Below are 72,089 nucleotides of genomic sequence, written 5' to 3'. Positions count from 1 at the left end.
TAATATAACATATATATTAGAGATGCACGTTCACATTATTGTGAAGGTGGGGCTTGCTTTTCAAATTTTGGTAATTATTAGAGGTGTATTTTAAAACTTGTACTGATGTCAGGTACAACAACCATAAAAAATGCCTAACAACATTTTAAGAATTTTGTGTAGATAACCAAATACGATAAATACAAAATGAAAACAATTCTGTAATATTCTGCACATTTAAAATAACATTTAGAGCTTTTTATTTCTTTCTGTTGTTATAAGGCTGATGCCTTTGGTTTTTCTCCGAATTTTCAGAGCCTCATTCCCAAGGGAGGCATTTGCTGATTTAAAGCGCTTCTAATTAGACATTTTATTTTTCATTTAGATTTTTGCACAGCACAATTTGTCAGCTGTAACAAATCCCTGTCCATCATTACAATTTTAAAACATATATTGTCTGCGGAGGTGCGGACTAAAATAAAATAATAGAAGATGAAGAAGATGTGGAAGTGTCAGCAGAAGTGGAAGTGGCTGCCAAAGAAAGTAGGAAAACATTTAGGGAGAGTGAAAGAGATAGTGAGCAAGAGAGTGTGAGAGAGTGAGAGTGTGAGAGAGTTAATGTGGGCACCAGGCAACTAATTTAATTCTCAAATTAAAAACGCCCCCTAAATTTTGTCTGGACCGAATGGGTAGGGAATGAAACTGATGGCCCTGAAACGAATGGGCCAAAAATGAACTGAAAAGTTTGTCTACTTACTATATTGGATCCCGGGAACTCGGGTGAGTCGCCCTCAGAGACCTCTCAAACACTGAAACTATAGGCATTTAGAAAAAGGCTTCAGACTGACCTGTCTTGTTGAGTGATCTCAGAGTCTCTATCCCTTTAGGTTTTCCATTCTTGAGGTATTGGGATCCTGGACAAGGCCCCAAATGTTGAAGCTTAAAGAATTCAAGTTATGATGTTTAATGATATAATAGGCAAGTTTATTACAAGTGCACCAGGAGAAATTAAACATGCATCTCTAGGGGCAGTTCCACCTCATACATTTAGTAATGTTCATATGATTAACACTATTTGACTTAACAGTTTCAGTTGAGAGCCAATCATCCATAAATAATTGCTGGCAGTATAGTGAGACAAAACTAGCACCCCAGGCTATGCCCTCCCTCTTGCAAACTTGAGAGTAAAGTGTCCATAAATGCTACGGTCAAGGTAGACTCATGACCACTGCATCAGGGGTGGCTACTCAAAACCTCTCAAACTGCAAATGAGACCAGGCATCCGCCACCCAGAACGTGCCTGACCTTACCCCAAATGTTATATTCTAAACTGCTAATAATAACTGACCCAACAGCAGTTGAACCTGAGTATCAAACCAAAGTATCAAACTTAGCCTGAAGAAAACAGAAAACCATTGTCACTTATGAATGGGCTGACAGCCCATCAAGTACAGCTCTTCATACTTACAGCACACCACTACCCTCGCTCCCAACCATGCTACCTTGTGTACCAAGCCCCTATCCCCCACCTCGAGGACTGCTGAAGAATAGTATTCCATCCAAAGAGGTCTTCAAGGTGAATGGTGCTCAGGTGAAGAGGTTTGTGATGATTCTTCTCTTCTGGCTACTCCATCCCTGGACCACTGCTGTGTGCCTGAATTCCTAGCCATCCACCTCCTCGGGTGCCTGCTGCTACATGGTGTCATTGTCTGTGTTGGCTTCGTGCTCCGTCACCAATGAAGGGAGGGGCTCCTTTAGTGTATGACCCCTTTCCGAGGCACATGAACATGGCAGCCTACCTCTCTTGTCACACGTGAGCTGCTCCATGAGAACAGAGGTAGCTCACATGACAATTCTCCAGTTGTGGAGTGCTGTTCTTCTGCAAGAGCCCTGTCGCTCTTGGACTAAGCCTAGCAGGAGGCCACAAGCTCTCCGTTCCCAGTGAGTCTTCTACACACCCGAAATCTTGCATGCAACTCTGGGCCTTTTTCAGTCTCGTATGGTTGCACTCCCATTCTGAGCCACCAGCTCCTCTTCCACGCCAGCCATCTTTTTCCTCTTCCTCCACTAGGCCCACGAACAGAGCAGGAATCGGGACAACAGCATGAAGGGGCTGCAACAAAATAGCTCTTGGTCAAAGAACTCTGACTATCCTGCTAGTCCGGTGTCCATAAAGGTGAAAAGGTAGGAGACTTCTATCTCCTAATGCTGCAACAGTGTTGCAGGGGCCCACCAATGAAAAGACCATGCATAGGTCAGCATACACATGTCTTTACTGTGAAATGTTTAATCCCCTGGCCAAATTTAACAGCTAAATAATGATTATTTTTTTTTACATTTGGATAACATTTATTATACAGTAAAAAATAGATATGTTACATACATTACAGTATTAAATAGTTAGGATTAAGTATTATGTAATAAATGTGTTATCTAATACATAGTATTTTGATATTCCAACACAAACATCAGTGAAATATGAGAATCCTGCTTTTCAACAAAGAGAAAATGTCCACAGAGCTAAATTGTGGTCTCCTGAATGTGGGTTGCATTCTGGATAGTTTTTTCTATGTAATATAATCAGTGTAACACATTGGTCCCATCCATTTCAGAAACAATTTTTTTTGCTTTGTGCTGTAAAATCCGAGACCAGTATCTGAAATCAAACAGACATGGTTTATTGCAAATTATATGTAATTACCACATGCCTTAATATTTTTAACACTCCGGCTATAGTTTAGGTTCTACAGTTGTCTATAGCAACAGCTGATGTCGCCATTAGCACTTTCCCTGACCTCTTAAAAACACCGCGTCTAACACCACTTGTCATTTATACAAACACCTGAAGCGGTTTCCCAGACGCTCTGCCTCCCAGAGAACAACATAACGGATTCGGGTCCTGCTCCGCTAAATGCAGTTTTCCATAACAAATATCCAAACTATCTAAAATATCGGTCTATACATTCTACAACTAATTAGTCTTTTTTTTCACGTTTCCACTATTTTGATATACCCACTCGCTGAATATATTTATCTTTATCCTTTTTTGTCTTTATCCTATTACTAGTACCCATCCAAAACATCTGAGTATCATGATGGGGTAACCTGCTGTGTACCTACTAAGGTTTCTACAATGACTGTAACAATTGCACATTGTTAACTATTATACCGTCTAATCTTGCTATACTCATCAAATCATGTATGCCCATTAACCCAGTATGTACTTTTCAGTAAAAGAATCTGTAATTCAGCTAATATCAACGTAGTATGTATATTTTGAACAATCTTTAAATCTTTAAATTCATTATTAACTCTCCTGTTAAGAATCTGTAAAGAATTATATAATGGTCTATCCAAATCACAAATACTATACGGTTGGATTATTACATAAATTACACTAAACTCTATAATCCAGTATTAGGACTGCTTCCTATTTTCCTTCCGCTTACGCTTATCTTTATTTCTATGGTGGATAGCTGTTACAACACCTCTGAAAAAGTGTTGGCAAAACGCATCAGGGTCTCCACAACACCACTTCTTGGTGTCAGTCTATAACACCAGACATAAGCAATATGTCATATGTTTAAAAAAAAAACATTGTACAACTTCCAATTTTTTAGGTTTTTTAAAAAAAAATTTATATTTCAAATTGATTGCATTTATTATTCTTATATTTCAACTCTCCGGCAGTCAAATAAGCACTCACACCAGCACACCTACTAAAGTTAGATTCCTTGGCAAAACTTTAGTTAATAGAAACTATAGTTTTTATTTTCATTGAAATTACCTTTTTGTTTTCATAGTGGCAACCAATAAGAGGACACATATCAAAACCAGTATTATAGCACCCCCTCCAATGCAAAAGAATAGCACGTTGGTATAGTCTGAAGATGGCTCTACAAAATAAAAACAGGCAAGTATAATGTATTTACAAACATGTATAAAAAAGCATGTAGACATCATAAATATTTATTTTTTTTCCTAATATTTAAAGGAATTTTTTTTTATCTGTTCAAGAGTCAAATTTTAAGTCCAGAGTGTTGACTTCAATATACAAGGTCAATACAATATACAAAATACCGTATTTACTCGATTATAAGACAAGGTTTTTTTTCAGAGCAAATGCTCTGAAAAATACCCCTCGTCTTATAATCGGGGTCGTTTTATAATCAGACCTCAAATAGGTCTGACTATGAGACGACTAAGATCCAGATCCCCCGCAGCTGCAGGGGACCTGGATCCTCCTGTCTACCCCGCCCCACTTACCGGTGCTTCTGAGTCCCCGGTGTGAAGCCGGGGCAGTGTGTAGATGTCTACACGATTCGCGTAGACAACTTACACTGCAGCCGGGAGGAGGTGCGGCTAGCAGCGGGGGTTGTCTGCGTCCATCGCGCGGAGCTTCCCCGGCTGTCAGAGATCAGAGTTCCGGTGCCGCACCGGTGCAGGGAATTCTCTCTGACAGTCGGGGAAGGTCTGCGCGATGGACATCCAGAAATGCCTTTTTAACGCTCTATACACCACTCTGCCTCCTGAAATGCCTTAAACCTCCCTATTTGCCACTCTGCCCCATAATATGCCTTTTAACCCCCTTAATGCCAGAGTGGCATATAGGGGTATAAGGCATTTCTGGAGGCAGAGTGGCACATAGGGGGTTAAAAGGCATATCATGGGGCACAGTGGCATATAGTGGGGTATAAGGCATTTCTGGGGCAGATGTGCATAACTGGGGGGCAGGTTGGAAAATAGAAGGAAATAAAACCAAAATATTTTTCTCAATCATAGCTTTTATTAAAAAAAAATAGTTTACATGAATTATCATTTACTGGTAAAACTTTTTTCCTATAGGGTCGTCTTATATTAAGGCTTTTTTTCCTAAATTAATATTCAGATTTGGGGGGTCGTCTTATAACCAGGGTCGTCTTATAATCGAGCAAATACGGTATATGAGGGTCCAACCCCAGCCAGCATCTCCTGCAGGAAAAGCTTGGTTGGCATTATGTAATGGATTTATCGAGAATATATTTACAAGTGTGTATTGTCCTTGACATTTATATGACATTGACAAATATGACAAACGAAAACAGCAGGAAAAACATATATTTATTTGTGGCATGGTTTATTTTCACGAGAACAGGAAGTGTTTTTCATCACACAAAAGACCGATGATTCAATGTGAGTCTAAAAGAATTTTCACAAACCTACGCCTAGCTATTAAAGTGCGCATGAGCTCATTCATTTACTTAAGACATGAGGTCAGATTGACACTGAGAAATTCTGACTTAGGTCCACTTAGCAGAAGGTTTGGACATGCTCCATTACCACATACACTCCCCAACAACAATTATATTATCCAATGGACCATGCAGGAATGCTTTGTGTCCCTCTCATTCATTGGTAATGTTTACAACTTTGTATCAAGCAGGTATATTAACAGAGGTGACACTTTTTTATTTCCTTTTCAACCAGGGAGAAGATCCGAAACTTTCCCACCCTCCCGCCCGGAATGGATTGCTAAGAAGACTAATATTGGTATTGGGAGAGACCAAGCCAGTGTGGGCTGATGGGAAATACTGGTTTGAAGCTCTTGGGTATATCTGCCTGACGTGCTAACTTGGTCGTCAGCTGGCAGTAGTTTATTCCTCAATTTTTCTGGTGATTAACGTGGATTAATATTCTGTTTAGTCATAGCTGCGGTTTGTGGTCACCCTGCCAGCACCTAAGAGGACAGCCAAGCCAGTGTGGACTGATGAGCAATACTGGTTTGAAGCTATTGGTGTATTCGTTGGGTGTAACTGCCAATCAGCCATCAGCTGACAGGTGGTTAATGTCCTCAAGTTGGCCTGGCGGTGAATATGTATTCAATATAGCTGTAGCCCTTGCCCACATATTTGTGTCTGGTGTCTTACTGGGGAAGAGTAAAGTTATTCTATTCATATCTGTATGGATGCTATAGGCCTAAGCAGTCAAGTACTTTGAAAGTACTTTAGTATGCAGTCGTTATCTGAAAGGGAAAATGGCTTTTTTTCTGCAGCTCCGGAGCATTGCGGCCTCTGTTGTCTTATTTTCACACCAGTTGTGACTCCTTGAAGCAGCCAATATCTGGCAGAAAAGCAAACACATTGTAATAAATGGAAGCACTTTCTACGCATGTACATGGAACTCTGAGCTCTGGAGCTCCTTGGTGGGGATTATAGCATACATTGCAACGCGGATGGGTAAGCATCGGAATATAGAAACATAAAATGTGTTGACAGGTAGGAACCATACGACCCATCTAGTCTGCACAATGTACTTGAGGACCAATGCTGAGAAGGTGTGATAGGACATTATGTGCCTACGAGATTAAGGTCTTGCAATTAACTTCATTGATCTTGTAATAGCAGAACGTGTTGCCTCTTAGTTTCACAGTAAATTTCAGACTTCGGCCAAGTTAAAATGAGCTGTTCTGTATTTCCACGGAACTAAAGTTGCAGACACTTTTGTACAAATGTTGCAACAGAAATGTCATGTTTGTGCAAACGTGTCAATTAAAGTAGTAATTTAAGATTGTTTATGGCAAAAGATTTCACAAGAATATCAAATGTAAGCCATGTAATAAGCAAGGTTTTCAAGACTGCTTAAAAATCTTGTCTGTTAATACAGTTCAATGAATATAAACAACAAAAAAAGGAATTGGAAATGCCCGTAAAAAAATTATAATTCTTACTTGTATTCTTTTGTGAAAATCTATAACATCCTTTGCTATCAATAAAAATCATTAATGCATGGATTACACTTTGCACCGGGTGTGCCATTTTCATTGGTATATGTAGTTATTCAATACCTATACACTGCCTAAAATAAGCATATTTCCACTGGCTAATTCCTCTGGTCCCTGTAATAATAGGGCAACCACTCACTGCATCCATCTAGGCCTGGACTGGCCATCTGGCAAATGCCCATTGGACTGGTGCTGACAGCTCTAATTAGTTATCCTACCGCTCCAGCAGTAGATCATGCCCTATAGTATGTGGCCGTCAGCATAGTATATGGTTGTACTCCAGCTGTTTTATCCGAGGTCACGAGGAACGCTCATTTCATAGAGAATATAACTAGTCTATATTCAGTATTTCAGTTTTCATCTGGACACATTTGTTCAATTGCTTTAATCTCAAACGGCTGCCAGAGGTTTACTTTGACCTATGAATTCTATTTGTATGATGACAGGTACTTCACTTTTAATAAATATCAGAGAGCATAATTATATTATTATATTATCCTCAGCCTTTTCTACATTACATTAGAAAAGAACAAGACATTCTATTTTCTGTACTCGGTGTACCTTTCCAACATGTAGCAGGACTCCAGTCACTCCAAAAACCATCATTTGCACAAAACATGTTAACCTTCCCTCTGATCCGTGCACACAATATGCGACTAGAGTTTGATTTCTTAATAAAAACAGTGGTTTCTCTTTCATCTGTAGTAGTCTACAAAAAAACACATATATATATATATATATATAAATATATATTTAGTACATAACATAATATCTTGATATGAATTTAGATCTAACCTCCCAAACATCTTCTTGATCTTTAGTTTGAATCTCATATATCAAGCACTGTTCCGGGACTTTTCCTTCAGGGACTTTCCATTCCAGTATCAGGTCATTTTCTCCGGTAAAAGTCATAATTGGTCCCTCTGGGGCCGCAGGCTTAACTGTTAGGGAAGTACTATAGTGAGATTTGTGCAGTGATTATGTTTACGCAATATTTTCAACACTGATTCTTATATGGTATATGGTATATGGAATTATGTGGCTACTCTAAAAAAGAAACACCGAAGTTTAATGTGAATACACCTCTTTATAGCTTACACTGCTGTGACAACAATGGATACAGTGTCCTGAAGAGGACAGTGTCCTAATAAATACATTATAATATTATAGAAGGAATGTATACATTAGACTTTCGCATGTGACTACGGAAGAATCAGTTGTCCAACAATTATTATTTTCTTCTAGATAAACAATGGGACATAGCATAAGTCTTTGAAAACAAATTAGAAGAGATGTAAGCAAGAATAAGCATGTGTCTGTAGGATAACATAAGCAAGCAGTGCCTTGACCAGATCCACTGCTTACCTGAATTGTATTAATTAAACCTTGAAGGTGTTATGTCTTCGGGGTTTTTGCAGCACTCATCTACCGTACTGAGCAGTGATTTAAATGTGTGAGAAAACATTACATAGATGCCATGTAGACATACTAAGTGTGGAGAATAGCCAATGGTAAACCACAGGTGTCTTTAAGGAAAACTGCTTACTAATATCATTCCATAAAGTCATAAAATAAAAAAATGTTCTTATACCATCAGAGCTGTTTCTGTGGATTACCTAAATCCTGTAGTTTGAATATAAAGTATGATGACCTAATTGGGTTTAGATTTGATGTTCCTGTAACACATACAAACAGTTCTGTGTGGTGTTCCAGCTCATTTTCTCGGAATACGCATCCAATATTAGTTCCATTTGACTCAATGTAGGAATCACATGCCTTTTTCTGTGCCAGCCCTTCATACCTAAGGAAGAGAAAGAAAAGCTCAAGCCATGTCTATGAGAAGTATTATAACGCCATGTATTGTCACCATTTGCTCTCTTAAAGGCACAAGAATGGATGAAAATCATTGCAATATAGCCATCGTGTTGAAGGATGATAAGAAGTATATTGGTAATGTTTTATACCATATACACTTAGATTTCTGAGATATAACTGCGGTGCTGCCCACTTATTAAAAAAAATTATGGAACAGATTTTTGGGCAAAAAACAACACAACTGCCTTAATACATTATGATTCTCGTGGTAGTGCTAAGGAGTTGCACCCCTCCAACTGAGGTCTAATGAGTTGAAAAATCGTTAAAGCAAAATATTATATAATTAATTAATTAATAATGACATTACTTACCAATACTGAAACTCATAACTGCTGCTGGAATCATGTTCCTTCCCTGGGTTCCAAATGCATTCTAGAATTTCCAAACTATAAAAGGTACATTGGAAATTTTGAATTTGAGATTCCGGGTTCCCTACAAATAATGGATATTTGTATTCTTGATAAGTTAAAAAATATAAACTTTGTACAGTGATTCCCTAGCTGCAACATCTAGAGCTTGTTTCTTTTTGTGTCTCTCTTTGATGTTCAAATGCTTCTGCTCCTTCTTTGACCCTGGATACTCCACGCAGAATTATAGATGTTTATGTCAACTTTTAGTGGGCCAATGCAATTATAGAGTAAAATCATCAAACATCAGCGATCTTTTTTTTTAGATATCTTTACGCCTTGCTTTTGTCATCAGAAAATCACTATGGAAAATCTCTGCTTAGACTTTAACATCTTGTAAGTGCTTCTAAAGATTCTTGAAGTAGATTAAAATTCAAATATATTCAGGAATGTTATATCGTTTATAAAAAAACATCCTCTGATTTAATGTTTTATTAATGAGTGTAACTTGCTAAAGGATAGTTCCTGTAGTATAACTTTTCCTAACAGTGAAGAATATACACACTAATTTATACACTTTTCAGAGTATTAAAATGAATGTGTTTCAAATTAGAAAATGTATTCAATTTATGGAGTAAAACCTTAAATGACCCTACCTTGAAAAGGAACGGAGTAATTTGCTTCAATCCATTTACTCGACGTTTGTGAAAATTTTAAGCATGATCCTTTCAAATAAGTCCTCAGTTTTACAACAATCTCTCCATTGAGGTTGAACGCAGCTGTGTGTTTAAGCTGTCGCGTTCGTATGCCCTGAAAAATAACCGAAAAATGTTTAACGTGGGTGAAATATTTTCCTATACTAGTTTTGTTACTTTTCTTTGAATTCATCCCTTCATTTATTATGGACTTAAAATCAAGTATCAGTATTTACTATGTTTTATTTTATGTTTTCATAATGATGACATGGCTTCAAAATACTGGAAACCCCTGATTGCTGTTAAACCATGATTCCCATCATCCTAAAGACTCAAAACATAAATTAAGAAATGTAATTCAAGAATATCTGGAGACTGTCCAACCATCACTGCTAATGCTAACACATCATGATTATTGATATTTATTGAGCAAGAGAGTGCTATCATATTTATTGAGTAATGTTTCTCTAATACTTAGACATGCTTACTCATTTTCTGGCACCTTTTGTGGAAGGTTATATGCATTCCTGGGAACTTCTCGGCTCCGGCTACCCGGAGCCTTCACTTGCAGGACGCAGCCAGGACTGCACACTGACGTCAGCAGGTGGTTCCGCTGACGATGGCGGTGTACCAACTGACGTCGGTGGCGTACCTGCAGACGGCAGCGGGAAACACCCCCATTTAAAGGAAAAAAATGGGCGGGAGTGGGGCGTGTCAAGACCCCGCTCCCGTGACCCAGAGGATTGACCCGGAGGAGCAGCGCTCACCCGGCAATCTCCGGTATGGTTATATGTATTCATGTACGGTTTTTTTCTCTGATCCATGATTAAGAATTCCATGTTTAAGGTTCAATAAGGCTGGTGTACCCTCAAGCCTGCTTTAAATAATTTAAGGGTGGGTTTCAAATAAGACCTTCTGAAGGCCTGCATCTGTAGAGTCTTGGATGAACCTTGATATGACTCCGGTTGTTCATCTTACCCTCCATAAATTGTCAGCGGTGCTCTGGAATTGTAATTCATAGAGAACCAAACAATCTCTGTAGGCACTGATTGTAGCTGGAGGCTCCCAGAGTATATCCAACATTCCTAAATGTCCAGGATCAACAATGTGAAGATTGGAAGGTGGATCAACTAAAAAAAGAATAGTAGAATTATTTATAATGAGACAAGCAGCTCTGTTTGGGGCTTTGTGTCAATTTATTTTAATATAAGTATCTAGTGAACCAAGTTAGTCTTTGTAAATATTAAGGTTGGATCAAACTTGTGTACAATTCATCTTATTTTCAGTAAATCCCCCCCCAAAAAAACCATTTTTCGCACAGGCAAAGCAGTTATTATTATGTGCACAAGCTCTTGCTTTTCTCCAATATTTAAAATCAATCAGACACATGTTACCAACCAGGCCCGGACTGGGACAAAAAATAGGCCCGGGCATTTAAGCCCGAGCAGCCCATTTTTATTTATTTATTGTTAAAACCCACCCTTCATGTACCATCTTTGCATTTACTCATTCACACAAATCATTAACACATTCATTAATGCAGTCTCACAAATCATTCAAGCAATTCATCCACACATGAATTCATTAATTGTCATACGCATTCACACAATTCATCCACACATTTATTCATTCATTCTCATTCGCATTCACACTACCCCCTCTCCCCATCTTATCTGCCCCTTCTCACTATGTACCCCCTCTCACTATCTATCCCCTCTCCCCATTTCTCACTATCTAACCCCCCTCTGCCCCTTCTCACTGCACCCCCCTCCCTCACCCTACTTACCTTGTTGCCGGAGCAAGCAGCAACTGCGGCCGAGCCCGCGGCAGGACCGGACTGACTGGGCCTATGCGGCCTCTACGGCCGCATTAACGCAGGGCATAAGGGGCACCTGCCCCTTAAGCCCGCCGCAACTGCGACCGGGTCCGCCACTCTAAGGGGCCGGGAAGCCCCTCTTAGGGGTCTGCGGCCGCACAGGGCTTACATTAAAACATCGGTGGGTTTTTTTTAACTTTATTTAACATCCTCCATGTTAAATAAAGTTAACAAAAACTTTATTTAACATGGAGGATGTTAAATAAAGTAAAAAAAAAAAAACAAAAAAAACCCCCTGATGTTTTAATTTAAACCCTGTGCGGCCGCACACCCGTAAGGCCGGCCCTGGTGGGGGCTTCCCGGTCCCTTAGAGTGGCGGACCCGGTCGCAGTTGCGGCGGGCTTAAGGGGCAGGTGCCCCTTATGCCCTGCGTTAATGCGGCTGTAGAGGCCGCATAGCCCCAGTCAGTTCGGTCCTGACTGGGCCTATTTTAAGGTAGGGGCCTGGAGCTGCAGCTCCATCAGCCCCTAAGTCAATCCGGCCCTGCCCGATGGCCAGTCCGGGCCTGTTACCAACTAAAAAACAACATGTATATTCCCACCATCCAAACGATAAAAACACAATATTTACCTGTAATCTGTTCTGCAGTCATATATTTAACACACGTTGTTGCATAAATTATTAAGATAAATATCCAGTGAAATCCAGTGTTTCTTAGAGTGCATCCCACGGGGGTATATCCAGAAGTCCAGGGCAAGTTTAGCATTTTCTTTCAACGGGATCTCATCATTAAATAAAAAATATATGTAAGATTATCAATGATATCGCTAATATATTAAAGAAGAAGGCTTCTGAAATTAAACGTACAGAGTTAGTACAGAAATGTAAAACATAGCTCTTGCTTTATTTAAAGGGACAGTTTAATGCCTATTATACCCCCGTTAAAGAATAATGTACAGTGAGTACTTTAATATGCATTCTTCAAAATAAAGAAAAAAATAAAGCAGAAAGCACTTTCTTGACCTAGAAGTTGCAGTCCGATTGCTGCAGCTGCCTCTCTCCTTCGCTTTAACAGCCAATCAGTGGCAGAAATGTCCTACCATTAAAATCAGCGGGAGTGCTTTCTACACATGCTCACAGGGGGCAGAACAGACCCCCTCCAGCAGTGTTCGCCAAGCTAGCTCTGGAGCCGACTAGTATTACTTGTATCAAGATTGTAAGCTTGCAAACAGGGTTCTCTCTACTTAATATATCGGTTTGTCTCAGTCTGTCAATTCTCGTCTTGTCAGACCCCTTGAATATATGTATTGTAAATTGTTGGCACAACAAATTAAAGATCAATTGTTTTATTTAATTGGTCGTTGAAGAACTCGGCTGGCCTCCACAGAGCCAACACTTTAACCTCCATTGACCACTTTTGGGCTGAACTGGAACGCCAATTGCAATCCAATTCTTCTCCATCATCAGTGCCTGACCAGCCTGGAATCAGAAGCTTAAAGACTGGATTCTTCATTGAGAGGGATAAATTGCATAATATGTAAAGATTGGCGGGACCCCAAATGGATAACTTTCCTAGGGCCCCATGAAGCTGTATTCAGGTTCTCAGACAGGAAGAGAGAGGGGTGGGTATAGAGAGAATGAGGAAGAGGGAAAAGGAAAAAGGCACAGAAGGACAGCTGAGAGAAACACAGATAGACACACTTTCAAAGTGACTTGTCACTGACCGCCATAGTATGAGTTTCAGTTTAATTGTATATGACACAGTAACATAGTTGGCAAACAAAATTTATCATTATGACCTCTGGTAAGTGCTTGAGCAGTTATAAAAATATTTATGAAAGCATTGCGAAACTGGTGCATTTCCACATTTCTGAATATTCCCACCGAATCCCACATTTCACCATCCATAGTTTCAAAATCAGCGCTTCCTCATTTGCTTTAGTTACAGTTGGATGGTAGTGCCTGAAGCCTATAACCACACATGGAAACTCTCCAGATTTTACCCAGAAACACCAGGTTTCCCCACTCCCTGCCCACCACGACCAGTATGCCCCACACACAACATCAGCGGGACCACCCACCGACGTCAGTGAGACCACCTACCCACACCACGAAAATGGAGGGCTCTGAGTACCTGGAGCCTAGATGTTCCCAGATATGCCCATAATTACGTAAAATTACAATAAGACAGATGTTGCCTTATTAATGTGAAGAAAGAAAAAGTCTTTAGAATTTTTTGATACCTCATTTGGCCAACATATTCGTCATTTTAATTATGCTTTGGCCAATTCATATAACCAAAACCTCTCATTTATATTATGTTTATATATTTGTTGCCAACTTTATTAGGGTGAGAAGCGCAGACAGTTTTTGTTTATTGTATACACTGTTAAGCCAACACACTGTATTTGCAGCATGCTCACACTGTTTGGTAGGCCTTGTATTATACATTTGTATTATTTGAGCCTGAGACTAGCTTAGCGCACCAACATTTCTTTTCCCTGTTTGCAACATATTCTTAAAACAATAAGGAGAGTCGCAAAACGTTTCAACTCTTGTTCACATGTGAGATCTGAGGGCTTCTAAAGAAGATATCCCCTATCATTGCAATAAAGCAGATAAGACCTATAGAAACTCACTATATATATATATATATATATATATATATTGAGTATTATGTCTCCATAGGCAGGATACCTCCAAGCAGCTTAGCACAGGACCTATGTACAGTATATACCGTATTTGCTCGATTATAAGACGACCCCCCAAAATCTGAATATTAACTTAGGAAAAAAAGAAAAAGCCTGAATATAAGACGACCCTAAAGGAAAAAAGTTTTACCAGTAAATGTTAATTCATGTAAACTATTTTTTTAAATAAAAGCTATGATTGAGAAAAATATTTTTTTGTTTTTATTTCCTTGTATTTACCAACCTGTCCCCCAGTTACGCACATCTGCCCCCAGGCTTGCCACACCAATATGGCACTGTGGCCCATGATATGCCTTTTAACCCTCTATATGCCACTGTGCCCCATGGTATGCCTTTTGACCCCCTATGTGCCACTCTGCCTCCAGAAATGCCTTATACCCCTATATCCCATTCTGGCATTTAGGGGGTTAAAATGCATATTATGGGGCAGAGTGGCATATAGGGAGGTATAAGGCATTCCAGGAGGCAGTGGCATTAAGGGAGTTAAAAGGCATTGTATAGAGCACTCTATAAGGCATTTCAGGAGGCAGAGTGCTCTATTAAATGCCCCCTTAACGCCACTCTGCTTCCTGAAATGCCTTATAACTCCCTATATGCCACTCTGCCCCATAATATGCCTTTTAACCCCCTAAGTGCCAGAGTGGCATATAGGGGTATAAGGCATTCCAGAAATGCCCTATGTCCCCCATTTAACACACACACGCACACACACTTACCGGTGCTTCCAAATTCCTGCTGTATTGCCGGGGCAGCGGGTTGACGTCTCCTTCCGCTGCAGCCGGAAGGAGGTGGAGTTGGCAGCGGGGGGTTGTCTGCGTCCGTCGCGGATACCTTTCCCGGCTGTCAGAGATCAGAGTTCCGGCACCTGTGCGGGGAACTCTGATTTCTGACAGTCGGGGAAGGTATCCGCGACGGACGCAGACAACCCCCGCTGCTAGCCACACCTCCTTCCGGCTGCAGCGGACGTTGTCTACGCGGATCGCGTAGACGTCAACCCGCTGCCCCGGCAATACAGCAGGAAGCACCGGTAAGTAAGTGTGGGGGGGGGAGACAGGAGGATCCAGGTCCCCTGCAGCGGTGCGGGGGATCTGGATCTTAGTCTCATAATCAGACCTCTATTTGAGGTCTGATTAGAAGACGACCCCGATTAGAAGACGAGGGGTATTTTTCAGAGCATTTGCTCTGAAAAAAACCTCGTCTTATAATCGAGCAAATACGGTATATAATATATAATATTGTGTTATTGTATGTGTTTATAAATTACTCTAATGAATGTAACAGCGCTGAGGAATCGGTCGGCGCTTTATAAATACATGTAATATATATATATATATATATATAAAAATGTGCGTGTGTGTGTGTTGGCTAAGAAGGTTGGGTGGAATTGCTTAGAATTGTTTAGAAAATAGGAAGTGGAGATAAGGTTTCTGTTAGAGAAAGCTATTTATTCCAAAGTATTAGGCAAATATGCAATAGTCTGAAGTTTTATCCAAGAGTTCATTGAGGGATAAAAAAATATGGAAATGGCATGACAGAAGTTGATTGTGGTTCTGTAATGGAAAGCTTTGCGTTTCTCAATCAAGCGTTATAACATAGATTTGCATCATAATTAAATGAGACAGGAAAGCAGAAGTTTTTAGCTGTTAAAAAAAAGGCAGTTGTATATTTCTGTCATTAAAAAGGCTAAAACCTTCATTGCCTGTTTTTAAAGGAATATATTAGACAGGAGAAAAGTTGAAGGTGTTGGTCAGGGTTAGGTGAAATATGGAAGACAGGAAAGAAAATGTCTGGAAGCTGGATCAGAATGACAGATGGTAGCATGCGAGGAAAACAAAAGGACATAAATCACCCACTTTTTTAGAGGAAGCATACATTTATAGAAATTAAGGTAAGGTGATACGGCTGTACTGGGGAGATAAGGCTGGGACTTCATCTTGGTTTTGTCCTTGAGTGACAGCAGCCTAACTAGACATGAAGCATGGCTACTAAGCTGATCAGCTGGTGGTCTAGTGGGCAGAAAAGACATGAGCACCTCTAATAGCACACAAATGTCCTGACGCTGTGCCCTTTCCCTTCATGTAGTGTTGAAAAGTAGTCGGGGTTGGACCAAAAGCTTAGGAAGGGAGCATGAGCTTCAGTTGATAGCTAAGAACTGGGAGATGTGATGAAACCAAGTACAAGTGCTTTCCCTGAGTAGCTAGTGAAAATGTAAAGTCAATGTGCTTGGATAAGGCATTGAGTGGATGTGGCTAATGGCTACCAGTGCCGCCTAGAGGGCTTCAGACTATCACAAAAAGCCATCAGAATGTTGTATTAACATTTTAAAATTCATCTACAAGAATTCAACAGCAAATGAGCGTCACACAAACCTAGAGAACCAATTCTACATAGAGCTACAATTACACATGGAATACATATTCCCTCAAAATCAATATTTTGTAAAGTAAAGAGAGAGAGACATTTTCCAAGGAAAAAAAATTAAATCAAACTAATATATATATATATATTAACAGTAAAAACATAAATATTTCAAAACATTTAAAAATAAAAAACATTTGAAAATGAACTTTACATCATACTTAATCAATTTCAAAGTCAGTTTTATAGCAGCACTTTGTTTTCCAAAACCCCATATTCCCATAATGGCAACCTTCTCAGTATATCTGTTTTCAAAATAAAGAATGCATTTTACACAAAGTTCTAAAAAAAAGCTCAATTACATTTCCAAGATAATATGAAGCAAATGCTGTTCTTATTATTTGCATAATAAATGAGTTCAATAGCGTTGCATTGCTAAACACACTAGATAAATGAATAGGAGGAAACTCACTTAATGCTGTGGATGAATCCTCTTGTCAGTGCAGTGTGTTGAAAGTGTAGCTTTATATATGAACTGAAGGGGGAGTGTGGCTCTGATGTCATATTGTCCAAAAAAACATCATTCTCTATGTAATTAGTAATTTTACAGAGCTCCTTATATACAGGTGTTACAATAATGGTAGAACAAAAAATTCCAAGCATGTAATCATTATTAAAGCAGACTTTAAATGAACAATATGTAGAAAAAAACCCACTTTTCCTTAATGCACCTTTTTATTATTGCACATCACATTGCATTTAATTTCCATATTAAACTAATTCATTTTTCCCCCTTGCCTGCTTAAGGGACACCATGTTTCAGATATATTTGGAAAAAGCAAAAAGTATAACACCCCCATACAATACCCCCAAACACATTAACCCATAACTATTAAAATTACTACCGTATAGGGTACTATGTAAGGGAAGAATGTGGCCCTTTGGTTATAGTGTAGAAGAAGAAAATTGCAAATTGTATTTATTTTTTTAGGTTTTTTATAGGTTATTATTATTTTCTGTTTCTATGGTTTCAAATGAAAGCCCTATTTGTTCTGAAAAAGAAGAATGTGTAATTTGTGTGAATACGTTAAACATGGAAAAGGGGTATCTTAATTAAGCCCACACATGATAAAAATGGCAAAATACCTCTGGGACTTGAAGTACCAAAAACCCTGGGACTGAAGGGGTTAAATATGGTTACTGGAGATGCTACTTTCTGAAATGTTGCTATGCCAGGCTGAATTGAGCAATACATGTCTATGTTAGCCTACTATCTGAAGGCCCAAAGTATGTTAATGTGTTCGAAAAATGTACAGACTTTTTATGGGTCTTTCTATTCACGCTATTTTGGGAAAGTACTTGGTGCCGTTTATATTACTGGCAGTGAGACAATGGGTCTTTTTCTAGGTGTGTATGATGACAAAATGAAAAATTATCATTATGAAAATAAATTAAAAAAAAAGAATTATTATTATTATTATTAGCCTTTGTCATCAGATGCTATCTGGACATTGTTAATATTACACACAAAGACGAAAAAGCATTGTGTTCGTCTTTGTAAATATCTCCTAACTAATCTCCCTGCCCCCCCCATACAAGACACTGCCTCTATCCTACCTTAAGTCTTCATAGCATGCGCTTCATTGGTTGATGCCAGAGGAGGCCCCTGTCGGCGACTAATAGAGTGGCTCTTACGGACCTTAAAAATCCTGGCACAAAAGCTGCTGCTTACTGTTACTGGGATAACCCTGTATAGACCAGGAGACAGAGCAGAGTGACCCAGGGATCCAGGAAAGTGGCACTTCAGCCTGAGGCTCCAGGTGAAACAGAGTTCCTGAATATTCACAGAAGGGACAGGGACTGGGTATACCTGTCCCATTTCATTGCTTTCTCACCACGGTTTTCACTGCTTTTCATTTATACTGAAATATGTTTCGAATTAGAAATAATTAATTTAAAAAAACAAAAAAACAAATCTCATTTGGAATTTACACAATGATTATTCTTCATACAATTCTGCTTTGTTTTGGAATCCTCCTTGGAGATGGGCAGATACTTGTAAACCGTGCACATAAAAACAAACATTAAAAGTATTGTGTCCTACAACAACCCATAATTAAGCCTGGGGGGTATCTCTTTTCAAGAAGTTGATTGACTCCATATTCCAAAAACAGGACAGCTATTCCCTAGTTAGACAGCGTGGCCAAGTCCTTACAAGTCATAATGTAATATCTCATGCATATGATAGTTGGGTGTCTTATTTTACTTTTTGCAAATCCGCAGAGTGATTCTGAACAGTTTTGGCTCTTTGGTTGAATACATCTCCTGTAGCCTGAGCCTAAGTGTTGTACTCACCTCCAGCCAGCTCCAGTATTTCATAGCCAGGGGGTTCTTGGGGGGATCTAATGAACCTACTGATTTCAGTAAGAATGCTTTCCTGCCACTCATTGTAAACTTAAAACAGGTGGCGTTGAGCCTTCAGCTCTGGAGCTGCAGCTTCTCTTAAAGATACATTGTTATTATTACTTTTAATTTAACAGGCTGAAGAATTGATATTAAAGTACTTTCAAGGGAAATTGAAGTGTTTCTCATGAGCTGCACTATTTCTCCAGCATGTTTCAGCCTAAGCCACAGATGTATTAGCCAAGCAGAGTCTAACCAGAAGAATAACCTGGTTACAGAAAGTACTAATCTAACAACCTCATATTAACACACCATTTCCCTTAGATAGAAATCATTTTCACAGAGCCTTCGATGCACTGAAGAGAACCTGCCTTTATCTTATTTTGTCATTTTTCCAATTAACTAGTTTTCCCTATAGACTTTCATGAGTCAAAGTGTTTAATCCGGATGATTAAAACTGAGCCAGTCTATTGTTTATAAATCAGGAGCATGTGTCAGTGTAGCAGACTAGTAGACTGGGCTGAAAACAGCATTTAAATTGTTTTCATGGATAAGTAAAACCTGGTTTTACTAGTCAAAATGAATCCATGACTCAGAGAAGTGTCACAGCAGCCAAAGTTTGGCCAAAATATAAATTGTACGATGACAGAAATTAAGTCTAACGTAAAAATTTTGAGATTAAAAAATACTTAGCTTCACAGTACCTGGCCTCCTTTTTAAGTGAGTGTATGTTTATTATCACAACTACGAATCATTTTATGTAACAAAAAACATCTGTTTCTTGTCTTATTTTTAATCAGGAAAGCAACCCAGATCCTGCACAGCACAAGCAGTGAGGCAGCATGTCAGGGTCAGGAAGAACACACGGTCAAGCTTGGAAGCAAAGGGACGAGTTTGGGGTATACTCACTAGAGGGAGCAGGCAGGTACATTTTATTCTGATCAGTGGCGTCGCTACAGGGGGGCAAGGGGGGGCAATTGCCCCCCCTAGGTTATTCCTTGCCCCCCCTGCCCCCCCCCCCGCCGAATTTGTAACCACCCAGGACAGTCCTTGACTGCTAACGACGGCATGGTGCCGTCGCTAGCAGTCCCAGTCAGGTGCTAACGACGGCACCATGCCGTCACTAGCACTATCTTACCTTGATGGAGGTCTGTGGACCTCCATCACCACCTACCCCGGCGATCTGCCCCTCACACTGAAGGGCATCACCAGGGCCACCCGATCCGCAATGACGCGATGACGTCACCGCGCAACTTTATTAACAATTGACAATTGTCAGTTAAAGAGGTATGGGGGCATGCTGCTTAGATGCCTGTATCTCAGGCATCTAAGCAGCTACATACCCCCAACATATACAGTTGGAAAGGTAATCGCCTCACCTTTCCAACGGTATATAGATTGTAAAAAAAGAATAAAAAATATTAAGTTAAAAAAAATAAAAATGTAAAAAAAATTTGGGGGTCTCTTAAGGCAGATAAAAAAAGATCAAAATTGCCTAGAGACCCCCAAATTAAATTATTTAAACATAAAGTAGTTTAACTTTAAAAAAAAAAAAGTTTAAGTATTCTAGCTAAATGATCACTGTGGTAGCCAATGTTACCACAGCGATCATATAGCTATAAAAAGTCACATTCCCTTTTTAAAAATGGCCAATACTAATTTTTAATCCTATGATCCCTTTGATCATGGGGTTAAATTTAGCCAACGGTAGAGGGAGGCAATTTTTGAAATCCTGATGAACTGCAAATATTATTAAAATCAGCCATTTAGCCTGTGCGGTACGTGAGTAACCATCTCATCCCTGGAGCGCCTTGCATTTTTACGGCAAAACTTATTTTTGCTGTAAAAGTGATTTTTTTTCTCCCTTTACCATCATTTCTTTGGGATTGTAAGGGGAAAGAATGGTGTGTGCTACTGTGAGTAAATGTATGGAAAGAATGGCGTGTGCTTCTGTGAGTGAATGGAGATATGAAAGGCATGTGAATGATCAGTAATTAGGGTTGAAGCCTTGACGTCGCATTTCTGCTCACGTAGGAAGTTAAATTATGGCACAAAAAGTACACATTTGCAAAAACGACATCCCTTGGCGCATCAAATGAGGGGCTGCATGTGTTTCTAGTACAAACCTGGAGTGCGCAAGACACAAATGAACATGTCGTTATGGTTAGAAAAAACGTATTTTCAAGCCAAAGCGACATATTCCATCATTATTTGTGCACTCAACTTTTGTCCTAGAAATACATGTAGCCCCTCATTTGAAGCTCCAAGGGGTGTAGTTTCTTAAAATGGATGAATTGTCTGAATGAGGGAGAGCATGAGTTAATATGTGGATGAATTGTCTGAATGAGGGAGAGCATGAGTTAATATGTGGATGAATTGTCTGAAGGAGGGCGAGCATGAGTTAATGTGATGGCACCAGCAGGATGTTTGAGCCTTGGGGACCAAGATGGCACAGGCAGGGTGTATATGGGACAAAGATGGCAAATCTTATGTGTGTTATCTGGGTGTGCAACCTGTGATCTATCCCTGTAATTTAGGGGGTTTTAAATATACCTTTAATGCCGAGTTTTTATGTGAATTCCAATTGATCTTTACCTGCAAAGCTGGGTTTTTGTGTTATTCTGTAGATCCATATCTGCTATGCTATGTTTCCATATATTATTTATGTATACCTGCAAATACAGGGTTTGTATGTCTGATTCTGTTTATTTGATATATACATTCAGTGCTGAGATCACAAGTGAATTTCAATTGATCTATACATGCAAAGCTGGGTTTGTGTGTTAATGTGTTGATCTATACCTGCTATCGGCAGCAGGGTCTAATATTTATATATATATTTATATATATATCGGCAGCAGGGACTAATATTAGGCCTTGAAATCATTTAGTGGAAAAGTTAAGGTATTGTGTTGTTTAAAGGATTTCAAGGATTAGTCGTACTAAATTGTAGCTTCAGGCTTCCCATGTTGAATGATCAAGTATTGTATTGTCCAATAACAAAAGTATCATTCCATAGCACATTACTTTTGGCAATATATATATGTTTTTTCAGTGGTATGATTTAATGGTGGAAATTATTAATGCCCCCCCAGTTTGACTGTGGTATCTTGTGTGCCTCCCCTATATATTGTTTCTAGAGTCGCCACTGATTCTGATTGTGCTGATTGAAGCGTTATCCTGCCCACCCAGCCAGACAATTTTGGTAGGTGAGGTCTTTTGGCACAAAGGTTCGTTACTTAGTAACATAGGAACATTTTGGTGGCAGATAAGAACTATTTGCCCCATATTTTGTACTTGGACCTTAATCAAGCCTTGCCTTTGTTTTAGATTCAGGGTAGCTGTATGTCTATCCCATACATGATTACATCCATTCACTGTATCAATCTCTACCACATCTGATTGAAAGATGTTTCATTTATTTACCACCTTCTCGGTAAAGTCCTTGGGAATCTGGAGTTTCTATGGATGGATGGCTAGTGGAAGAGTGTGTGTTAGTGTGTGGGGTTAGTCTGCTTGTACTTGAGTGTATGGTGTTAGTGTATGGAGTGGAGGCGTGTTAGCACTTGGTGTTATGTGTATTTGTGTGTCAGTTTATGGTGTTGGGGTGTTAAGGGTGAGCTAAGGGTTGGTGGTACATGGGAGGAGAAGCAGAGGTGCAGGAGAAAGAATGTTTATGTAAGTGTGTATATAAGTGTATGTTGGCGGAGTGAGTAGGTGTTAAAGTGAGTTTGCATGTCAGTATGTACACGTTAGTTAATAGGGAGACTTTAAAGGAATACTACATACAGATGCCACTGACCCTAGGCTTGCCCCGTTCTCATAAGGTATGCTTATGGGAGTATCTTAAGGAGGAGTGATGGGTGGAGCACTCACTCCACCCCTAACTCCTTTACCCTCTCATACTCTTACTCCCTCCCTCACTCATTCTTGAAGCCTTCTTCTTAACTGCTTGCACACACTTCTCTGTACTATATATAAATTAACCATTCCAATGAAAAAAAACCTCTGGGATTTCCCATTAAAGGATATGTCCATCTGCTATAAAGCCTGGTATGCGAAATATCAGATTGCAAAATTCAGGCAAGAGGTAGGCTGTTCTCATTTTAGACGTGCCTCTCAGCACAGAGCCTTAATGATTAAAACTTTGTAATCGCATGCTAATTACAAAACAAACCACATTTATAGCTCGTATTAATGTTTTTATATTTCAAGAGCAAACGTCAGTAATGTTTGGATCTTTAGAGTCTTTATTGGAATGTGAAAGTTTCCGTATTGTGAATTGTGGGCCTGAGGCTAAGCAAACTATGAAATAACTTGATTTTATTATATATTCCAGTAACAGATAAAATTCTAAGTGAAATGAACTGTGGTTTCATGCAGCAAACCATGACATCTTCCTGGCATAGAAGCCTAATTGGTGCTTGTTGCTTTATACGCGGGCATTTTTTTTTTCACACGATGATTAAATCATCCCACCGAAAATGAGCTGCTGGGTTTAATGGGCTTTGACATTTTTTAATATACATTATGGGCAGGCATTTGTAAGGATAGAGTGTGTGTGTTCTAACAATCCATTATTGCTACTGATTTGGCCCTAAATGAATAAAGAGGGCACCTGACATAAACTGAAAGGAGACCTGAGGCTGTGAGAAGAGACCACTGCAGGTGCAATCTAGGTCCTGGGTAAATCCTGTGAATGCAAGCTTGGTAAATTTTGTGTGTAGTCTGGTTGCTGGGGCAAGTCCTGGGGGTGCAATTTGGATGCCTTACCCCTGTGGCCTTCCTGCTCTTTGTAGGTCCCATTATGCTCCTCTAATGTGTCATTCCCAGTCCCACTCCTGAACCGCTTCCATACCATCACCAAGACCCCTCTGCTCCCATTCTGTCTCCTCCTCTCACACCGACGGCCCTCAGCCCCTGTCTTACGAAAGGTCCAAACACAGACAATGTGTAATGGTTATACATATGCTTACATTTTCTAGGTTTTTAGAGATACATTTTATAACTGGATGCAATGCACATTACATAGGTTTATTTACTACATAGAACTATAATGGTAAAGATTTGTGACTGCACATGTATTACTCAATATAGAATCAGTTTTATTTGTCTTCTTTGAGGTCTGAATTAGACGGCAATGTTTCATTTTGTTTATATATTATATATATATATAATTTTTTGGCCGTACTTGAATATCACAATTCGACCTTTACTTTGAAACCCAAAAGTAAATGATACAAATAAAAGTAAAATTATGTAGAACTGAGGCTGGTATATCATTATTCTCCTAACAATTTTCCACTGTGTGGATTCAATTAACTTATTCTTAAAGAATGGAAACAGCCAAACCAAGATATAGCAGAACAAATAATATTTTATTTCAGATTAGTAGGTGAAGGGGATTGAATAAAATAAGTTCCATATGCATTGGAACTCATTCCTCACTAATTACACGCTGCACTGGCTTTACACTTATATTCAACACACGTAAAACAAATTGGCACATATAACTGTGCATGTACCACATGTTGAAGATCAGATTATTTGTGACATTATGACATTTTGCTACATGCTACAAGGTAAAGTGTTTTCCAAAAGACAAGTACTGCCTTATAGTATTGAAGCCCATTTGTGTTGCTTCGCAAGTGGAGATGCTGGCACATTGCCATCTGGAAGGGAATAAAGGACTTTTATTTATAGCCCCCCTCGCCACCAGACAATATTTAGGGGAAACTCCAGTGTCCCAGGGAACAATGAACGCATATGAAAGTACTCTGTAACATAACATAAATACCTAAGGGAGAAGCTGCAGCAAACAGTGCCTGGAAATTTGTTCGACAAAAAATCCTCTTAAACAGCAAATAACTTGGGATGTTAATGGGGCAAATGCATAAGGAGGACACCACATAAAGTTAAAGGGACCTCTTAGCGGTCATATGCTTTAAAGTGCATTATTGAAGGCTGGAGTGTCCCTTTAAGAGCCAAGCTACATCATATCCCAGTGCTGCACTACTAGAGGGAGCAATTCCCAAGGATCTGTGGCAATGCAATACGGATCTCTCCCCACCCCGTACAGCCATCAAATTAATACGCAGTGGCTGGGAGGTCAGTTTGTTTCAGGAGTTGGGGGGTGCTGCTAGTGGTCAGGCTAAGGGTAGCTCCTCAGTGCAATAAATAACAGGATTTATGGAGCCCACCTCTAACACAACTATGAATTTAATTATACTCAAAGTAAGAAATTTAACACAACTTCAATTGTTTGGATTGCCAAAAAACTCCTTAATAAGAGTCCATTTGTTACATCCTATGGTGTTTTGAGTTGCTGGGAGGTATGTGTAAAAACTGATTCTGGTGCAAAGTTAGGTGGGGGTTTGCCGTAGTAGCCCATGAAGGGGTCCCGATGATGGGACTATTCGGTTGGCTGCTATGTTAATAAGAACATTTGTCATACATAGCGCTTCATCCGGGAGTAGTAGATTTTCTTGTAGTAGATAGAAATATGTCAATGAATGCAGTAGTACATTTTGGTCAGGAGTTGCCCTAAACCTTACCCAAGGCAAGACTTCAGCTACCCCAGGACTTAGTCATCATGCTTTCTGCCGAGCATTGGAATATGACATCATATGCGGGAGCTCAGCCTCTAAAGAGTGCATGACATGGAAGTCTCTCATCTCCCCAGCTGACCTATTGAGTAAGAGGTGTAGAGAGGTATTTTCCATTTGACGTATCTACTGAGATAAAATTGCGATTATGAAGAATCGATACAAAAACTAGATCTATAAAAAAATATGCCTGTCTCGGACAGATATATTGATGTATAAACAGTAATATCCCATGTTTGAAGATGACACGGCTATTACTTGCCCTCCCTGATTAATAAAGGTGTTTGATCACCTTCTGTAATGACCTGTAGATAAATTATATCTCCCTTTTTGTGAAATAAATTAAAATTGTACATGATGGCACATATTAGCTGTTTAGGGGCACTGACAAGCTGGAGGCAAAGATGGCACAAACAGGCTGTTTGGGGTTAGGATATCACTGATGAGCTGCTTGGCCCAAAAGGCACTCACAGCTGGACCTTGGTCTAAACGGGAAGGTACTTTCTTCTGGTGTCTTATGCCTAAAGCCATGTTGTTTTTTCAACATTGCCAGTCAGTTTAGTTTTACTTTCAGGAAATATGAATGGTTTGTTTTTGTTCCAAGGAAAAATTATAATTCCCTTGAAAGGAAATTTCTTTTGACTCAGCAAAGGGTGCAAAGTCCCCTAATGTGATACTTTGATATCCATATCAAATATACTGAAAGATTGAGTCTACCTCCTGTAGAAAACAAGAGTTCACAAAATTTAAAAGATCCGCAACATGGCCAAAACAAGTTTTTTGACTCTGCAATTTAATGCATGAATACAAAAACATAGTAGGTTGTAGCAGCAACATAAAAAGGGAACGTCTCTAACCCTGGCTTAATCCATTATGATACATATAGCTTGTGCTTTATCTGTCAATCCGTAAAATTTGTATACAAAAAACGTGACATTGAAGACTGTAAGATGTTGGATTTGGGGGAAAATGACAAGTTTTCTATATGCTTCCAAAAGTTGGACATTTAAAACAATGAGTCATTTTCTATAGAAAAGGAACATAGAACTGAGTGGCAAAATGATGTATCAATCTGATAAAGTATCATAAGCCAACAAAAACAAGTGTCTGGTAGAACTGAATACCCAAATGAAGTTACTTAATAAAAATGGGACTTTTAGATACATCTAGGTCGTACAGCATAACTAAAATAGATGAATGCTTAGATTTGACAGCTGCGGAGTCCGCTTTGGGAGTGGTTTCTGCGCACACTGCACGTTTATTTGTAATACATTCTGATTTCCTTATTTCTAACAACCTCTGTGAAATATGCAACATTGACACTTACACAAACCTTGCATGCACACAATTGCTATCTCTAACATACAAACACATTCAAATTCTTTTGATCTCTTCTATCACTTTTTCCCGTTAACCACCTTTTTTCTGTCCCTTTCTATTTATCTTTCTTCTCCTCTTTGATCCTCCAATTCATTTCTTACATTTCTTTTTATTTTACCTATCCCTCATATCTCTGTCCTTTCTTTTTACCTGTTCCTTTTTTTTTTTTTTTACTTCACTTTGCTCTCTATTTTCTCACATTTCTGTATATCTCTCATCCTTTTTCTTTCTCCCCTTTCTCTTTATCGCTCCTCCTCTTTCTCTTTACCTCACTTTTCCGTCTCCCCATTCTGTTTCTTTTTCACTCTATCTCTCCCTTTTCTATGACCCCCTTTCTCATATCTCTTTTTTTTATCTGATCTCTTCTATTTCTCTCTCTCTCCTCCTATTTGGAGTTTACTCTCCCATTTCTCCCTAGCTCCTCAACTTCTAATCTCACCCCTTCTCATTATATTTCCCCTTTCTCTCCTCTCTCATTATCTCTCTCCCCCTCTTTATCTCAATCTCTCTTCTCCCTAGCTTTCATTTTATTTGTTATTATATTTGGCATTATATTATATTTTCTCCTCTCTTCCCATAACTCACATATGCACTGGCACACATTTGTACACACACTCTCACATTGAGACTTACACACTCATGCCAACACACATCCACATATTCTCACTAACACACACTTACACCACCCATACTCACACACACATCCAATTACAAATCCATGCTCACACACACACACGCTTGCACATACACATCCATGCTCACACACACCCACACGCTTGCACAAGCACTGTTCATCTGGAGCTTCATGAAATGGGTTTCCGTAACTAAGCAGCTGCTCACAAGCAGGTCACAATGTACGATGCCAAGTGTCTCCTGGAATGGTATAAAGCAGGCCATCAATGGACTCTGGAGCAGTGGACATTTGTTGTCTGGAGTAATCAATTAAGGTTCATAATGGTCTTTGGATGCTTTTCAGAGATTGGGCTAGGCCTCGTAGTTCCAGTAAAGGATAGTGTTAATGCTACAGCATACAAAGACATTTTGGACAATGCTATGCTTCCAACTATATGGTAACAGTTTGAGCAAGACTCTTTAATTCCAGCACAACTCAAGGCCCATAAAGACATGGTAGGATGAGTGTGGTATGGAAGAACTTGACTGGCCTGCACAAAGCCCTGATCTCAACCCCATCGATCAACTTTTGGGATGAATGGGAACTGAGATTGCGAGCTGTTCTAGCTGCAAGGCGGAGGGAACAACTAAGTTTTAATGTCTATGTATTTAGAATGCAATGTCCCTGTACCTGGGAAGTCTCTGGGTGAAGCCCTGATTTTTGGGGTCAACATGAGAGACGAACGACTGTTTGGGATTAGCCCCACCGCTACAAAAGGTGAAAACGTGTTCTTTAGCGTGATGAACATGGTTGGATGAGTTTGGTGAATAGGAACCGGAGTGGCCGAAACATCAAAAATTAAGAGCGGTATCCACATACATAAACTATGACAAAAAGTATGTTCTAAAAGTAACGTATTAAATAAAATATATATTATGAATTTAGGTTAGAGATGTGACCCTAAAACAAATGTAATTACTATTCTGTCTTAAAAGGAAGAGATTAATAGATTAACACAATACCAATAGTCTCAACTGATGTTAATTGGAATTAGTGTTTGTATTTGCAATACAATAAACGCAAGTTTTGTATTTATTATTGTAAGATTATATCAGGAAGTGGTTAACCCCCAATATCTAATAAAATAAAAAAAACATATCTAGGTTTCCTATGAACAGGAAAGTCAGTTGGCATAATATGATAAAAACTACAGGCAGCTCTAATATTTAAAAACTCTTGAGCAGGACATTACAACAAATGTAGAAATAAAAATCTCAATGAGCCCACATAAAAGTGAATACATAAAAAAAGACATACAAATACTGACAATACAACAAACTATTAACTTGTTGTAAACGGTATAATAGTGCTGTGAAAAAGTATTCGCCCCTTTCCAATTTCTTCTATTTTTGCTTATTTGTCTCAATTAAAATGCTTTGGATAATCAAATTTTAATCGAAGACAAAATGTATAAACACGAAATGTAGCTTTTAAATTATTTCATTTGTTGAAGGTAAATAGTTCATTAAAACCTGTATCACCCATGTGGAAAAAGTAATTGCCCCCATAAACCTAATAAATGGTTGTGCTGCCATTGGCTTACCTTTTTGAGCCTTTCAGAGGTGGCCATGCTTCTATACATGAAATAATTATCTAAAAAGTGTATTTTGTGTTTACTCAGGTTAGCCATTCTTTCACCTAAAATATATCATTAAACCAGAGGATAAAGACAGAAGACGACACTCTGGCAATGGGTTTCATTTTTTCAGTTTACACAGCAGGCTATGCCCAGATAACACAGACTTCCACAGAAATTATTCACCAAGACGTCCTTGAATGATCTCAATACAGAATTAAACTGAATACAATGAAGCAGAGTTGCAGTAATTGTTGACTATCAGATGCAAATCAAGCATGCACTGTTAAGGTATTGGGGTTAGAACATTGCCATCACATTTTCCTCCTGCCCTGGCTGCCTCTACTGAAACCAGGAAACAATAGTATGTAAATGCCTTGCACATGCTCAGTAGCACTGAACACATCAGCAGGTATGGTCCTCACTTACGAGCACCAGGACAGGTTCTCCCTGAGAAGGCTGAGTGAAGCTGAGCTCAGCGTGTAACGGAGGAGTAAATGCGTTAGCTGAGGAGATCAGAGAGCCCATTGAGCAGCAGCGCACCCCAGAGTCCGACCATCCAATAAAGAGATCAGTCCCAGATTTTATGGCAGAAGAGCTGCCCCCAATACATGCCCTCCCAGGCAGCCGTGTGGTTCCACTAAAATAAAAAAAACGTTAGTAAATTCAAGCACCTATATATGCTCTGTATAGTGCGATGTTGTTGAGTGGAAACATTCATAAAAAAAGTTTTGAAGAAATGGAAAAACCTTTTCTTGGGTAATAACAGAACAATTGCTATTGCCATTATTTTATCTTGCTTTCGGGGAATGGCAATTGTCCGAAGATATACCGTTTCCTGAGGCTATTGGAGGTCAGATTAAAATTTCTGTTAAGGAAGTATAAAATTATGTTGTTACAAGTTGATAAAGAGAAAACATTTAAATATGGGGTATTATATATAATCCCTGAAAAATAATCAACTAGAGTAAATAAATGATGAATCACATCCATCGAAATTTTAATTTCCTCTATGAAGAAGCAGCCACAGGGACCAGATAAAGTCAGAGAAAACGATCCCGTTTTGATTTCTTTTTCACATTTGCAATCTCCTACGAGGTCATAGGGTAGGAAAAAAAACTAAATATGGTAGTGGTCAAGCTGCGAAAGTGGTCAGCGCAGAGAGGACAATTGAGGTGGAGAAGTTTGTAAAGGTTACGTCCAAACATGATGTGGGGGGGAAAAAAAAATACTTGTGTCTATTAAATAATGTATAGCTAGAAAGCACCATCCCTGGAGAGCTTCCTCTAGTAAGCGCTGGCACATATCTTGCGAAGAACAAATGAATGGCACCAGCAGTTTACAGAAACTGCTGAAATGGCCTAGTTCACAGACCTATGTCTTGACAGATCACATGGTCCCCTCTTGAAATTAGGGAGTCTCTCTTGCAGGTGAACCTTATACTTGGTGTGATTGACAGCTGATCCTACCAGTTGCTTTATAACCATAGGCACGTCTTTAATAGAAAGGGGCGGGGCTACTACTGCACACAAGGGTTTGCACCCGGTTTGCATTTGCAAGAATACATACATTTCATTGTATACATATTCAATAAAAAAAGAAATAAAAAAATTGACATTTATGAAAAAGGTTTGTACTTTATTCCTAGAATATGTACAGTCTTAGACAAAGTATTGTCCATGCAAAATTGATACAAATGAAAAAAAAATAACTATTTACATATACAGGAAATCAGTGACTAACATAGAAAAGTTGGAAGCATTATCAACAGAAACGAGAAAAATTACTATACAGATTTATATTGTTTTTAATAATGAAAAACAAAAACATTACCAAAAATTACTTAAATATCCAGCAAATTACAAATAAATATTTACATATATTTATATATACAGATCAGAAAAATTACTACTACTTAAATATTTATGAACTGCAAAGAATGTATTTGCATTTTTTTTTAAGGGTTAACAAAAGGACTGTGACTGTACAAACCCTTTTATTGTCCTGGAGTTACTGAGAATGCTATACACAGCGCCAATACCGGATTAAGAAAAGCCAAATCTGAGAGCGGTTATAGTCAAATATTCACCCTGTTTGGAAGGCAAAATACTGAGGTTTACTCTCTGAAGCGAGCGTTGGCAGAAGAACCTGCAGGAGCGTCGTAGTATAAACTCCCTGAATTCCCTGCGGATATAAAAAGGTAGATCCCTGGCAAATGTATCCCCAAGAAGGGCTGAGCTGACCCTTCTTCATCCACAGCTCAATCAGTAAGGTTTCAAGAAACTATGCGCCATACATAGACATCCATTCTATTCTTGGAGCAGATTCTTACTGGGGTTGGTTCTTCAGAATTGTGAAGTCAGGGAACTGCAATTATCCGGCCATCTTCCCCCATTTACCATGCTGAATTTTCTGTGCTATACTGAAAAACCCCTTATGACAACTTTATGTGGAATGCGTCCTGCAATTTCATCTGAGCTACAGGTTAACGGATCAAAGAATGTTCAGATTACATTATTCTTACAGGAACAAACCCTAGAACACTGCTATCTATTAACAACACTGCCAGTACTGGCTTTCGGACCTCAAGTTTGTGGCAGCATCCACGCAGATCTAATTCTGGGCATTTTTGTCTTAAACCAACAATCTACAGAGTCACATATATTGTGTAGGAATATCCATGGGTCGTGGTCAGTACTTTGTCCCTCGTGGGGATGAACCCGGTTACACTCAATCGTGACAGTGTATTTAAAAGATCAAGGGCTTTGTACAGTAATATTATGCCTTGCAACACAACAGAGCAGATGACTTGGACATTGTATTAAAAATGAAAAAGGGCCATTAAAAACACCGTAGACGTGACAGGCAAGTCTGTGAGCCAGGATTTGGCTTCAGAAAACAAACATAAGATCTATATCTATATAGATATTCTCATCCCTCTAAATGAGCTATTTGTTCTTCTCTGTTAAACAAAGTGTGTGTTAAAATATTTTCACCATTCTTTCTGGTTATTTGTGCCCGCTAAATTGGAAAAATCTGGGTTTTGTTTATCCTGGGGGGGGGGAAACAGAACCTTACATCTGCAAAGTCCACTGAAAAGACCGCCAAAAGGGGCCACAATTGCCTTAAAAGGTCAAGCAGATGCGTTACAGAAGGAATTCACCGTTTACTTGCCGTAGAGACGTGGGTGGCTGACCTGAGGTAACCCTTTAAAATCAGTAGTGACAAACGAGGACACGGTGGATAAATCAAACAAAGTTTCAGTTGAGTAATCTTAAAACAAAGCTCCCTTTCAAGAATATGGAGCTGAGTGGACACGATGTCCGAAAGTCAGAAAAACACAATCCGTATACATCAACAACATGCTCAGCACATGGCTACCAAATCGATAACTTTTCTAGTGTTTCCTGGAAAGATCAAGATTTTTTGCCACGTTAATACAATACATCTTAGTAAAAATCTGTCCCTTTCATGTTAAACGCCTTGTCCACAGAGTGCTTTCAGAACTCAAATCATAAATTCTAAACATAAAGGCGCAAGCTCACTATATATAATCATAATCAGGGAACTTAAAAAGCACAAAAACACTGAAATATGCGAGCATTATATTATACAATATCCGTAACGGGAGTTCATTCAGCATTCTCATCATTAGCGTTCTCGCCTCCGAAACCATAGGTAGTTTGGCAAATAATACGCGGGACGTACGGAGCCTTAAGAAACAAATCCACGATAGTACGTTTGAGCTGCTCTTGCTAACCATTTCTGAAAAAGCACAAAATAGAACTAAAATCCAAAAAGCACATACAAATTTTACACTGCCAGACAGGTTCAAGTAAAACAGCAGCAGAATTGTGCTAAGGTTTCAAGGGGTAAATATGGCCAAATGGACCACCTAATACCACCCCACTTAGTTTCTGGAAGGCCACTTATCACTAGGACGCACACACCGATGACTAGGAGAAATAATACAATAGTTTAAGAGCCACTTGTTCTTCAGGCAGATCGGGGACACTAATAATGCCAACAAAAAGCCAATGGTATGATCTTTCACGTGTAAATGTCTGGTGCCCCATTAAGCGGTGTATGCAGGCTTTCTTGGTTGACACCCAGAGCAAAATGATCATCACCGGATTGCGGATCAGTTTTAGTTCACCTTACGCACACTGTGTGTTCACCATTTAAGTGATCGACACCAATACTAGGTAGTGCAAAGAAAAAAAGAAACTGGTCCAACATGAGTCTGCAGACAGTCTGTATTTAGTCTCCTGAACTTTTGTATGTGTATCTCCCCCCAAAAAAGTGAATAAAATCCTCTGTAAACACATATTTTCAGCCTAGTATATATGCCACCAGTCTTGTAGTCAGTGGGGCAGTCCTGACCGCCGTAATTATGTCCTAGCAGCCGGATGATCAGGAATGCTGGCACAAAGTTCAAAGTTGTCGTAATCAAGAACCGCAATGAAAACTGTGCGCTAAGGTTGTGGTTCAAGTAATAAGTGGCATCATGACAATATGTATAATATCAGGGATCCGTGTCCATAAACACTACAGAGCAATGCCATACATGAAAATCCACAAGACGAACGCCCTTTATCGAGTAATTAGCATATACTTAGATCAGTGATCAGAATAAAGCCAGCTGGTAATTTAAATACGAGCTTAGACAATATTTAAAGGGACATTATAAAAATCTCATTCTCAGGCATGTTAAATTGCTGTTGGCTTCGGTCAGTGCTGCTTTATGTCAGTAAAGGGTTAGTTCTTGACAGAACTATAAAATGAGGAGAAGTGAAAAAGTTTTATAGTGCCCCTTTAAAACAATGCAGTGCTGACAACTGCCTGGGTACACAACCATGTCTGTCATTGTTATGCGCAAGCACATGAAACCATTCAATCTACAGAAAGTAACTTACTGAACCCAAACGCACCAGGACCTGATCCATCTCAATTCAGCTCTCTCTACACCAGCGTTACCTGCAGTAGATCCTACTTAGAACATTCTACAACTGCATGCTAAATTAAGATATAGACAACACCAAGGACAAACATTAACCGCTTGGTGCACAGGCAGCTCAGTATGTTTCCATTCTCAAAAGAAACCCACAAAGTTAAAGCTGACAACAGGAATATTAAAGGGACACCCAACCCATCGTGTGCACATTAATGCATATTGTAGCTGTGCGGTTTACGCATCTTTACGTTTTCTTGATCTCCCTTGGAAACGCATGGAAGGATTCTGCAAAATTGTATATGCATTTACCCCTTTCCCCACCCTCCAGCTATATGCCATGCAGGCAATCCGTGGCAAGAATCGACTGACCAGGGAGGAACCGCACAGCTGCAGCTTCTACCTAAGCCAAGTCATTTATTATTTCCTTTTTGAAGACCGTAAGGGTACTGTAACCCGGTACAGTAAACCGTCCCTTTAAGTTCACCGTAGCACTTGTAACTTCACCGAACATTTTTTGTGCTTAACACGCCGACTTCCACTGTGTTTTTGATCAATAGTTAAGCTTTAGCTTGAGATATATTTCTGGGCCCTACCTCCTCTTTGCGGATATTTTAAAACCCTTTACATTTCCCAATTAATGACTGATGGCATAAACAATTACAATTAAGTGTTGAGCAAGAAGGAAATTTGTTTTGAAACTAAGTACAGAAGTAGCCTGGAGCTGGATTAATCTGCTTAATCTACACATCATGAAAAGGTTGTTAAATTAAATTATATATACATATATATGTGTGTTTATAAATATATATATATTTATATATTTATTACACACACATATATATCCACATATATATGAAACCCTGTTGAAGTCTTCACATTATAAAACCAATATTAGAAGGCGTCAGTTCAGTTTGCAGAAACATTTTTCAGTTAACACAGGCACTTACACGTAAACAGTCTACAAATAATAATTAAAAAAAAATACTTTGGCACCAACGCAGACTATAAAAATAATACTTAAGAAATTACAATTATAAAGATAAAAAAAACTAAAAAATATAAAAAAAAAAAAGTTAGGCCACTGTGTTGCAGCAGTCACTTATTCACAAGACAACTTACTCAAGATGCCAAATATGCAAAACAAATGTATATAAATTACAATAAGTGCAATAAATAATTACATCAAACTGACCACTTTAACATGGTGTCACTGATTGGTTTGGATTTTAAAATTACTTACACTCATTTTTAAATGCTAGTTTCATGATTAAACTAAAAATAAAATAGAACAGAAAATGACTACAGTACTCCTTGCACTAGTGTGTGTGTGTGTAATATATATATATATATGACCATCCTGCAAATTATATACAATACCTCTATAGAAATTAAAATGTAAAAAAGGCAACTGCACAAAATAAAAATATCGTTCTAAAAACCTACATTATGAATAGCGAAAATGTGCCATTTGTTTTTCACTGAAAATTCACAATCTTTGTGATGGTTCAGTAGATTTGCACATGGCCCAAATGGAGCCTTCCCAGTTTTAGAAGTATTGGTTCAGTGATCTAAAGTCCTGTGATTTCCATCTCGAGGCTCGATCGTAATCCGGTAGATAGTCGGTGCATTTCTACACTGAAGAAAGCTGCGACACTTTCAATAAAGGTAGATCTAGCAGGGCTTGAACCGTGACGCCAACTTTCACCAATCCCCTCTCTTCTAAGATGTGGTGGGGCAAGCAAAGTCTGTCCTGAAAAAAGAATTTGGAGCATAAAAGAAAACCCCTTACATTTGAATTGTAGTGTTATAAAATATATAAAATACATAAAAATACAGTAATGCGAGGCATTAAGTACAATAAGATATGTTAGTTGTGTTAAAAGTATAGAATTTAGGAGATGAAAGCTCCAAGGCACTTTGATATACATCCCTCAATGTGTATATGTATTAGAGAGAGCCAGAAGGTAAACAAATACCTAGTGCCGAGCTTAAAAGTATATAAACCAATGCATGTTAATTTAATTTCACTTCAGTTTCATTTCATTTAATGTGCATTGATTATATACTTTTACCTCCTGACACTCATTCTTCTCAATATGCTTCACTCGGCAGAGATATTTAAGGAGATTTACAAAGAGAGTAACAAAGATCCCAACAGGAGCAGTTGGTGGGTTTCGTACCGACGCCAATACTTCAGTTAAACATTTGTCCAAGTCATCAAGTGAACTCGAATACAGTACAAAACTTTCATACAAAACAAAACAAAATAAAGGATAATTCATGTTCATTTTTCCCCTGTAGGTGTAATAGAGGAGAGCGCATAAGCCTCAACCTCGATATTTGAGGGATCTGGAAAGAAGCCGTATGGAGGAAAGGTCTCAGATCCCTTGCCATGTATTCTCCTATAAGGCTTGATGTAGTGGGAGAAGACTCAGAGCGGTTCTCTTGGTTAAGGGAGGTAGCACAAAGTATTGACTAAAAGGGTCAATATTTAACAAGGCCCTAACAAGGTTATTGTTAGGACTCCAATCCGTGTTTATGAATACTGAGAGGTAGAAACAATCACCTTATTTTCCCTATTAAATTAAGAAAAAAAAAAAAGTGGCCAGTGAGGTAGATGCAGCAGACAGATACTGGCATACAAAGTGAACATTTTTGTTCCACAGCGCACAATATGAAATGGTCTTCTGAATGAAGCTTCTTTAAGAGATTCTTACCTGCGGAACACCAAGTTTCTTACAGGCTTCGAGGAAATTCTCTACATTTCGTCTGCACTTTGCCATGCTGAGTTTAGGCTGGAATGGAGTCAGATAAAAAAAAAAACAAAACAGATTATAAAGGCAGCTTTATTACAGAAATTTGTGTCGCTTCCATATAACTATGATGAACTTTCATCTGCATGGTCCTCTTAAAACCGTTTTCCAAACAGTGTATTTTTTTATTTTATTTAATTAAGTTTCATAAGACTGCTGAAATCTAAAATGTTTGAGAGTGTGACACCTACAATTAAAAAAAGACAAAGTATCAGGCTATAGTGTTTCTGGTAAAAGTATAGGCATGGAGGTAACGCGGTCTAGATTTTTCCATTCTACGGATTCATGGCATTCTTACCACTGCTGGTGATGGAACGTGAATGCTGGCAACGGAACGGGGCCGTATATGGTTGGCAAGGTGGCACAAAACCACTCCATCCATTAGCGCTCCTCCAATGTCATCTGGTAATATGACCTTTAGCCTGGTTTCAAGATTCTGGTGGAGTCAATTAGATTGGACGCTTAATATTCACATTACAGACTCTAATATTAACCAAAACAACATGCATTTGTACAATGATAATACACGTCTCAACAAAACCAAATCCCAGGGGAGAACGCCTGCTTGGAATTTCAACTTGGCGCTGGTTACCGTCTATAATTTCCCTTTGATCTGCACATGTTCCGGTGCGTGTCCCTGAAACATCTGTAGCGCGCATAATCTGCATTACAGTCACACCTACCTTACACAGCTGCTTGATTTGTTCTCTTTCTTCTCGTAAATGTTCCATTTTCCTTCTCATCGTGAATCCAGGATCCGATGACCCATACTCGTGTCGAGATGATCGACTGAAAGCTGCAAATAGAAAAGTCAGTTATCTGCGTGAACGCTTTGCACTCAGAAGTCATCTCGCGTGTAATTTTACAATAACTGGTAAACAAAATAGGGACTGCAGGAAACTGGTTTAAATAAATAAAATATATATTTAATTTTATATCCATGAACGATCTATAAAATATTCTGCTATTATAGTATTTACAATATATATACTCCTTCACCGACTTCTAGCTCCCTGCAATGCGGATCGCTGAATTACTCACCTGACCTTGGTTTCAGCCCAAATGGAGTTGGGGAATTACTGTGAGATCTTTCACAGTCCTGGATCAAAATGAAAAGGACAACAAAAACACACAAGCAGTCAGGTCATGAACTAGTGATTTATAATCGCACTAATGCCTATAATAAATCAGTAAATTACTACAGTTTAAAGAACAATGATTTAAACCGTTAAAAGAAATGTGTACCTAATACCCAAATCTCCCAGCTAATTAATTGCAGTAGTTCCGCTTGCATTGATATACAACACGGATTCGTTATTCTCCCTGGAGGCAAGGTGTGGGATATCCCAGCATGCACCAGGATATCTACCAACCATCAGCCAGGATCTGCCGAACAACCCCACAGTTAACTATAAAACCGGGGTCGTGACTCTGAAAGAAGCGGTGAACAGATAAAACAATACCAGATGAGTAAAAAACACAATTGCATGTACCTCTGATGACACGGGAGATGAGGGTGAAACATTTGCACTGTGCCGCTAAAATGAAATGAGACAAGAATGTCGTTAATGAAAAGATAATGTTCATGACACTGTAGTGTCTGGTCAGTGAGAAAAGCCGAATTTTATATTAGATCAATAAAACGTAGCTGAATACCCAAGGCTGGCCAGGTCTAGCTCTGCAGAAGATGGACAGACACGAGCCAGCGCTGATGGTGGGTCAGCATGACACGGTGAGAACTCGTGACTGCAAAGGGTCGGGTGGCACATCTCATCCACCGGCTACCTTAGCGTCACCGAGGCACGGCTTGGCTAGCAGGCCCACCTCCATACATCTAGAACACAGGGCTTTATTTACATGTTATGAAGAACACACAGGGTTTTATTCACTAGAGCTAGCATTGGCAGGGGAGTTTGCTGGAGGGTTGGCATTTCAACCCATTACTAGTAGGTTTCTCTAGAGACGGGGGCAGACTGGCCCTGCATTATGGATAGTTAAGCTGAATTGGCTATGCTTTACGCAGGGTCAGCCACGCTCTTTGCGCAGAAGTAGTTCACTGGGTTGGACCTTCATAAATCATCTAGGATGTTGAAAGCTCACTATATGTGCCAATTCCAACTTGAACCCTTCAAAAACAGCGTTACCTTTTCTTTGTTTAGCTATCATGTTAAAGTGCACCGTGACATACTGTTGATAGCGTATTTCAGCAGATTGGGAGGTTACTCATTTATTTTCCAAAGAACTGGGAAAGACATTTCAGTGATAAGCATACCCTGGGAACTTTCTAAGATTCTGTAAAGATTAACCCTTTAATAGCTCATCGGGAAGATTCCGTGTACAGACTCCCCAGATGGTTCCTGACGGAAACCTTGTATTTCATTATTTAAAGATACACTTAATTGAGTCACCTGCATTCAAGCGGAGATTATATCAACCACAAACCTAATGGAAGCGAAACAGCACTAATCGGGAGTGTCAGCTCCAGACTATGTGACCCTGAAATTTTGGCCCTTCACCAGAGACCCCAAGATTGGGGCAGAGTTTCCAGGTATGGTGAGGAGACATGATCCAACATAGAAAACGTTAATACCTGTCTCGTCTCCGTAAACCAAAAATCTCCTACAGGTGAAACCAGACCCTCTAGATGTCACGCACAACGAATAACTGACAGGTACACAATAAATGAGCTGTACAGACGCTACGGCCATTTCAATCTCACCTCATTTTCATTTCCGCTGGAACATTTACGGGAAGATTTATACTGTTTGAAGAAAAAAAAAATACATGTTAAGACATCACAAAGCAGGTGAGTTGTGCCAAAACGCTGCACGGGTACACCCCAGAAGCTAGGACTGGAATGCTGTTGACAGCATGGTATTTTAAGATAACCGAGAGCACACCGTGTACTTAGACTGTGATCTGTGTATAAAGAATATAATCTGGTGGTAGTGCTTAGGTTAATATGGAAACGCAGAATTTGGCAGCAGGTAACAGCCCTATTCAGCCCTTTTTTCCTGATGTAAAGACTCAGACCTTAATCAGTCCTTGGTCTTGTCTCAGATTCTGGAGCCATATCTCTACTCCTACTTTGCAATAACCTTCTGACTCTACCCAGACCCAATAATCTTCCGACCTGACCTGTATGTATTTAAATGTTTCTATCACATTCCCTCTCCCTTCCAATATAGACACTTAGAAATGTATTTACGGATATTTTTTTTCCTGCAAGCCTTCCATCATTTTATTAGCGCTCCTCTGAAATTTCTCCAGTATCTTTGCAGCATATAAAAAAGGGTTATAAGGCTATAAGTAAAAGGAAAAATAATCACTAGCGGTAATTCTGTAATAGTGAGGCTTCTTTAACTTAAAAGTTAATGGCTATATTTAATACCCAAGTCCACCTTTAATTAATTACATCTATCTTCCTAAAGCATTTGTTATGTTTTATGTTTTAAAAAGAAAAAAAATAGTTAATGTTCGACAAAAGCGTAAATAGCCAGTATAACGATAGCAATGAACATAAATCCTGCAAACAAGGAGCCAACACTGCCATCTAGTGAGGGTTTTTAGTAATGACAATTAGAACGCTGAAAATGAAAATATATATAAAATATATAAAACAAATAAAAAGGTAGTGTTACTTCATAGCCAGCTGCTATTTCTTGAAGAATACATAGTATAACAAATATACAGCTTTAAAAGTTAAACCATTAACCTTAAATCGACTGACCCTGAAGTATTCTTTCCGCGTCTGCTTGGATCTTCGCCTCTCTTCTGAGTAAAATATTGCAGACTCTGCATCTCGACAGCTTTGCTCATCAGAATGATCCCTTTCGGACCCCTAATGTACAAATAATGCAAATTATGAACACACTCCGGAGAAAAAGGTGCGCACGCAAGGATTTATCAAATGAAAGTGTCATTTTCAGTTTATAATTGTAAGTATACATAGACATGTAACCTATGATAGACAAGAGGAGGTGGGCAACTTTCACACCACTGCACAAGCCCAACCAATTGGCCAAAAAAAAAAAAAAAAAAAAAAAAAAAAAAAAAAGCTACCTTGCCAGTCCATCCCAACATCAAAGAAACTTGATAATCTATGGGGAGGGAGGGTGTCCGCCACTAATGTGTTCATACAGTGTATAGAAACACAGGATTTGACATCAGATAAGACTCAGACCTTAATCAGTCATTGGTCTTGTCTTAGATTTAGGATAGCTTTATCCCTATCCCATACAAGTTTAAATTTCCTCGCTGTATTAGCATCTACCATCTCTGACGGAAGGCTGCTCGGTTTATGTTGTATTGCTAGTAAAGCCAAGGCACTCTCTCCACTGAACGCCGTAGATGTCATGACAAGAGGACCTTCAGTATTCAGCAGAGTAGCCAGAATGATGAAGTGTGAGTGAAGAATGAGTTAGTGTTCTATGCCATCATTCTTGGATTATACTTGACGTATTAGAGCAGTTTGACAATTGGTGACTAAACTCATGCAGACGCCCCCCCCCCCAATGCAAAAGCCATCTTACCTGCCACCTGCATGGTGATAACTGGGAATTATCTCCTGAAGGGACACTGACAGAAGAGAAAGAACAATTAAATGAAAAATAATGTTTGCCATATACAAGATGATTTGATGCAAATGATTTATAAAAAAAATAAAATTAAAAAAAATAAAAAAATTTACGAATGTGCAGGACAGAAAACGGCTAAAAATATGCTCAACGTGGTATGTAGAAATAATGTTAGCCTTTTAATGAAGACTTTGGGCAGGCGCTAAATTTTTTTGGTGTTTTGCACCATTTTTTACGGCATTATCCCCGCACAGTAAGGTTTTCTTTTTGTAACATTGCTTTTACGTTATTGGCTTTATTGACTTCATTGGCCCGATTACAATTACCCCTTTGGGGTCACATTAATGAGGTGGGTCCATACTGTGTCCAGATTATTTTTGCTTGCTTTAAGTTTTATTCAACATATTGCCCCCTACTGTTTGATTTATATAAAGCAATGATATTCCGTAGGCAATTTTATCTCCATACTTTTCTAACCAATTTTCTCGTAAAATTTATACAATGGGTAAAAAAAAACTTTGACTACATACACTACAGAAATGTCAGCATAACGTGCGCAAGCACACCGACATGCTTGTGTTCATAAAATGCAGCGCTCGCTAAAGTGATTTGCTAGCAGCGTCTCTTTAATGGAAGCTTTATCAACGTTAGCTGCTGGTTTCCAATCACAGATGCAGAAGAGGTCCGCTCATTCACTTTTATCCTTCTCATGTTTCATGATTAAGCATGTGGAGGCCACATGCTTAAAGTCCCATTGCGGGGCGGTCTCGGGCAATCCGGGACATGTGGTCACCCTAATTAGCGATTGTGATGGAGTATTTAATGAACAAATACTACCTTTTGTGTGTAATACCTTAAAACGCACTGCTCAGCCGCTTGTTTGGCACTCGTATATCACAATGTGTTGCCGGGTTTAGCTGATGAATGGTTTTGGAACCAAGTAAGGGGCAAATACACATGGGGGGATTCTACAGAAGCCCACCATGCCCAAAAGACAACCAAAATTGAAAGTGACCTCCCAGCTCTCATTTTAAGCGGAGGAGAAATGCAGTCCATGAAATTTTCCGTTCATCCACTTAATATTCTTTCATGACATTTACATTTATATTCACAACAGGCCGAATCTGATATAGGAAGCAAAACCGAAAGACTGCGATACCACTCACTTCTACAAACATAATTCTCTCTGTGACAAGCGAGACAAAGAAAAGTACCAGCAGTCATCCACGTGCAAGAGAGAAAACCAATAGAACAAAGAGGTCTGCTATTAAAATTGCCGTGAAACGCTATGATAACGTACAATGAAATGTAGAATAAAAGACATCATTCCGTCAGGCTTATGAAAGATACGCAACGTCACATCTAGAAGTCTATGACCACATTCTAACAACAGAAACAAGTAAAATAAAAAAAATGCTGTGTTTGTTGAAAATCTCACTTTACATATTTATTTGTACAGGTCTGGGCGGGGGAGCTTTACCCCGAATGTGTTAATATTAAGCCTAACGGGCACCAGGTCTCCATTGTTTTGCTTTCTTGGGTTTAATAATCGAGCGTCCGCCTAATGCACGGATGGTAGCTGTTTAAAGCCAGGAGCACCTTCTGTGATGTATTGTTTGAGCTCCGGAAGATGCTCTCGACGTTAATGGAAACCTTGCCTTAGGGATGAAATCAATGTTCTGTCTGCTTCTCTCACAGGGCTCTAGAGGCTGCAATCTAACTGAGGCTGTTTGATATTTTTATGACAGAAAAAAAAAATACTATAAAAGGTATAAATACTAAAAAGGTATGTTATGATAATCCACTGCTGCTGTACTGGGCATGGATGTGGCCATCAGGTTCAACATAGAGCAAACCAATACGTGAAAATCAAGAATTTCAACTATGAGGAGTAATGACGTTTTCTTCAAAATATCCTCCTCTGTTTCTATGCCTCTATACATCACATATCAAACAAAAAAGCACAGCTGAGGACCCAATAATATATATATATATATATATATATATATATATATATATATACACACACACACACACACATATACACACTGACCCTTGCAGATTAACTTTCTAATGGCATTAAGTAAATGGTTGTATCACAGCCTTTAGAAAAACTTTTTTCAAAGACACGTGATCAAGATTTCCATTGTTGTAGGTCAGTAAGAAAATAATGAAACAGGATGCTTGGATATCACTAAATCAGAGTAAAATGTGATGGAGCGAGCCCAAGAATCTGATCATTAAGGCCAACAACAGATTAATGACACACGTATCCAGCTGGCGGTCACAAATGGAAACGTACCGGCAACCTTTATGGTTAGAAGGAGGCACAAAGGGCTCCAGCCCACCTAGAATGTGCCCATTGTGCTCGGAGGCCAGTCCGTGTGCGATAAATACTAGCAGATGTTATACGCAACTGATAGAAACCACGCATTTGTTACACTATCTGGGGGAAAAGGGCTTGGTACCAGGCGTTTTACGTAACCTGAGATCGCAGAAAAGGCGGGAAATTTATATATATATACCGTATTGGCTCGGATATAGGCCGCACCCTAAAAGTTATGTGCTTTTTTTAATAAAAAGGTTTCTGCCCCCCCCCACGAGATATACTGCCACTCTATCCCAAAGATCTACCCCCCCCCCCCCGAGATATGCTGCCACTCTGTCCCCATGCACCCACCCACCAACCAGACTTACCGGTGCACGGGGTCTTGCGGGGCCGACGGGGGGACATCTACACATAACACTTCAACTTCCGGTGCCGGCACTTCCGCCGTGGGAAGTACCGACAAGGAAGATTGTTCCTGCAGACGTTCACAGGCAGCGGCGATGCGAGCAGAAAGAACCTCCGCTTCCGGCACGTCTGCAAGATGTGCTTTAAAAATCTCCCTTGCCGGGACTCCCCCGTGGGAATTCCAGGCAAGGGAGATTGTTAAAGCACATCGAGCAGACGTGCCGGCAGCGAAGGTCGTTCAAGCTCATCGCCACTGCCGGTGAACGTCTGCACGATGCACTTAGACAACCTCCCGTGCCGGCACCCCCCCCCCGTGGGAAGTGCTGGCAGGGGAGGCTGTCTGAGCGTATCAGAGAGTAGGATGCAGGTCCCCTGCACCGCTGCGGGGGATCTGTATCCTAACCCCGCTGCCTGCCCGGCGCCCGGGACTACATGTCCCGGCCGTCGGGCGCTAGACCCCAAATATAGGCTGCACCCACACTTTAAAGACTTAAAGTGGGGGGAAAAAGTGCGGCCTTTATTCGAGCCAATACGGTATATATATATAGAAATATAACAGAGTCATTTTATTTACACAGCTTGAGGATGTATCAAGAAGCCACAGATATACACAATGGACACCTCTCTGATTTGACTGAACTGTTTCTATGTAGCCCTGGGTGTACCGGGTATCACTGGAATTTTATGAGCCTTCATAAAAGTATTTTGATGCCATTGATAGATTGCTTTGAATACAAAAAGCATTATTATGAAGAAAGGTGGATTTGGGCTGTGACACAATATTTAATCAAGGTAAAAATGACATGAATGAGCATCACAAAATACATTCCTGAATAAAAATATATATTATATATAAATTGCATGCAGAACTCTATTATAGAAAGCATGAGTGACCGAACGCCAGAACACTACTGTACAAGACACCAGACTTAAAGATGGAACCTACTGAACCCCCCAGACTTTATACCTTAATGCTCGGCCAGCTACTCTCGTCCTTTGGAAGAGCTTTTCACTGAATGATGTTTTATAACTCAATGGTCTTCGTCTGGATTCATATTGTGAGCAGACCAACCAAACCCAGAGATGGGAGAAAGAAGAGCAAGGCAGGCAGGAAAGTGGAGGAGTTGTTAGTTTTGCAAGAAAGGAAAGAGACAAATGGGTTTTAAGACGCATGCTCCGTGACACTTGCTAAAAACAGGAAAGGATGTTATACAGAGTTATTAGTAACAAGGGAACGGAAGAAGTAAAACAAATCATAGTTTGTCCAAGAATGCAAAAAAGGTACATTACTGGTGGACATGAAGTTCATTACGTCTTACCGTTTACAAGGGAAAAAAAAGTGCTGTTTTTTGGGGGGTGGAATATGAAAACTGCCAAATTATTCCTTCCTAGAGGAATGTGGCCCATTAAATGTAAATTACCAATCTGTATATTTCCCTTGATTGCCAAAAGTGTGTCTAAATCATTCTTCGAACAGTAACGCTGCTTCTATTTACGGTTATTGCCCAAATCTTTCTCCTCTTGCCTACATTAAGTATTTGCGGCCAAGGGCAGGATTCGTCCTTCCAGAAGGAGAAACTATTTGAATGAAATAACAAAACCTGTCTGATTGTTGGTCTAGAGCCCTTGAGTAAATGTTATTGCTATTCATAGTATATAATTCAAAACAATAATATCTTACATATAAGAAATCTCTACACCGTCAATAAATCCCATATAAAATCCTTACTACATCCATACATTATAAGCATATTTGTGCACACCTTTTTGAAAAGAGCCTTGTCTCACAACCAATCACCTCCAAAGAACTTGATGAGTACACTACAGAGTATCGATATATAGGATACGTCGGGAAATAAGAACCATTCTGCCCATCCATTCTGCTCATTTTTACAGCTAAGACTCAAACCTTCATCAGTCCTTGGTCTTGTGTTAAGATTTAGGACAGCTTTACGTTACCCTTCGATTACATCTAAGACTCTGACCATCTACTTTTAGATTATGACCTACGGTTCCAACATATTTACTCCTTTAAAATAAACTTCCCTCCTGTACTTTGTTAAACATATGTAACTGTTTCTAGCATATTCTCTATCATCTCCAATAAATAAATGTTTATATCCCATAGGTCTTTCCTGATGATTTTTATCTTGCAACCCATAAACCATTTTTGTATCCCTCCTTTGAACTCTCTCCAGAATGGCAATATAGAGATGTGGTCTCCAGAAGACAATACTGTAGGTGAGGAGTGACCAGAGATCTGTAACGTGGCAGAACCACCTCTGTTCCCACTTTTAAAAACTGCATTGTGGATTAATCAAGCAGGCTTTCTAAAATAAAGACAACCTATCCTAGCAAACACTCCATGTTCACCCACTGATTGTTTGAGAATATAAGCGATTTCTGAGGTTCCGACTAATATGTTGCCGTTTGAAGACACATAACACAATACCTGTTGTGCTTTTCTTGTTGTAACAATTGTGCTGCTATTTTCCTTAGATCCATCACTTCTTTTATCTCATCCTCCTCCTCTTCTTCTTCTTCCATGAGAAGCTGTTCCTTCTGCAGCCTAAAACACAAAAACACGGTATTTTCTCAGCCGTACACTAAATTTCACGTTCAAACTGAATGAATTCAAATATTGACAGCTCCCAAAATAAACACAGAAGAAAATGTGCTTGAACATAAAAGAAGGAGTTTTCACATGGAAAAGGCAGACCATGTTCCTGCTTTTTCGATGAATACTCGGTAATGGGTGTTCAAAGCTCCCTTCTAAGTCAGGGGCAGGGCTAGCCCCGGTAAGAACTTAAAGGGTCAGTAAGAAGGTAGCGTGTAGGTGGGACATGGAAACGATCAAATGCTCTGGAAAAGCATTGAGACCATAGGTCAGGGGCGTCCAACGTGCGGCCCTCCAGCTGCTGCAGGACTACATCTCCCATACTCCTCAGCCAGCCCCTTAGCTGAAAGAGCATTATGGGAGATGTAGTCCTGCAGCAGCTGGAGGGCCGCACGTTGGACAGGGGCTGCCATAGGTGAAACTGGGCAGGTTCCCGGGTATGGTTGTAACACAAGTCAATGGTATATAGTGTTTAAAACAGGGTAAGATTTCTGGTGGCAAAAAAGCACATCTGACACATTATGATGTAAAGGTCTTTGTATCAGTGCCCTGCTGGTTTTATCACAGCCAACTTTTATCGCTGGCTACAATTTTTTTTTTTTTTTTTTTTTTTTTTTTTTTATTTACCCCCAAATAAATCTGCATTTCAGAGGGAAGCAGTTATGCAGATCCAGCATGAGTATTATACATACCTCCTTTCTTCTTCCCATTCTTCACTTTCTTCCACTTTATCAGACTTATCAGTCACTCTTCCCCGTTCCTTGAGTTAACAGGATAAAATCTTTAGAGTTAAGGAACTTAAGTAATCTGAAACGGATTGTTTCTGACATTTAAGCGTATTACCTTAATATAAGAGACAAATGGGCCACTGAGTTGCACATCCCCTTGCTCAGACAGAGAGTTTTCATCCGCACCTGGATCATAGTCATAAATCTCCTGATCCAGTCCTGTGTTAGTAATTTTAAAGAACGCATTATTAGGTTGCATTGCATTCCAACATGAAATTAAAGCATTAAAGACATGCAGTAAACATACCTTATTTGCTCGATTATAAGACGAGGTTTTTTCCAGAGCAAATGCTCTGAAAAATACCCCTCGTCTTATAGTCGTCTTCTAATCAGACCTCATTCTGCTGGGGCCAGGCTGCTTACCGGGCTTTGGTCGCGAGCAGCGTCTATGCTACTAGCAGCAGGAGAACAGGAAGTAGAGTGTCACATAACTCTGCCTCCCCCTCCTTCCTGTGGGGGCGGGGCCAGAGAAGTTGCTCGCACAGCGGGCCCCTGCAGAAGTCTGCGAGTGAGAGATCTGCAGTTCAGGTAAGGGGGTGGGGGAGGGTTTTTGTGATTAATGTGTGAAGTATGTGTGATTAATGGAATGAATGAGTATTTAAATGTTTGTGAATGAGTGTGTGTGTGATAGCATGGATGTGTAAGGGGGGTGGTGGTGGTGGTGGTAGCATGGCATATGGTGGTAGCATGTGAAAGGGCTGTAATCACACTACTATCATCCCCAGGTTCCAGCATGTACTGGCTGCCTTGGCTTGATAGGAGTGTGATTGCTGTTAGCATATATATATACCTCCAGAAATGCATTTTAACCTCCTATATGCCACTCAGCCCCATGATATGCCTTTAACCCCCTATATGCCAGAGTGGCATATAGGGGTATAAGGCATATCATGGGGCAGTGGGGCATATAGGGGGTATAAGGCATTTCTGGGGGCAGAGTGGCAAGCCTGGGGGCAGATGTGCATAACTGGGGGGGCAGGTTGGCAAATAAAAGGAAATAAAATATATTTTTCTCAATCATAGCTTTTATTAAATAAGAAAAAATAGTTTACATGAATTAATATTTACTGGTAAAACTTTTTTCCTATAGGGTAGTCTTATATTCAGGCTTTGTTTTTTTCCTAAATTAATATTTTGATTTTGGGGGGTCGTCTTATAATCAGCGTTGTCTTATAATCAAGCAAATACGGTATTACCATTTAGTCATATAATAGTAATTAATAATTCATTTGATTAATAAAATATGATTGACCAGGATTTAAAAAAAAAAAAAAAAAGCAAATATACATTTAGAGAGGCTAACTAAGTTATAAGAGCTGTATTCTTTTGTTAGGATCCCTAAATATGAAACAAAAGCATTATTAAAAAGCACAACTGGTCAGGCCTTACAAAATTATATTGAAACCTAAAAAAAAAAAAAGCTATATTCTTTTACTTGGACCTTTTTAAATTTGATACACAAAAATATATGAAGAAAACCATACATATGAAGTGAAAATGTGTAAGGGCAAGTAATACCGCTCCATGGTCTAGCTTTATGAAAGGTGGAATTAACTGTTGGGTTACCTTTATGGGAATCAAGCTTACACCCCAATAAGTGATTGTCGTTTTTCAGTGCCTGGTCTTTTGTTGATTCAGATACCTGAGAGTGAAGGCTGATTGTATCATCATCTGATGGCTGACACAAAAAGAAAAAAAAAAATATATATATATATATATATATATATATAAGCTTTAGTTTTGCGTAATGTGAATCAATGCACAATGTACAGAAACCTGTGTGTTTTCTGAAGAGTAGTAATGATGTTAAATGAAGCAGTTTCTGTCATCATATTGAGTCTATATGAGTCTAGACAAAGGTAACCTGGACACATCAGTGCATTTAACCTGAAAAAACAAGTAGCCAAGCAAAAAAAAAAAAAAAAACTTAGCTCCCATTCTTATTATAAAAGCTCCATTGTTGCAAAAATGTCCTTAAGTACGACGTTTTAATTTACAAGTTTACAAAGTGATGTCCAAAAGTCACAGATTAGATGCACCACTGAAATCTGGTCATTTGCATGTATATATATATATATATATAATGCAAAAAATGATAAAAAGCATGTTTCCACGATTTCCATTACAATATATAGGACTGTAATCGCTCCGTGTGGCCATCCTGATTTGTTCAAGCACTCTGCGTGGCAAAGACTCACTTCTGTAGTCGACAGCCGCTTATCTCCATTGTCACTTCCAATCCCAGAGTCAGGACCGTGGTTTTTATTCGGATAAACGTCCTCCATGCTGTAACAAATGAATATGATGTATACATGGTAGATGAACAATTACGAGAATAGACAGCAACGCAATTCTAACTACAAGGACGTTTAATTCAATCAAGTTACTGGGGATATCGTTATTCTACATTCTAAATCACTGCTTGGCATTACAATTATTATTATTATTATTATTATCCTTTATTTATATAGCGCCAACAGTTTACGCAGCGCTTAATACAATACATAAATTCAAGGGATATGACAAGACAAGAATTGACAGACTAAGACAAACCGATACATTTGGTGGAGAGAGCCCTGCTCGCAAGCTTACAATCATTGGATTAAAAGCTTTATATCCACTTAGAAGGTTTTATAGAATGTTATATGTATAAAATGATGTTGAGGCAAGTTTTAAATTGATCTGTAGTGTATTATACACAAAGCAATATACCTGTCTGTGAGGGGCTGAGAAGGCAGTCGTTTCACTAACGAGGGCAAGTCGAGAGAATCTGGCTTTTTTTCCGATCTGCAGCAAGCTTGTATATTCAGAAATTTAAATATATGCACTTTACCCTTCAGGCATATCTAATAACCAGAAAAGGAAACAAATCCAAAGCTTAACAAGATAAACAAAAATCTTCATTAATGCAGATGCAGCAGAAATATGGTTATTCTAAAATCACTGGGTAAATATGTTAAAATAAGTAAAAAAAAAACTAAAAAAAACAGAGCACATTGGAGATCTCTTTTTGTGAGCGACTTGCCGTGATAGGTCGGTATGGATCATTATATTTTATTTTTTGCAAATTATTCTATTCTCTCTGCCCAAGGTCATGGTAAGTTATAAATACCAAGTCCAAAAAATAAAAAAATGCTATAAAGTACAGCTTTTTGTGTAACAGGTTATCTTCCAGCTATACTAGAATGGGTTTATTCATGCTTATGCCAAGAAGCCGTGAGCTGAACCATGTCTTTTAGCCACATAGCTAATAAAACTAGGGCTGCAACAACTAATCGATAAAATCGATAATAATCGATAATGAAATTCGTTGCCAACGAATTTCATTATCGATTAGTTGAATCGATTATTATCGATTATAAAATGAGGGTTTTTTCAGAGCAAACGCTCTGAAAAATCCCCCTCATTATATAATCCGTTTCAGTGACTCACAGCAGCAGCTCCTACTTACCAGCCCCTCCCTGTAATCACTGTGACAACTGGCCCCGCCCCCTTCCTTCTCCCAGAAGGCCAGAACCACATGGCTGTGACACTCATCTAACTGTGAGTATAAAATTAATATTTGGGCTACTGAAAGTTAGGGGAGGTGGGGGTTAATTTAGGGGCAGTTATGGTTAATGGGGTGTTTAGGGGCAGCTGTGGTTAATAGGGTGTTTGGGGTTAATTTGAGGCAGTTGTGGTTAATGGTATGTTTAGGGTTAATTTAGGGGCTGTTGTGGTTGACAGGGTCTTTAGGGTTAATTTAGGGGATGCTGTGGTTAATGGGGTGTTTAGGGTTAATTTAGGGGCAGTTATGGTTAATGGGGTGTTTAGGGTTAATTTAGGGTAGTTGTTTTGATGGGGTATTTAGAGTTAATTTAGGGGTAGTTATGGTTAATGGGGTGTTTAGGGTTAATTTAATGATGAGGACTGAGGGTTAATTTGATTAATTTAATAAAGTTAACTTAAGGTGCAGTTAGAGATAAAGGGGGGCAAACTAAGGGGAATCTAAATCCTGGGGGCAGTGAAGATTAACCCTGTACTTATTTAAAAAAGTATGGTGTCAGTGTGCTGTGAACGGGTCTGTGACTCTATGAGGGGACTATGAGATATCTGGGGGGTATAAGGCATATCAGGGGAGGACGGAGTGACATATCTGGGGGTATAAGGCATATACATTATATAAGGCATATGTGGGGAGGGCAGTGTGGCATGTCTGGGGAGGACGGAGTGGTGTATCAGGGTGTATAAGGCATATCTGGGGCCACAGTGGCATATCTGGGGGTAGACTGGAGTGGCATATGTGGGGAGGTAGTGTGGCATGTCTGGGGAGGATGGAGTGGTGTATCAGGCACAGTGGCATATGTGGGGGTGGAGTGGTATATGTGGGAGGCAGCGTGGAGTGACAGATGTGGGAGGCAGCGTGGAGTGGCAGATGTGGGAGGCAGCGTGGAGTGGCAGATGTGGGAGGCAGCGTGGAGTGGTATATGTGGGAGGCAGCGTGGAGTGGCATATGTGGGAGGCAGCGTGGAGTGGCATATGTGGGAGGCAGCGTGGAGTGGCATATGTGGGAGGCAGCATGGAGTGGTATATATGGGAGGCAGCGTGGTATATGTGGGAGGCAGCGTGGAGTGGCATATGTGGGAGGCAGCGTGGAGTGGCATATGTGGGAGGCAGCGTGGAGTGGCATATGTGGGAGGCAGCGTGGAATGGCATATGTGGGAGGCAGCGTGGAGTGGTATATGTGGGAGGCAGCGTGGAGTGACATATGTGGGAGGCAGCGTAGAATGGTATATGTGGGAGGCAGCGTGGAGTGGTATATGTGGGAAGCAGCGTGGAGTGGTATATGTGGGAAGCAGCGTGGAGTGGCATATGTGGGAGGCAGCGTGGAGTGGAATATGTGGGAGGCAGCGTGGAGTGGCATATGTGGGGGGCAGCGTGGAGTGGCATATGTGGGGGGCAGCGTGGAGTGGCATATGTGGGAGGCAGCGTGGAGTGGCATATGTGGGGGGCAGCGTGGCAAGCCTGGGCTCAAATGTGCATAAATGGGGGGGGCTGGTTGGGAAATAAAGACAAGAAATTTATTTTATGAAAGTTTTTTTTTATTCTGCTGTTTGTATTTAACATCATTTGTTTATTAAATTATTTTAAATAAATGAAAAATTTACATTCATTTTTTTTATCCGATTAATCGATTAATCGAAAAAATAATTGGCCAACTAATCGATTATGAAAATAATCGTTAGTTGCAGCCCTAAATAAAACCATGTATTTTTAAACAAACACAGCAGGTCGGACTTGTTTTTCAGCTGGCAGCTCATATCTAGTAGATCTCGTTAAACAAAAAGCGTGTAAAAGCACTACCTGCTTCCCTACTCACCTGTGCCGGAGGCATTTGCATTGGATTGTTATCCAAGATTATTGATTCTAACTGGCGCAGTTTCCTGTAACTTACTGGAATCTCCGTAACTTTATTACAAGAAAAATCCAGCTTTACCAAAGGTAGCGATGATAATTCTAGAAAGAAAAAAAAAAAAAAAAGTATATTGTTTTGATAGATCACACCGGAAGCGTTGCAGTTACAAAAGAGGTGACAGAATAGTAAAATGCGACATGTATCGATAAATGACTTCTGAATTGAAGATATGAAGATATAGCGAGCATGGAATGAAACGTTTCTCAAAGATTAGGTAATGTTTTAAAATGTATTGTGTAACGACCATCATCTGTCTACTATGCGCAAGAACACACAATAATAAACCATATATGTATATATGCGTGTGATCTAGCTTTATGAAGGGTAGAATACTTGGAAGTAGCCAAAGAGCTTCTGTGTATATTTGCCAGGGACAATAGGGCCTGCTTCTCTTCTTCTCCACAATAATTTAGAGCTTTTGTATATTATCTTGTTTACTTATCCTACGTGGACGTATGGCACGTCATCTCCGGGAACAGTGTTTCTATACCAATGGACTTACTGATTCAGTACAAATATTCTGTATAACTGTAATGATCCCAAATGTATTAAAATACAACGTATAATAACGCTGTTTGGGGGATGTAATAATTATAAATTTTTTGTTAGCCAATAAAACTACTAACAAAATTGATATAAGCTTACCGTCGGGCAACACTTGAAGGTTATTTCTTCTTAAATTCAATTCTCTGAGTGAATGTAGTTTCCCTACTTGCTGGGGAAGGACTTGTATTTCGTTACAACTAACATCCTTGAAGAAAAAAATGGCGTTAAATGACCATATTCAAGTAGTACTTAAACTATACCGCTGACTGCGGTCAAATGATGTAAGAGCATTAGAAAAGCTGGCAAACCGTCCCGGAAACCAGCGATAGAGAGAAAAATAAAAATACAGACGCACAAAACTATACACCGGCACGTTTTTGCCATTAAGAGTGTGAAGGAAAAAAAAAAAAAAAAATTACTTACAAGTTCCATTAAATCTCGTAACTTCCCAACCTCCTCTGGAATGGAAACGAGTTTATTATTACTGACAACCAAAACCTTCAACGGCAGGTCGAAGAGATGCTTTGGCAATGTTGATAAAAGATTCCGACTACAAAAATAAATAAATAAAAGAAAGCGTGAGGAAAAATAAATTGTCTGAACTATAAATCTTTTTTTTTTTTTTTTTAGGCAAATGTGACTAGTTTTAGCCAAAAAAAAAAAAAAATCACAAGCAGGAAAGTATGTTTTATTAAAAAATGCCATTACTAAATTACCTGAATTAGTCATGTATTCATTTAATAAATTGCAGATTATTTCAAATACAATCTATTACACATCTCTTTAATCATGTGATTCTATCATTACATGCAAAAGGCAGGGATTGGGGATAAAGATTAAAGCTAAGTATGTTTTGTATATTTGTATCTTATACATATAATAAACTCATTTAAGGAGCTGGTAAGGATTGAGAAAACTGGTTATGTGGCAACTTAGTTTAAGATAACAGCGTCATGCAGACAAGAATAAAGAGTAACTGCGGTATTATCGCTGTAGATTAGCACTGGGCGTCTTTCTTTATGGGATTTACAGCCTATGTGTAGGATATATAGTGCCTCTTCCATCGCTGCCGATCTACGATTACTTTGTCCACTGTTGCTGCTGACCAAAGAAAAGAAGAAGAACAAACACATTGTGTGCGGTGTCCTTGGTGATTCTTTTGGACATTGGTCACCCAACCCATGCTGCCATCGCACACATACACAAACCTGAAGTTTTCAATCTATGCTGGTAACAGGTTTGGTCTGACATTGTAGTCTATACAGGTTTAGGTTTAACACAAGCTGTATTTGTTACCAACACACTGCATAATGCCCCAAACACTCACCTGATATTTAAGTACGTCAGCATCTGAAGATTTCTGACCGCTTCTGGAATGCACTTGATGCAGTTGTGATATAAATTTAAGGTTTCTAGTGGTGCAAACATGCATATATCCGGTGGGATCTCTGTAAACCTATTTCTGGAGAGGTCTGTAAAAAAGGAAACAGTGACGATGATGTTGGTTTTAATCTCATATGGATTAGCAGCTAATAATCAAGTACAGGAGAGACTAGCCGGCTCTCGTATCAATAGTCTTTAGTGCCAAGTTTACTGCCGCAGTGATGCTTGACTTTATCTTTAGTCGCATGATATCAGGAGCATCTGTCATGTGATCCCCGCTATTGCTGAGTGTTGATGTCAGAGGTAATAGCCTACATCGGAAGGATCGCCAGGCACGCGAGTGCGCCGTATATCCATAAATCCGCTCGGAAGCTCATAATATTTACGCATTACGAAGATGCATGTCTGCTTGGCTGAGTACTACAAACTGTAACACAACGTATTAATGTTTTATATGTATAGCAAAACTGCCCGAACACAAAAAGCTTGTTTGTTCTTCCAAAGGTAAAGAAAGTCCATCAACAAGCGAACGAGCAAGAATGTGAAAAGGCGGTAGATTCCACATTCAAAACATATTGGAGTCTACTACTAAACAGCAATAAAACCAAGCACCGTTCTAATCCGCAGGCATGGTTTGCATTATTCATTCCTACAAATCCAGTGGCTGCACAAGAATAAATGGGTATGTCTTTCCAACTATTAGTGCTTTTATATAGAATTATGTCATTTAGACATCAAGATATTTTTTTGGAAGGAAACGCTCAGTGCACTAAAGTAGAATTGTAAAAGCAAAGGAGCCTTAAAAATATAATCAGTGAATTTCACAGACTGGATATCGGAGCATGCATTCTTGAGTTATTAAAATTAGAAGATGTATCTCTTCCCGTTATGGAATGGCCATCCATGGAATGCCCTGTTGGCCAGTCTGCTTGATGCCACATTTGCCCAAACATTCGTGGCTGTGGCAGCAGGGAGCCCTGGGATGCTCTCAGCCGTGTCCTTGGTTCCGATGAGCTACTTTCATTGATTCCAAACGGAGCTCAGCGTCCGTGGGTCTGGAGTTGGATTGTGCAGGAAATATACTGAAGTATGCTTCCTGCTTTCTGTACTGCCAGTTGTGGGAGGAGCTGTGGGAGGAGCTCAATGAGAGACGCCACATTTCCCAACACCAATGAGTGAAAAATGCCTGCACCAATTTGCATGAAAATACATTGTTAGATTCGGGGAGGGGGGGGGGGAATTATGCACTCATTCATAACTCAATGGTTTTGTTGACTATATGAAAACGGTGACCTTAGTGCATTCTTAGCTTATTTTGGGCTTGGTGAGTACAACCATTTTTGGGACAGATTAAGTTGATTACCTCTTACTGCCTATGTCTCCCATCAGTTTGTTGTCTTTCCCTCTTTGTTGTTTTAAACACCAACATTTGGAGGGACTTATTACCGCGCATTGACTAGATTTTCATTGTCCAGGCCTTTTTGCAATTTTGGGTGATGATATAGAACAACCAAAGTAATAATGACTACAGGTATCCTGTTATTTGTCTTAGCATCACATCACATTAAGAGGCAACTGGCTACTGAATTCCGTAAAGTCTTCTAAAAGCAAGCTCTGGGAAAAAGTGGCCACAAATATATGCAGAAAAATATATAAAATGTTACAAAAACTATGTCAGCTGGCAAAAACAAAGCTATACCTTAAAGGGGCAAATACAAAAGGGGGAACCCCCATGTACTTGCAAAATTGTCACCCCAATGATTGAAAGGGACCACACACACACAGATATCATAATCATGCACATGATGACTTATAAGTTCTAATAGGTAGCATTTCAACACAATGTATATTTTTCCACAATGGACCAAGCATTTTGAACTCCGAGAGAACACTTTTACATTAGAAATGACTAAAATGTAGTTTGTTCAATGGGTGAACGCTAGAATACTTTTGTAAACAGTATTCGAAGTGAACCACATGAGCATTTGGGTCGGATATTAACATATGTATTTTTTATTTGCATGTTTTTTTTCATAGCGGGGTTGTAAACACGGGGTTCTCTCTCATCAGCAGAAAAACAGACATCTGAGCTCAGCAGACAACAGATAAGCAGCTGCAAGGAGAAAGATGGAAAAAGTATCTAAAAGTCACTGTCAAGAACAGTGAAAAGCAGTTTTAGTTTTCAGGGCCAAAGGGGCACATTTTTGTAAATTCTCTTTAAACTCACTATGCATTTCTTTTGGTTTTAAGGTTTGTGCATGTGTGACCATTCCTTTTTTGTATTTTTTTTTTTAATCAATAGATTTGGTTTTTGGTAGGGGAGCTGTAGTACCCCTGTTGAGTCCCGTCAGAAGATCTGGCCCACCTGCAGGGCTTTCGGCCGTGGAGAGAAGGAATTCCCTTTGGGAAATACAACCGCCGAAGATGAAGACTGAATGGGGGGGTCTGGTTCCCATTGTGGCTATTCTTGAGTAGTTTGGCATCCAATGACTATTTTCATTAAGAAACAAGAAAAAAAAATAAATAAGAAACTGGTAGTATACTCCTTTTTACTATTTGCCTGATAATAAATGGCTGCATTGCTATGGCCTGTTTAAGACTGGCTTTTTTGTGCATGTAAATCTAAAAAGGGCATCCTACGCCACACAGCCTCACTAGACATGCTTACATTATGAATATTCATATTAACAACCTAACAGCGTCAGATGATCACTGCCCAGGAAAGCTTGCGCACGTGGGTCGTTTGACAGCCCCCCCCCCGAACCAAGACATCTGGAGCGGTTAGTGACACGCACGCACGCACTCCTACTTACATATGTAAGGGACACGCGCTGGAGGCAGGGAACCATGCTAGAGTACTTGGAGGATCCTGATGAACCCATCTGCAATTACAAGGTGACCAAAGACTGATCCGTGCAATAATGGCTGACAGGCACCTTTACCAGACTTGTCAAGGAACCAATGGTAAAGGTTGTGTTGAAATAGTCTAGGGCAGGGGTGTCCAACCTGCGGCCCTCCAGCTGCTGCAGGACTACATCTCCCATAATGTACTTTCAGCTAAGGGGCTGGCAGAGGAGTATGGGATATGTAGTCCTACAACAGCTGGAGGAACGCAGGTTGGACAACCTTGCTCTAGGGTAATACCATACTTCAGTTATTTCCCCAACGCTGGCGGCCACACGGTTGATAGATTTCTTGATAGGAAACAGAATGTGGAAATTGGTTTAGAAAAGCAGAGTGAAAGGAACATGCAAGTGCAAGTGAAGAAAAGAAAACTGAAAGGAAAGAAAGAAGCAGAGGAAGAAATTACAAGTTCATGATAGAATCCATTTGGGATTGCCGATTCAAACAATGAGGAAGGAGAAATGTTCCTCCGAGAATACGGTAACTACAGTAGATACAATAATAAATGTTCAACAAAAGCCATGAATATTTCCTTATCACAGAAAATCCCAGCATCACTGAACAGTGGGGGTTTTTCTCGGTTCGCATCACTGTTCTATGATGCTCTTTAAATTAGGTTGAAAAGATCATTATCTGCCAACAAGGAAAGTCTGTCATTGTTCACAATGCGGACTGGTTTCAATGGACGAGCGTTCCTGCCGCTGACTGGCTGCTTCAAGCAGCCAATCAGTCGCAAGAATTGTTGGACAATGGGCGAGGACAGCAGCTGCACAGCTGCAGCTTCTAACTCAGGCAAGATCTTTTTCTCTCACAGAATGAGTATTTATGTCCACAAATAGTACTTTAATATGCATTCTTCCTCAGTGGGGCTATCAAGAACATATTCAGAATAAAGAGATTACATATACATTATATACACACACACACATCCTTTTAATGTATGAACTGTAAGAAGCACACTATACTAAAGATCATAAATGGTTTAAGCACATAACATTTATCTATAAGCATATGTCCTTATAATAATAATAAAAAATGCTTCAAACATTAACCGTTAATAGGTAAAGGCTTCTGATGTATTTCCTTTTGTCAATATTTAAGAGGTAAAAGGCTCATTACCATTCCTAGACCTGAAGGCTGCAGGCACAGAGCACGGCTGATATTCAATGAAGAAATCAATAGGCAACCATATTAGCCCGGCCAGGAATGCAATTTAACAGACATTTGTTATTTTCAGCGAGATAAGCCCCTTATATTAGTGTTTGATTTTCTTCTAAGCCTATTTTACTAGAGTCTAAAGAGATTAAGGGCTAAATCACACAGACAACTGCGCAAAACACACACTTAGCAGATACGGAGGAACAGACTGCAAACTACACATTCCCACCAATACTGTTCCAATCCCACAAAATGGACATTTTCCAAACCATGAAACAAATCCGTGGGGTTCCCTTTAATTATGGGTAAAGTGACCTCCTACACAAGCGGCTGACGCAGCCCCTAATTTAAAAAGGTATTAACAGTACGCCGTTGGTTATATATTTTTCTATGGGTCCAGATTTAGGCACGATCAGTCAAGCTGTGCTACCTGCCTTTTACAAGCGCCTACATTAGTGATGCACTGGATTAAGGAACATGGTGGGTATATGCCAGCACGACTTAGTATACCATTTGTTACATGATTTAGTAAGTTCATTGCACGAAGGAGCCCTTACTGGCAGAGGCGTTGCTAGTCTCCTACGATGCCTCAATGACATCCGCACACTGGGGCTGGACATGATCCAAAAACAGCAGCAAGGTGAATGAAAAAATTGCAAACCTGCAAAGTGCATTCTGAGAACACCCCCGTCTGTCTATGCCATCTTTGCCAAACAGCTTGTCAGTGACCCCAAAAAGCTTGTCAGTGCCACCCCAGCCTGTCCATGTCATGTTTGCCAAACAGCTTGTCAGTGACACCAAAAAGCTTGTTTGCGCAATCTTTGTCCCCAAAAAGCTTGTCAGTGCCACCCCAGTCTGTCTATGCCATCTTTGCCAAACAGCTTTTCAGTGCCCCCAAAAAGCCTGCCTGGTGCAATCTTTGCCCGCAAACAGAGTAGAAGAGAAAAGCCTAGTGGTGTACTGGAGAGGGTCTTCTGGGGAGGGAAGGGGTATTTGTTCTGTAAGGGTCCCAAAATTTGTAATGATCAACAATGCGGTTAATACACTGTGTGGCACAACTGAGGGAATACGTTTATAAAACAAGGTCCAAGCAACGAGTAAAGCTTGTAATACGCAAAGATGAAAGGACAACTCAAGGAGTATCCCGCATACAAACATGTAACCACCTCCAATAAATACCCCTGTATAAATGGCAACAGTCACCCCCAGCAGTCTGTGTATACAATGTCGGCTTGTCCCGGCAAAACAGGTAAATGGGATCTATAGAGTAAGCAATGGTAGAATCCATTAGAGAAAGCATTTCTGCAGTTTTATTGGGTTACAAAATGAATGGATGCGCAGACAGAAGGTAATAATAATAATAATACAAAGAAGAAATATACTGCAAAATTGTCCAAACTTAAAAACCAGAATTCCCTTTCCCACTAATTAACAAGGGAGTTGTGAGCCCAAAGCTTCTTCTAATGGGGACAAACTTGGCTGGGTGGCTTTACTGAAGTCACAAAGACAGCGACGCAGCTCAGGGGAAGTCAGCGTTGCTGGCAAAGTAGTGAATTTTGTGAGTAACCTGGATGAGGTGAGAGTAGAACACAATCACACCGGACATTTTCCATAATCTGACACTTCAGCCAGTCCGGAAGCTGAAATATGTAGAAGACGCAGAGCCATCAGCAAAAAAAAAAAAAGTTTATTTTGCTGATGGCTCTGCGTCTTCTACATATTTCAGCTTCGGGACTGGCTGAAGTGTCAGATTATGGAAAAAGAAGTAGATTTGCAGAAAGTCTTCTGTACAGAAGATACAGTCCTTCGTAGTTAAAGGTTATAAGTAAAGGCGGAACTGGAAAAAAAAAACAATGTCTATTAATATCCCACGGCATGTTGAAAAACTGAATAGTTTGGAACTAAATGAGTTAATTCCTCATTTACTTCAGATATAAATAAATGAAATCGGCATAACCAAATAATTTCAAAAATTATATTGTATATGCATTTTGATTAAACAGGAAGGGTGCAAGGTGACTTCTCATAATGGAACCGTTGTGCTGCTGCTGCTGCTGCTATCTCCTCCCTGTATCTTTTTCTTCCCATTTTGTTACTATCGCTCCTCTTTCTCACCATCTATCTCTCCCTTTTCATCGTCTTGTCTTTCTTAGTTCTTGTGGTAGAAGCGCAAGGTCTGTTCCCGCATGCCTGTTTCGGTGCTCCATTGCAATGCATGCGGCTACACCTCCCAAGGAAGCAGTGAAACAGTCTGTACAAACAGATGTAAATTTGGGCAGATTTAAAAAATGAAGCGATCATTTGGCAGGAGAGGCCTTGGGGTGCCAGTTTAAAATCTCTGCTTCATGAAATCATGAATGGATCATGGGAAGTTTCTTTACTAAAAGCGTAAGCAGCACGTAACCAGATTCTACATGTAGAATGAATGAAAGTGTGATCATGTTGTGTGATAGTGAATGGGGGCTATGGTGGGATGCTTTGTTGGATCGGTACAGACGCAGCATTCTGCAGCTCCACTGTTGCTGAATAGCTTTCTTCATGTCATTCTCTGTTCCTCGAAATGAAAGAGGAAGAAACCGAAGCCAGCAGCAACCACGCGTGAATGTGTCCTCGGAAACGGGAACAGGCAATGCTTCGTACAGCCGTATCGTGCCATTAAATGCCTCATCGACACGGCATCGCTACATGCCTTTTACATCTCATCTAAAATACGGACCATGGTTCCAGAAAGTAGTTACAGCATGCAAATGACATCAAGACGACACCGACAGCAGCCAATGATTTCACATTCAACTTGCACAAACTGGTCCGCAATGAAAAACGTGGGCAACAATGTGGTCACGTTCATACAGTGCATGCCTCCACAGGAGCCACACGCTCCATCTATACCAGCGAAACACAAAGACCATAAAACCCATGCTGCAACAAAGCACCTCGTAGGGACTCGAGAAGACCTGAGAAGGATCCATAGCAACGGGAAGATTACAAAGAACAGCTTTTTCTGAATTAAACTTTCTTTCGTAAGGAAAGCAAAAGCCAGGCCAGAAAGGCTTAGTTCGAGAACAAACATATTAATATATAAAGGAAAAGAAAACATGCATTTTTAACATTAATAACAAATAGGCGACTGCAGACCGGTGACCTGAAACACAATACCGATATAGCATTACCGAGCCCCATATCCAACCTGCGCACGTACATAGCTTGGCATCACACCAGTCCAAGGAGATGATCTCCATGCACCTCACGTTTCGGTTAGACAGTATATTTAAGGTCGATTTATTTTAGCATGCTGTATGTGTGTGTATATTTATATATGCTGTTTAATATAAACAGCACTTGTTCTGGTTCTTGACGAATGAGAAACAAATGCAAGCTCATCCTTTCACCTACAAACGTCATCACAATTCTAAGACTGCAACGCTTGAATGCAAAACGCCTTCTCGTGAGCGACGGTGAAAGAATATAAGGGCAGCAGAAAACGAAAGGGACTTAAGGGCGCAATTTAAGCTTCAGCAAAGGTCGAGTTTGTTGTCGAATTAGAAACATAGAACTTCTGCTGGGAGGCTGTTCCTCTTATCTACCACCCACTCAGTACAGTAAAACTTACGGAGAGAAAATTGTTATGATGGAGAGACGAAGAGAAAAAAGAAACGTAGGAGAAACACGGTACAGTTAATGTATGGAAAAGGAAATAAAATGTTACAGGGAGAACAAGTACCAGCACTCAACAGCAACCAGCTACTCAACACACAAGGACTACCAGCTGGCAAGAGCTCATAAACCAGACTACTAAAAAATATCTAATGATTGAATCTTTACCTTACTTTGATTACAACCGTGTTTAACTGAATAGCAGCATGATACAGACATTTATGTATTATGGTTACATAACAGAAACTAGCATCAGGACTCAAAACAAACACGCGTGTTTAACACAAATTATACCGCGTATGACCTCACTCTCAGATTTGGGCTGTTCAATATAACCCAATCGAGGTTTTAATGGGTCTTAACAGATCACATCACGCCGCACAATGGCTGCAATTAGATGGATCAGCAAGAACAGTCATTCAGTATCTTCAGCTCTGACTGTAAATGTGAGGATGGGGAATTCCATAGAAGTATGTCTGATGAGCAGCTTCCCCCCAGGACACAAAGGTAATGCACGGGAGACAAGGGGAATCCCATATCATTACACGGCAGGAAGTCGGGGTTCCCAGGTGTAGGGGTGTCCCCACTCCCCAGCGATGGGTTACCATAGAGATGGCCAAGGATAACCCTCATGCTATAGGCTGCATATTATATAGGTCGGAGGTTCCGACGGAGAGGAGACAACTACAGGTTGCACATGGAGCATCAGTGACTGCAAACGATAGGGGTAAGAGTGGACACAACTGAGGTTCAGTAACCGTATTGGCTACAGAGGCCGAGTATAAGTAGGGATACTGTGGGGCTCCTACGTGAGTGTGGATGGGCAATAATAAGGGCCCCGTTCGCAGTGGGGGTGATGCTGTGCACTGGGCTGGGGGCTCGGGTACCACGAACAGCACCCTCGGGGTTCCGTCAGCCCTTTGTGCAGCTCCCTATGACCAACCCCAACGAATGCCCGGGTGGGGGTTGAATTGGGGGTACCCCCAAAGCGCTACTGCTGGAGGTTCGCGGGCCCCACCTGCTTGCGTTGTGTCCGCCAAGTCATAGCCGGTGCCCGGAAATTCCCTCATCTTGCGGCCGCTCAGGTTGAGGATGCCAGTGCACACCGCCTCCTCCAAGGCCCGGTCCAGGCTTCGCACCGTGTGCTGCTGGATGGTCCCCGTGAGCCACTGAGGTCCATTTGAGAAACTAGGGGGCAAGGACCCCGCTGACGGATAAAATCCCACAGAAACACCTCCAATACCAGAGCCCCCTCCTGTTGTCCCGCCTCCACCGGGACCGCCGGAACCTCCCGTTACGGCCGCCGCTGCTGCCGTCAGACTCGCCGCCATTTCTGCCAAGGAATAGCCCTGCTAGAATGACACCGTTATAGCAAGTGCTCAGCGGACTGCGCATGCGTCCAACCACAAGGGTAGGTGGAACCAGGACGGGAGCAGGGGGCAGGGCGCTAATCCATAACAAAAGTCACGGCTGGGGGGTGTTGGCGGATTGGAGGGTAGCGCTTTATTCACTAAAGGGAACGCATCGCTTCACTATTCATTATGGAGATTCTCAGGCACCCAGGCTGAGCTGGCCCTGTGTAATGTATAATTTAATGTGTGAGGAGACTTTGTAGGAACCTCATTGCTTTAAAGGGACACTCACCGGCCAAATGCACTTTAACGGCCCTTATTTTGTGTCTGTTTTGTAAATGAATAGAGATGCCCGTCTGTATTTGCCCCTTTCCCCTCCCCTTAACCAACTACTGCCCTGTATGTAGGACATATGCTAAGCCAGACACAATTGCCTGCCAGTGATCACCGGCCTCCAGTGCCATCTCCAGTGCTAGCTTGGCAAATGCTGCGGGTGCCTCGGGAAGAGGTGCAATAGCCAGATCTGGCTATTGCACCTCTTACCCGAGTTTTATCTAAAGGCTGTCCTGTACAGCAGGCAATTACTTTCAAGGGATCCATGTATAAAGTGGATATAGAGGCAAAAGGTGATTATTGTTAACCTTATTTGCATGTGCCTACCCAGAACCCCTTGTGGTTGTGGCAGCACCATGAGATTTCTGAGGGAAAAACAAAAAACAAGCCTTCTGGCTTGTCTGGTGTCTGTAGATGAGTGTAATGCTTCTACTACCCTTAAATTTAAATGGAAGGGTTTCCATCACCTTTACCCACCATAACTTATGTAATGGTAGATATATATATATATATATATATATATATATATATATATATATATATATATATAATTCATACGAAAAGGTTCACAGGGAGTTACTAATCTTTGACTCTCAGTATGTTTAACAACTGTATACGTATCTTGCTGCATAAAGGCTCAGAGTTCCAGATGGCGTTTGATGCCACAGGGGAAGTGTAAAGTGACAGCGACCCGTTTAGTTTAATACTCACAGGGCTCGGGCAGCAGCTTCTCTGCCTCACGTAATTCAAACAATTATACTAGGCACATTTCCTCAAATTATATAAAGAACACGGCGTTGCCATGCCAACATAAAATCAGGCTGACTTGTCATTCAATCTGGTACCGTTAATGCCTTTTTCTAAAAGAATAACAATAATTGCACACCTCGAGGGAAATCTGCTAACTCAGCATATGGCTACTTAAGGTGAGTACGCTATTTTGGTGATACTTTTAAGAAGGTAGCATTGTCGTGACTGTTTAAAGATACGGTTATTTTTTAGTGTCTTAACAAAGCCACTAATGCATGTTGTGTAGCGGAGTTTCTGCCGCATTACGCATGTTCAATGGGGTTAAAATCTAGTACATAATTCTTTTGATTGGAAGCACCCTGTACAAATGAATACACATTGGTCATGTACACCAACATCAAAGCTTGGTATTTTCAAATATCTTTTTTTTCTGCTTTAAGGGAATGCGTGCATTAAATATACAAAGTAACCACCACCAATGGTATGTATTATTGACACTTAGCATACTGACTCCTTGAGTCAAAATAACATTGTCCTGCCAGCATACAAGTTCACCTGTACTCTGTTCCTATGCCTGCTGTATCAGGTCCTGTTTTATAGCAGATGGTATGGCCCATGTATAATATGAGTTAATGGTGTTACAAGATTAATCTTCGCATAACATTTACCGTCCGCGCCATCACATGTGATTGTGTGCCACTGGCACATCCTCTGGTCATTTGCGTGAGACCATGAACCAATAAACTGGATTTTATTTGATTCTTGGTCCATCCTTGATACACTGTAGACACTCATCAGCTGAAGGAGGATGACGACTGTGGTGTGTCACACGTAAAGCCAGGTAGGTTGCTCTTTTGAGTCCACTCTCGGACTAAATAGCACACACAATTTATAATTTTTACTCTACAGACCATGGCCCAGTGATCACCCGATGCTGTCACAATCTATATTATGCAAGTAGAAGGTGTTCATAATAGTCTGGCCTTCAGAAAGGCTTATGGGCTCGACCTTGGCAATGACCTTAACTCACTTTTTACAGCAGAAGATATCCGAATAAATCAAAGTATAAATTCCTCTTTGAAGAATGTAAAGCGTGAATCTGTTTTGAACGCTAAAATTCAGACACCAAGAACCCAACCTAAAATTCAAGCAATCATACCACATTAATCGCCTGAGGCCTTGGATTGTGCTCCATTTGTATACGCTAGAGGCACTGCTGTTATCTGAAATTATCACCATACCATAAAGGATAAAATAAACTCAGATTTGACTGTACAAAAAGAAAAAGTACTTTGCAATACAACACGCACATAGTTATCAACACAAGAGGTTGCTTAGAAATACTGAGAATTTGGGTTAACATTTATCATTAATACTGTTTATAGGTCAAACATTATCATATTGTTGTAAATCCCTATAGCATACCATGGTACTCGGTGCTAGGGATTGTATACTCGTTCTGACATACAGAAGCACACAGAGATGATGGGGGGGTGCCTTCTACCCAGGGCTTACAAGCAAAAAGACATGTGTAACTAGAAATGTAATGGAGGGAAAATAAATAATAATAATCATACATAAATATAATTAAAAGTGTTTAACAATGTGATATAATCAGGGCTGGATAATGATGGACTACATAGCTCATCATCCTCAAATAGCATGTCGGTAAGAGCTATTAGGCAGCACCATATTGAGCCGATACTACCTATGCTCATACAAATGAGGTTAGACTGTAAAACAAGATGCCACAAGATCCTCTTAGGAGGATGAGCTGTTATCCACTTTCCTGCATTCTGGAGACATGACTGCGTTTTAGCGATTGGTAATTAAAACTCCAAATATGTTTTTTTTCTGTAATTTCATGCTTTGTAGACTAACACGCAGTGAGTTAGTAATGTCACATCAAATACAGAAATCTCATTAGCCCCAAGAATTGAGGCAGCCTTTCAGCAACTCACAGTGATGCTCAGGCCCAGAATAAATATTCATTCTTATTGATTACAGTTCTGATGGTCATCCATTTGAGGAAAGGATTAGTTATGGTATATGCAGTGCTTTCTACATAATTATAGGGGCACTCTAGCCTTCATATGCACTTTAATGCATAGGATAGCTGTGTGATCCCTTTACATTTTTGTGTGGTCTGTTTTTTAAATGCATTTGCCCCTTTTCCTCACTGCCCCCCAGCTAAATGCTCTGCCCCGCATGTGATGAGCGCTGGCTCTGCTGAATGCTGCATGCATCCCATTGAGTTCAGTGGAAGCACTTTCCAGACACTGATTGACAGCTCACGCAGCCAATCAGTGGCAATAAGTACCAGATCATGGATAAAGCAGGCAGTTTTGCAGCATGGCTCCAAATTCTGTATAAGTTAAGTACTTTCTTTTTCATTTATTGTCATTTTAGAAGAATGCATATTAAAATACAGAGAATAGCATTCTGATATAGTAGGGGGTGTCAGGAACATAAAACTGTTCCTTTAAGATACTGGAAATTACTTTAAAATGTAACCATTTTTTTAAAATGTAACCATACTACAGTATTAATATAAATAAAAAGATAATCGTATACTGTATATTTATGGAAGGAAAACACAATTAAGGGAAGCCTCCCCCTCTGTCTTCATCCTGAATTGCCAGGAGCCATTGAAGAAGGGCACCTCAGGACAATCTGCTGCAAAGCTGTCCATCGCAATGCAGAATTCACTCAATTTCATTTAATGGGGACAGACTTTCTAATTTTTTTGTCTTTATTTTGAATGAAATAGTGGATATTTTATGGGGCTTTTATAATAAAACATGTTCGTTATAATACATACTTTCATCACTCTTTTAATTTAATTTGTTTAGTTTGTGAAATATTTACAATGTATCACATATTTTCCATCACATCATTTTAACTGCTATCACCACTGAATTCTCAAGTATCCCCCTGTTGTTGACATGCACTCAGTAATTACTTGCAGGCATTCCAGCAGCTGGCTGAGTATGATGGGAGTCTTAGTTGAACACAGGATGGAGGTTTTAACTCCTAAACAATCCCTGGTGGTGGAGTCAGTGAGCTTGTCACTGTCCCTCTCTACTAGGTGTGCCAGTTTAGTTGCGTCCATACATGGAAGGTGATGGCTGGGGGAGTAATGGCGCGCTCCTGCCGGCAGGGGGCGCACTGAGCACAGCTGTCGGCTTCAGTGTCACTATTTGTAGTCTTTGCTGAACTACTATCTGCACAGCCGGCCATGGAGGATCAACAGGACCTGGCGGACAATGGCAAGATTGACATGTCTCTGGGTAGGTGCTGGGACTTCACATACACATCTGTCAAAGTTTCAATAGATCTCAGGCTTGGCTGCTCATGGGGTCCTAGGGACCCGGCTGAACATTTGGAAGACACTCATACACTTAGAATGTAGAAAGGTAACTTAATGGAGAGTAGGAAAGGCTGGGATTGTTACAGCTCTGTATGCGCCTGTCTATGTGGCCATTAGTCTGTATGTGTGTGTGTATATATATATATATATATATATATATATATATATATATATATATTCAATTATAATCTAATGTGATCCCCACCCCCGAGCTGTGTCTAACAGTATAGAGATGGCAAAGAGTGAGGTGGGGTTATTTATAGACTCATCTATCCATGACTCATCTCAGATCTTTTTCTCTCTCACTCTTTCCTTCTATTTTTTCTTTACTATTTACTTCTTTCCTTCTACACTCCCTCTCTCATATACCAAGTGTGCAGATAAACTAGAAGTCAGACTTTTTATTGTAGTTGTTTTTATGTTCTTGCGGGTTTGTGGCTTTTGTGTGCAGTTTATTACTCTAAAAATAACCTAGTGAAACATGGTTAAGGTGAGAATAAATATCGCTCAGACCATACCATATTCTTACTGCATCAACACGCAACTATTCACCTGTGTAGAATATTAGAGTGTAGGTATTATATAGGTAATGTGTGAGTGTCGGTGGGTATACTATGTGTGTTTTCCATATAAATTATTGTGAGCAAGAATATACATATCCATAGAGATTAGCTTTAATGTAGTAGAATAATTCACAGGTATTGAGTATTGCAGGTCAAACAGTTCCATTTCCAAAAAGCTGTTTTTGTTCAGCTGTTTATCTCGTGTGTCTGTCTGCTCGCTGCGTGTATCACAGGTCCATATGTTGATGGGATTACTTTTTGGTTTCATAGATACGTGCTGCATTCATGTTGGCTATTTTTATTTGGACACTTTAGATGCAGTCTTAATTTAGAGTCTGGCTTTTGGAGGTTTACTCACATTGACACCTCATTAATTTATCTATACATAATGAAGGGCAAAACCCAGGGAGCATCATCTGCAAGAAGTCATGCGCTGGTCATGTATAATACATGGTTATATAACTATGAAAACACATTCAGGGAATCTTGCCGCATTAATTATGCATTATGCAGGACCGACTTTGCCATTTTTCGGGACAAGCAAATATTTAATCCCACTACAATTAAATAAACAGTTGTTCCCACTGGCGACCAAGACTTACCTTAAGAACAGGTCTTGCCTGTGATTGGGCAAAAGCAGGTGTAATTCTAGCCCTGTTAGTGGATGAGAGGGCTAGTTAGGAGAGAAGGGATATGATAGACACATTGTAATACAGAGTTAAAGAAGGAATTTTGGGACAACATAGGCTTAGATTAATGTAAGGACATGTGACTTCATTGAGAGGGTGGTAGATAAGTGGAACAGCCCAACATCAGATGCTGTAGATGTTATTGCAGTAATTTAAACATGTATGGAATGGGTATAAGTCTTTCCGGAATATGAAGAGACCAACAGGATAAGAAAAAGGGCTGACTGGTTCTTACATGCTGTCAATTCTGCTTCTGTTACAAGATGGAATGTGGCCAGGGCAGATTAGGCATGTGCCATGTGTTAAACCACTGTGGAAGACAAATTGGTCTTAGCCCATAGTCTGCCCAGTTCTCACCTGTGCCATAATAACAATAATCTTGGCATCAACGATTCAAGATATCCATAAGAAGAAAAGTCTAATTTTTACCCCCAATAACTAAAATATGCCTGTACCAATTTGCATGCAGTAACAAGCATTGAGCTCAATTTAAAATGGACTCCAAAGTGCTAAAATAGGGCTAGGGAGAACCTTTAAACATCCATGCCATGTATAACATTCATGGACTTGTAAATAAATAAACAGCATAGACAATATTTTTACGCGAGTATATGCTGCGATACCTTTCAGCATAATTAGTTTGAAAGCCGCCTTCAAAGCCTTTGATGTATTTTTTATTGGTACATAATGTTTTCTTTGTAAATATTAGGCTTGGTAGCTGTGAGTTTGCTTGTATAACGTGAGTATTGTATTTAGTATCACTTGTAAAACACAGTCGCCCCTATTTAGCTTTGCTAGAACCAAGGTAAGGGGAAATATTTTACTTATAAGAATTTATAGAGCTGTTCAAATAAATACCATATGGAGTAATTGCTGCCTCTTACTGATTTCCTCCGTCACAACTGTATCATATCACATAATCCCATGTGTTTTTATGAATATGGCCCCTGAAGCCAGTAGTAGAGACCACCAGTGTATTGTGTAACTATTCATTGGAAACCTTAACTCATTAAATGTCATTGAATGGATGAATAAGTGAATGAAGCATTGAATGATCCCATCTCATTGATAGCTACGAAGCATGCAGTCCAAACAACACCCATTTATCAGATTTGTGATCTCATCTGAGGATTTTATGAGAGCTCTTTGATGGACCACTTGGTGGGAACCAGTTTCATCAATGAGGTGTGCAATTAAACTACTCGTGTACAGCCCGCTTTCAAATCACAACCTCCTTCATGGTCCTTAACTCCTCTTGATAGATGATGCAATAATGAAAGAGGACAGCTCCATAATAATGAACCTCTTATAATCCCCAAGAATGGCAAGCATGCTTGATAATTATTCAGAATTATTTATAAATCATTAGCACATGCACTGCATTGAAGCATTGCAGTGATTCTCAATGGGCATTTATAATACATGTTTTATATTAAAGCCTTTAACAAAATGAGTTTGTGGTTGTAGATTTTGTCCTGCTTGTAGAGTACTTTCATACAGAATGCAGTTTTAGAATGCTGGTGGACTGGGGGGAACTTCATTCTTGTTTAGCAATTGAAACATGTTCTACAGTGCTGTATAACGGGTAAATAGCCCATAACAATAGGGCACCACATAACAATTGGGATTTATAGTTAGTAAGGAGGGTCCTGCTCAAACACGTTTATAATCTAGAAGAACGGTATTGCAGTAGGCTGAGCTGGAAGAAGACTTCTAAAGGGCTTTGCTCATTATCACACGTACTAAAGGGGTTCAAAGGGAATGATGGAAACAAAAAGGAGGGACTGCGAAGCTGAAGGAACATGGCCTAGGTACTCAGTAGTTATCACTCACAGGGTAGAAACACTATCCAGAATCCATCATGATGTGATTTTATACCTGGAAATTATATGTACCCCAATATTCTAGTTTTAATTCACTTTGTTCTATATTTATTTTGCACCACGTACATCACCATGGTGGTTTTAGTTCACTTTGATCTTGATTTACTTATCCTGACAGGCATGAAGTCGCACTCATTTAGAAGGGCATTCAGTCTATTGTTTAACCGCACATCGCAGCTACTGCCTTGCATTGTCTGTGGTGCCACTCTCCGTTAGTACGTCTCGTTATGCACACTGACAGCTTTGAGTCTTTCCATGGGCCCGTGGCTTTTTTTCCCTTTGTGTTTCATAACGTTGTGTGATTTTATTTACCCCTTAGGCCTTGTTTCAATTTCTAAGAACAGAGGAGGGGCGAAAGCAGCACTGAGTGGTACATTAATAAGGAGGA

General features: G+C 39.9%; 2 protein-coding genes across 2 annotated transcripts; both read right to left on the bottom strand.

Annotated features, from left to right (window-relative positions):
• Nucleotides 1–2,559: 2,559 nt before the first annotated feature.
• LOC149298232 (interleukin-13 receptor subunit alpha-2-like) lies at nucleotides 2,560–12,124 on the bottom strand. The gene is made up of 9 exons (XM_089487677.1): nucleotides 12,103–12,124; nucleotides 10,635–10,786; nucleotides 9,618–9,771; nucleotides 8,926–9,046; nucleotides 8,356–8,540; nucleotides 7,535–7,680; nucleotides 7,301–7,448; nucleotides 3,767–3,875; nucleotides 2,560–2,635 (listed from the first exon to the last, which is right to left on the bottom strand). Exons 1-9 carry the CDS (start codon nucleotides 12,122–12,124, stop codon nucleotides 2,560–2,562), a joined length of 1,113 nt encoding a protein of 370 aa, XP_089343803.1.
• Nucleotides 12,125–35,762: 23,638 nt separating this feature from the next.
• LOC149298231 (leucine-rich repeat and calponin homology domain-containing protein 2-like) lies at nucleotides 35,763–64,092 on the bottom strand. The gene is made up of 20 exons (XM_089487676.1): nucleotides 63,780–64,092; nucleotides 54,990–55,134; nucleotides 54,086–54,212; nucleotides 53,762–53,867; nucleotides 53,021–53,157; nucleotides 50,374–50,507; nucleotides 49,860–49,947; nucleotides 49,217–49,303; nucleotides 47,717–47,806; nucleotides 47,566–47,633; nucleotides 46,709–46,825; nucleotides 41,478–41,523; nucleotides 40,676–40,786; nucleotides 39,648–39,706; nucleotides 38,439–38,475; nucleotides 37,987–38,044; nucleotides 37,629–37,741; nucleotides 37,244–37,381; nucleotides 36,850–36,927; nucleotides 35,763–35,882 (listed from the first exon to the last, which is right to left on the bottom strand). The coding sequence occupies exons 1-20, from the start codon at nucleotides 64,090–64,092 to the stop codon at nucleotides 35,763–35,765; spliced, it is 2,172 nt and encodes a 723-aa protein (XP_089343802.1).
• Between the last annotated feature and the right edge of the window lie 7,997 nt (nucleotides 64,093–72,089).

The sequence above is a fragment of the Sceloporus occidentalis genome, unplaced genomic scaffold (assembly GCF_023333645.1).
Source record: "Sceloporus occidentalis isolate IW3139 unplaced genomic scaffold, rSceOcc1.0.p SCAF_34, whole genome shotgun sequence".
Classification (NCBI taxonomy): domain Eukaryota; kingdom Metazoa; phylum Chordata; class Lepidosauria; order Squamata; family Phrynosomatidae; genus Sceloporus; species Sceloporus occidentalis.
This window is presented reverse-complemented; position numbering and strand designations above follow the sequence as displayed.

Bases quoted from the DNA above. Each gene is read 5' to 3' on its own strand.
- LOC149298231 (XM_089487676.1), bottom strand. From the start codon at position 64,092: ATGGCGGCGAGTCTGACGGCAGCAGCGGCGGCCGTAACGGGAGGTTCC. The intron at 41,524-46,708 runs GTATTGTGTTAT...CTCTTCTGTCAG, and splicing joins CAACAAGAAAAGCACAACAG to TGTCCCTTCAGGAGATAATT. The intron at 40,787-41,477 runs GTAAGATGGCTT...TTTGTACATTAG, and splicing joins TATCACCATGCAGGTGGCAG to GGGTCCGAAAGGGATCATTC.
- LOC149298232 (XM_089487677.1), bottom strand. From the start codon at position 12,124: ATGACTGCAGAACAGATTACAG. The intron at 7,449-7,534 runs GTTAGATCTAAA...GTTTTTTTGTAG, and splicing joins ATCAAGAAGATGTTTGGGAG to ACTACTACAGATGAAAGAGA. The intron at 2,636-3,766 runs GTAATTTCAATG...GTTTGATTTCAG, and splicing joins GCCACTATGAAAACAAAAAG to ATACTGGTCTCGGATTTTAC.